Source organism: Rattus rattus, chromosome 6 (genome assembly GCF_011064425.1).
Source record: "Rattus rattus isolate New Zealand chromosome 6, Rrattus_CSIRO_v1, whole genome shotgun sequence".
Taxonomy (NCBI): Eukaryota; Metazoa; Chordata; class Mammalia; order Rodentia; family Muridae; genus Rattus; species Rattus rattus.
This window is the reverse complement of record NC_046159.1, coordinates 17,867,676-17,939,764: the sequence shown is the minus strand read 5'-3', so window position 1 is coordinate 17,939,764 and position 72,089 is coordinate 17,867,676. Positions and strand designations below refer to the sequence as shown.

The window sequence follows — 72,089 nt, the reverse complement described above, 5'->3', positions numbered from 1 at the left end:
TTGTTTTTGAGAATTTCACATAATTTCTATCCCTCTCTCTTCCCTTCTAACCTGTTCCATTCCCTCCTCTCTCTCTGGAATTCATGACTTCTTCTTTAATTATCAAAGTTACATTTTCATGTGTGCATGCTCTCACAGAAATCTGCTAAACTTCAGTAATAAATCGAAATCCAATAATGAGAAAAACTGACTGCTCTGAATGGGTAACCTAGGAAGGTTGATACATACATATGCATATAAAACTTGTATATTATTTTAATTGCTAATATATTTATTAAAAACATGTTCCCTGTTGTTATATTTATTTTATTTGAAATAATCGAGAAGTTCAGAGAAATGAGTAAAAATGAATGAATTATGCTTAAAACAAATGATATTGGAAATATTTCAAAGGTGATTTTACTTGCCATTTTATTTAAAAATTTGGTAACATGTGAAACCACAACCTGAAAAAAATGGTTCAGAGTAGAACAATGATTCAAATATTTTCAAAGAGTCTAAGGCGGCACAAGTCAGTGTCATGAGAGTCACATAAAACACAATTGTAATAACTCAGCATAATTTAAAAATTCAATCAATTAGCCCTGGAGTAAGTGAGAGCTAGAATTAATTCTGGCTTTGAAACTTACATGACCACTGAGAAATTAGTAATAGCCTAGTGCATTCCTCTAAAATGTGAAAAAAAAAATCATGTAATGCAATTAATATTCACCTATGGCTTACTGAGCTCTCAATAAATATTATCTATTTAAATTGATATTTTGGTCTTGACTTCCACAATTGTTCTTCACCACTCAGTGAGAGGATCCTTTTAAGAATCTGTGCCCTCTGGGATAAATTGATATGGTTTTATCCAAAGATCCACAGCGCATAGATTGCAACATGTAAAACAGACACTTCATTATCAGGACAGACTTAATTATATTGATAAAGAAACAGAAACACAAGAGGATAACTAACTCTCAATAGACGACTAGGGCAGAACTCTGAGAAGGTATCCAGTGTATTCCATAAAATAAGCACATCTTAAGAGACAACAGGACAGAACTTTGAGAGGGTCCCCAGTGTGTTTCATGCACTTGGATTTATCTGAGCTGTCTAGAAGCATCTATGTTCCAGTTTGTTTCCCTGCATTTGAATGGTGCCTCGGTTGCTCCACATGTAGCATTTGCAGTGTACCCTCAACTGACTGTGCAGTTGGAGAAAAGTAAGCAGTGACAAGCTCCCTGTGTTGCCAGAAAGCAGGGCCTCCTTCAGTGAGGTGTGAGGGTCACAGGTGGTCTGTGGGAACCAAGCATCAAAAGGTGGAGTATGTGGCAGAAATCTAGGGCAGCAGTGGCTGTGAACTTTACAGGTTGTTCCATGAGCCTCAGAGTGAGTCAAGAGTGGAGAAGGAGATTTCTCACTAATGTGTCACTGAAAGTCGGACAGGAAATTCTGATATTCTGAGAAACTGATTTGAAATCAGTTATCTCATCACACACTTTTACAACATCGAATGCTGTGGGTTCCTGTGGAAGGGACAAAGTGTTTCTAAGTGCGTTGTGCACTGTGATCTTTTCCAACTGCTTTCCTATAAATGTCTGTGTATAAGATAAAGCCATTGGGGCAGGAAGACTGGCCATATATAGAATTAACTGTCTTCTACAGTAATCATAGAAATGATCTGGATAGAAGAGAAACAAAACATTTATAAACCCTGATTTTATACTAGTATACTGTTATTTCCCTTCCCTCCTCACTCTCATTTCTGTCTTCTTTCCTAATTTTACTAGAGCTTCAGCCTTAGAATTCTTGTGGCAAGTGTATGCAATATTGTTTTTTACTTTTATTAATTTTTTATCTTTATTAACTTGAGTATTTCTTATTTACATTTCGATTGTTTTTCCCCTTCCCGGTTTCTGGGCCAACATCCCCCTAACCCCTACTCCTCTCCTTCTATATAAGTGTTCCCCTCCCCATCCTCCCCCGATTACCACCCTCCTCCCAACAATCACATTCACTGGGGGTTCAGTCTTGGCAGGACCAAGGGCTTCCGCTTCCACTGGTGCTCTTACTAGGCTATTCATTGCTACCTATGAGGTTGGAGCACAGGGTCAGTCCATGTATAGTCTTTGGGTAGTGGCTTAGTCCCTGGAAGCTCTGGTTGCTTGGCATTGTTGTTCATATGGGGTCTCGAGCCCCTTCAATCTCTTCCAGTCCTTTCTCTGATTCCGTCAACAGGGTTCCCATTCTTGGTTCAGTGGTTTGCTGCTGCCATTCGCCTATGTATTTGCTGTATTCTGGCTGTGTCTCTCAGGAGAGATCTACATCCGGTTCCAGTCAGCCTGCACTTTTTTGCTTCATCCATCTTATCAAATTGGGTGGCTGTATATGTATGGGCCACATGTGGGGCAGGCTCTGAATGGGTGTTCCTTCTGCCTCTGTTCTAAACTTTGCCTCCCTATTCCCTCCGAAGGGAATTCTTGTTCCCCCCTTTTAAAGAAGGAGTGAAGCATTCACATTTTGATCATCCGTCTCGAGTTTCATTTGTTCTAGGCATCTAGGGTAATTCAAGCATTTGGGCTAATAGCCACTTACCAATGAGTGCATACCATGTGTGTTTTTCTGTGATCTGGTTTCCTCACTCAGGATGATATTTTCCAGTTCCATCCATTTGCCTATGAATTTCATAAAGTCATTATTTTTTGATAGCTGAGTAATATTCTAATGTGTAGATGTACCACATTTTCTGTATCCATTCCTCTGTTGAAGGGCATCTGGGTTCTTTCCAGCTTCTGGCTATTATAAATAAGGCTGCTATGAACATAGTGGAGCATGGGTCTTTTTTATATGTTGGGGCATCTTTTGGGTATATGCCCAAGAGAGGTATAGCTGGCTCCTCAGGTAGTTCAATGTACAATTTTCTGAGGAACCTCCAGACTAATTTCCAGAATGGTTGTACCAGTCTGCAACCCCACCAACAATGGAGGAGTGTTCCTATTTCTCCACATCCTCGCCAGCATTTGCTGTCACCTGAGTTTTTGATCTTAGCCATTCTGACTGGTGTGAGGTGAAATCTCAGGGTTGTTTTGATTTGCATTTCCCTGATGACTAAAGATGTTGAACATTTCTTTAGGTGTTTCTCAGCCATTCGGCATTCCTCAGCTGTGAATTCTTTGTTTAGCTCTGAACCCCATTTTTTAATAGGGTTATTTGTCTCCCTGCGGTCTAACTTTTTGAGTTCTTTGTATATTTTGGATATAAGGCCTCTATCTGTTGTAGGATTGGTAAAGATCTTTTCCCAATCTGTTGGTTGCCGTTTTGTCCTAACCACAGTGTCCTTTGCCTTACAGAAGCTTTGTAGTTTTATGAGATCCCATTTGTCGATTATTGATCTTAGAGCATAAGCCATTGGTGTTTTGTTCAGGAAATTTTCTCCAGTGCCCATGTGTTCGAAATTCTTCCCCACCTTTTCTTCTATTAGTTTGAGTGTATCTGTTTTGATGTGGAAATCCTTGATCAACATGGACTTAAGCTTTGTACAGGGTGATAAGCATGGATTGATCTGCATTCTTCTACATGCTGACCTCCAGTTGAACCAGCACCATTTGCTGAAAATGCTATCTTTTTTTCCATTGGATGGTTTTGGCTCCTTTGACAATAATCAGGTGATCATAGGTGTGTGGGTTCCTTTCTGGGTCTTCAATTCTATTCCAGTGGTCTGTCTGTCTCTGTACCAATACCATGCAGTTTTTTATCACTATTGCTCTGTAATACTGCTTGAGTTCAGGGATAGTGATTCCCCCAGAAGTCCTTTTATTCTTGAGGATAGGTTTAGCTATCCTGGGTTTTTTGTTATTCCAGATGAATTTGCAAATTTTTCTGTCTAACTTTCTGAAGAATTGAATTGGTATTTTGATGGGGATTGCACTGAATCTGTAGATGGCTTTTGGTAATTAGGCCATTTTTCCTATGTTAATCCTGCCAATCCATGAGCATGGGAGATCTTTCCATTTTTCTGAGGTCTTCTTCAATTTCTTTTCTTCAGAGTCTGAAGTTCTTATTGTACAGATCTTTTACTTGTTGGTTAAAGTCACACCTGAGGTATTTTATATATTTGGGACTATAATGAATGGTGTCGCTTTTCCTAATTTCTTTCTCGCTTGTTTCTTTTTGTGTAGAGAAAGCTACTGATTTATTTGAGTTAATTTTTATACCCAGCCACTTTGCTGAAGTTGTTTATCAGCTTTAGTAGTTCTGGTGGAACTTTTTGGGATCACTTAAATATACTATCATATCATCTGCAAGTAGTGATATTTTGACTTCTTCTTTTCCAATCTGTATCCCCGTGATCTCCTTTTGTTTTCTGATTGCTCTGGCTAGAACTTCAAGAACTATATTGAATAAGTAGGGAGAGAGTTGGCAGACTTGTCTAGTCCCTGATTGTAGTGGGATTGCTTCAAGTTTCTCTCCATTTAGTTTAATGTTAGCGACTGGTTTGCTGTAGTATATGGCTTTTACTATGTTTAGGTATGGGCCTTGAATTCCTATTCTTTCCAGGACTTTTATCATGAAGGGGTGTTGAATTTTGTCAAATGCTTTCTCAGCATCTAATTAAATGATCATGTGGTTTTGTTCATTCAGTTTGTTTATATAATGGAATATGTTCATGGTTTTCCATGTATTAAACCATCCCTGCATGCCTGGGATGAAGCCTACTTGATCATGGTGGATGATTGTTTTGATGTGATCTTGGATTCGGTTTGCCAGAATTTTATTGAGTATTTTTGCGTTGATATTCATAAGGGAAATTGGTCTTAAGTTCTCTTTCTTTGTTGGGTCTTTGTGTGGTTTAGGTATCAGAGTAATTGTGACTTCATAAAAGCAATTCGGTAGTGTTCCATCTGTTTCAATTTTGTGGAATAATTTGGATAGTATTGGTATGAGGTCTTCTATGAAGGTCTGATAGAATTCTGCACTAAACCGGACTGGACCTGGGCTCTTTTTGGTTGGGAGACCTTCAATGACTGATTCGATTTCTTTAGGAGTTATGGGGTTGTTTAAATTGTTTATCTGTTCCTGATTTAACTTCGGTACTTGGTACCTGTCTAGGGAATTTTCCATTCCTGCAGATTTTCAAGTTTTGTTGAATATAGGCTTTTGTAGTAGGATCTGATGATTTTTTGAATTTCCTCTGATTCGGTAGTTATGCCTCCCTTTTCATTTCTGATTTTGTTAATTTGGACACACTCTCTGTGTCCTCTCGTTAGTCTGGCTTAGGGTTTATCTATCTTGTTGATTTTCTCAAAGAACCAACTTTTGGTTCTATTGATTCTTTCTTTTGTCCTTTTTGTTTCTACTTGGTTGATCTCAGCTGTGAGTTTGATTATTTCCTGCCGTGTACTCCTCCTGGGTGTATTTGCTTCTTTTTGTTCTAGAGCTTTTAGGTGTGCTGTCAAGCTGGTGACATATGCTCTCTACTGTTTCTTTCTGCAGGCACTCAGAGCTATGAGTTTTCCTCTTAGCACAGCTTTCATTGTGTCCCATAAGTTTGGGTATGTTGTATCTTCATTTTCATCAAATTCTAAGAAGTATTTAATTTCTTTCTTTATTTCTTCCTTGACCAGGTTATCATTGAGTAGAGCATTGTTCAACTTCCATGCATATGTGGGCATTCTTCCCTTATTGTTATTGAAGACCCGCTTTAGCCCGTTGTGGTCTGATAAGACACATGGGATTATTGCTATCCTTCTGTATTTCTTGAGGCCTGTTTTATAACCAATTATATGGTCAATTTTGGAGAAAGTACCATGAGGTGGTGAGAAGAAGTGATATCCTTTTGTTTTAGGATAGAATGTTCTATAAATATCTGTTAAGTCCATTTGTTTCATGACTTCTCTTAGTCTGTCTATGTCTCTGTTTAATTTCTGTTTCCATGATCTGGCCATTGATGAGAGTGGAGTGTTGAAATCTCCTACTATTATTGTGTGATGTGCAATGTGTGCTTTGGTCTTTAGTAAGGTTTCTTTTATGTATGTAGGTGCTCTTGTATTTGGAGCATAGATATTTAGGATTGAGAGTTCATCTTGTTGGATTTTTCCTTTGATGAATATGAAGTGTCCTTCCTTATCTTTTTTGATGACTTTTGGTTGAAAATCGATTATATTTGATATTAGAATGGCTACTCTGGCTTGCTTCTTCAGACCATTTGCTTGGAAAGTTGTTTTCTAGCCTTTCACTCTGAGGTAGTGTCTGTCTTTGTCTCTGAGGTGTGTTTCCTGTAGACAGCAGAATGCAGGGTCCTTGTTGCGTATCCAGTTTGTTAATCTATGTCTTTTTATTGGGGAGTTGAGACCATTGATGTTGAGAGATATTAAGGAACAGTGATTATTGCTTCCTGTTATATTCATCTTTGATGTGAGATTATGTTTGTGTGCTTTTTCTTCTTTTGTTTTGTTGCCAAATGATTAGTTTTTTCTTTTCTAGGGTGTAGCTTGCCTCCTCATGTTGTGCTTAATCATTTATTATCCTTTGTAGCAATGGATTTGTAGAAAGATATTGTGTAATTTGGTTTTGTCATGGAATATCTTGGTTTCTCCATCTATGCTAATTGAGAGTTTTGCAGGATATAGTAACCTGGGCTGGCATTTGTGTTCTCTTATGGTCCGTATGACATCTGTCCAGGATCTTCTTGCTTTCATACTCTCTGGCGTGAAGTCTGGGGTGATTATGATACGTCTTCCTTTATACATTACTTGACCTTTTTCCCTTACTGCTTTTAATATTCCTTTATTTTGTGCATTTGGTGTTTTGACTATTATGTGATAGTAGGAGTTTCTTTTCTGGTCCAATCTATTTGGCGTTCTGTAGGCTTCTTGTATGTTTATGGGCATGTCTTTCTTTAGGTTAGGGAAGTTTTCTTCTATGATTTTGTTGAAGATATTTACTGGTCCTTTGAGCTGGGAGTCTTCACTCTCTTCTATACCTATTATCCTTAGGTTTGATCTTCTCATTGAGTCCTGGATTTCCTGTATGTTTTGGACCAGTAGGTTTTTCCATTTTACATTATCTTTGGAATCTTCTGCTCCTGAGATTCTCTCTTCTATCTCTTGTATTCTGTTGATGATACTTGTATCTACAGCTCCTTGTCTCTTCCTTTGGTTTTCTATATCCAGGGTTGTTTCCCTGTGTCCTTTCTTTATTTCTTCTATTTCCATTTTTAATTTCTTCAACTGTTTGATTGTGTTTTCCTGGAATTCTTTCAGGGATTTTTGTGATTCTTCTCTATAGTCTTCTACTTGTTTATTTACGTTTTCCTGTCTTTCTCTAAGGGAGTTCTTCATGTCTTTCTTGACGTCCTCCAGCATCATGATCAAATATGATTTTAAATCTAGATCTTGCTTTTCTGGTGTGTTTGGATATTCAGTGTTTGCTTTGGTGGGAGAATTGGTCTCCGATGATGCCATGTAGTCTTGGTTTCTGTTGCTTGGGTTCCTGCGCTTGCCTCTCGCCATTAGGTTGTCTCTGTTGTTACTTTGTTCTGCTATTTCTGACAGTGGCTAGATGGTCCCATAGGCTTGTGTGTCGGGAGTGCTTTAGACCTGTTTTCCTGCTTTCTTTCAGCCAGTTATGGGAACAGAGTGTTCTGCTTTTGGGCGTATAGTCTTTCCTGTCTACCGTTCTTTAGCTGTTCCTGTGGGCCTGTGTCCTGAGTCTACCAGGCTGGTTGCTTGGAGCAGAAAAGTTGGTATTACCTGTGGTCCTGTGGCTTAAGTTTGCTCGCGGGGGGGGGGTGCTTTTGAGCTCTAAATGAGGACGGCAACCAGGAGGGCCTCCGCTGCCTTTTCTGGTATCCCACATGCACCAGGGTCCCAGATGGGGTTAGTTGTTTTCCTCTGGATTCAGAAATGTGGGTAGAGTATTGTCTCTTTTGGCTTCCCAGGCGTGTCTGCCCTCTGAAGGTTTTGCTCTCCCCCCCCATGGGATTTGGGGTGCAGAGAACAGTTGATCCTGTCTCTTTAGGCCCTAGCAGTGTCTGGAGAGCTGGGGAACTGCCGCTTAAGTGCCAATATTGTTACACACACACACACACACACACACACACACACACACACACACTATCCACTATCTCCATCTTTATCTCTATCCGACATTACAACACACAAAAACATATATATATATTTAGAGAGAGAGATATTATTTCTCAAATGTTAACTATATCATGTTGGAAAAGTTTTAAATTTATAGGAATATTATAAATACATATACATATAATGCTATCTGTTACTGATATTTCTGATCAATGACCATATTTTCAATTTACTATTGCTGGCACAGAAACACCACTGCAAACACACATGTTTACAAACTCCTGTGTTTGTGTTTGAGATCATACAATTCATAATTTATTTGTAAAGGTGTTTCATATGTATATAGGTGTTTCTTCACGAATGTCTTTGTACTATGGTCATGCCTAGTGTTCTTGGAGGCCAGAAAATGGCATTGGATTCCCTTAGATTCAAGTTACAGAAGAGTGTGTATCACCAACTTGGTCTTGGGGATTGAACATGGAACCTCTGGATAATGAGACAGTGCTCTTAAACACTGAGATATGTGTCTGAAATCCTTATATTTTATTTCATATTTTAAAATAATAACATATAGGATTTTTTGGACAAAGCTGTCACCATCAGGAGGGTATAATTAAATCACCTGTTTTTCAAATTGCATAATCTTGACATAGAAGCCTGCACACACTGACAAAAAGCCTAGGGGGAAATGAGTAAATTCAGTTGAAAATATATGAATTAAATAAAAATTCAGTATTATTTTAATTCAAAAATCAGAAACTGAAAAGAATAAATATTAAAAATAAAATCATAAAGAAAGAGTTAACAGAGTTTTATTGGTTATGAATGTTAGCATTTAAATCATGAGGTTGTAAATACAGAAAGATTAATGAGAAGGTTTGTGGCTGAATAGGAAAAAGCTACACTGACAGGAAGAAGGACAAGGCTGTCAAAACAAGCAAGCAAACCAAAAAACAAACAAAACCCACCAATAAACAAAACAAAAACAAAAAACAAGCCAGTCTCTACAGGATCTGTGATGCCATGGTCAAACTCAAGGAACACACTTAAATATTAAATGTTTAAGAGCAACACAGGAGGGAAACTATACCCTAGATAAAGCAAGAAAGTAATCTCTTTGCAATGAACCCAAAAGAAGACAGTCACACAAACATAATTCTACTCCCCCCCCCAATTGATAAGACTTAATTGCCCACCTAAACATTCAAAACCCAGTACCATCCATCCCTTAAGAATATTAATAACAACCTGTAAATACACAGAGTGGAATCTTAACATCACCTTCCATGTTCTCTACAGGCTACCCATAATTCTACTTCTAACAACAAAAATAACAGGAACCAATAATCACCATTCCTTAATATAATTTAACATCAATAGAATCAATTCCCAAATAAAAAGACATAGATTAACAGACTGGGTATATACAGAGGACCCAGCATTTTGCTGCATACAAGAAACACAACTCAGTAACAAAGACAGACACTACCACAGAATAAAAGACTGGAAAAAAATTGCAAGCAAATGGTCCCAAGAACAAAGCTGAAGTAGACATTCTAATATCAAATAAAATTGACTTTCAGCCAAAAGTTTTCAAAAAAGATAAGGAAGGACACATCATATTCATCAAAGGAAAAATCCACCAAGATGAATGAACTCTCAGTCCTGAATATCTATGCACTTACATTCATAAATTCAAGGGCACCTATGTTCATAAAAGCAACCTCATTAAAGCTCAAAGCACATGTTGCACCTTAAAGAATAATAATGGGAGAATTCAATCCTTGGTCCTGCAAGACTGAACCCAGTGAACATGATTGTTGGGGGAGGGCAGTAATGGGGAGGATGGGGAGGGGAACACCCATATTGAAGGGGAGGGGCAGGGGTTGGGGGATGTTGGCCCAGAAACTGGGAAAGGGAATAACAATCGAAATGTAAATAAGAAATATTCAAGTTAATAAAGATTAAAGAAAAAGAAATTGAAGATGATTTCAGAAGATGGAAAGATCTCCCATGCTCATGGATGGCAGGATTAATATAGTAAAAATGGTCATTTTACCAAAAGCAATCTACATATTCAATGTGATTCCCATCAAAATTCCAATCTAGTTCTTCATAGAGTTAGACAGAACAATTTGCAAATTCATCTGCAATAACAATAAAACCAAGGATAGCTAAAACTATCCTCAAGAATAAAAGGACTTCCAGGGGAATCAAAATCTCTGACCTCAAGCAGTATTATAGTGCAATAGTGATAAAAAACTGTATGGTATTGGTATAGAGACAGACAGATAGACCAGTGGAATAGAATTGAAGACCCAGAAATGAACCCACACACCTATGGTCACTTGATGTTTGACAAAGGAGCCAACAGTACCTAATGGAAAAAAGATAGCATTTTCAGCAAATGATGCTGGTTCAACTGGAGGTCAGCATACAGAAGGATGCAAATCGATCCATTCTTATCACCCTGTACAAAGCTTAAGTCCAAGTGAATCAAGGATCCGCATATCAAACCAGATACACTCAAACTAATAGAAGAAAAACTGGGGAAGAATCTCGAACACATGGGCACTGGAGAAAATTTCCTGAACAAAACACTAATGGCTTATGCTCTAAGATCAAGAATCGACAAATGGGATCTCATAAAACTGCAAAGTTTCTGTAAGGCAAAGGACACTGTTGTTAGGACAAAACGGTAGCCAACAGATTGGGAAAAGATCTTTACCAATACTATATCTGATAGAGGGCTAATATACAAAATATACAAGAACTCAAGAAGTTACACTACACTGAGACAAGTAAACCTATTAAAAATGGGGTACAGAGCTAAAGAAAGAATTCAGAGCTGAGAAATATCGAATTGCTGAGAAGCACCTAAAGAAATGTTCAACATCTTTAGTCATAAGGGAAATGCAAATCAAAACAACCCTGAGATTCCACCTCACACCAAACAGAATAGCTAAGATCAAAAGCTCAGGTGACAGCAGATGCTGGTGAGGATGTGGAGAAAGAGGAACTCTCCTCCATTGTTGGTGGGATTGCAGACTGCTGCAACCATTCTGAAAATCAGTCTGGAGTTCCTCATAAAATTGGACATTGCACTACCTGAGGACCCAGCTATACCTCTCTTGGGCATATACCTAAAAGATTCTCCAACAGACAACAAAGACACATGCTCCACTATGTTCGTAGCAGCCTTGTTTATAATAGCCAGAAGCTGAAAAGATCCCAGATGCCCTTCAATAGAGGAATGAATACAGGAAATGTGGCACATCTACACAATGTATTACTACTCAGCTATCAAAAACAACGACTTAATGAAATTCATAGGCAAATTGATGGAACTAGAAAATATCATCCTGAATGAGGTAACCCAATCACAGAAAAACACACATGGTATGTCCTCACTGGTTAGTGGATATTAGCCCAAATGCTCGAATTACTCAAGATGCACAGACCACATGAAACTAAGGAAAGTTGAGCAAAATATAGATGCTTCACTCCTTTTTAAAAGGGGAACAAAAATAACCATAGGAGGGGATTGGGAGGAAAAGTTTAGAACAGAGACTGAAGGACCGGCCATTCAGGGTCTGCCACACATGTGGCCCCATATTTATACAGTCTCCAAACTAGATAAGATGGTTGAAGCTAAGAAGTGCAGGTTGACAGGAACTGCGTATATACCTCTCCTGAGAGATACAGCCAGAATATGTCAAATACAGAGGTGAATGTCAGCAGCAAACCCCTGAACTGAGAATGGAATCCCCATTGAAGGAATCAGAGAAAGGACTGAAAGAACTGAAGGGGCTTGAGACCCCATAAGAACAACAATGCCAACCAAGCAGAACTTCCAGGGACTAAGCCACTACCCAAAGACTATACATGGAGTGACCCTGGGCTCCAAATTTATAAATAGCAATGAATAGACTAATAGGGGCACCAATGGTAGGGGAAGCCCTTTGTCCTGCCATTGCTGGACCCCCAGTATATGAGATTGTTGAGGGGTGGTAATGGGGGGAGAATGGGGAGGGGAACTCCCAAATAGATGAGTAGGGGAGGTGTTAGGGGAATGATGGTCTGGAAGCCGGGAAAGGGAATAACATTTGAAACATAAATAAGAAATACCCATTTTAATAAAAATAGAAGAAAAATGATCTGTATCCAAGCAAAATATTAATAATTCTGGATTTCTAATCTGATAACTATGGAGTTTTGGGAAGAGTAGCTACGGTTTTGCACCTGGCCCAAAAATGTGTTACCATCTCTAACCTAGTCACCTACACATTATACAATCTTAGTTGGGCACAACTCTATTTAGCTTTATCAACCTCATTGACTAGGGAATTGGTTTAGTTTACAAATGTTCACAGTTATAATTAATGATTTTCAACAAACATATGCAGAAAGTTACCCAGTTTTTCTGTGTGTGTTCAGATCTAAGTACTTAGGGGATATTATGAGGGCAAAGATCTATATAACTCAGTATATGTTCAGGTCTGACTTTTTTTCCATAATGGATGCTATGCATTAAAGTTACATAAGCTGGTAAAATACACAAATATGTTGCACTTTCACAGTGAAGGTAATAGCCAGAAGATGATAAACAAGCCAAGCCAAATGAGCTAAGGAAGTAATACTGAAGAACATAATATTAATTATTAATTAAATAATTATAAATTAAATACTAAATATTAAAGAACATACATATATGGGCTTTCATGCAGCTCCTTACAGCAGAATGAAGCAGAACAGGTTTGTAATTCCACTGTTTTAAACAGGAAATGTAAGGGCAATGATATTTGTACTGTAGCTTGAAACTTGTGACTCATGATCTATGTGAACTTTTGAATTGGAACAGAATCTAGAAGAAAACAAAACATGCAGTGAGAAATGCTGGTGTGAGAAGAAAGTGGTGGTTTGCATGGGAATGACTCCTTTGAACTCAGATGTTTGAATTCTTAGTCCCTGGTTAGTGGAGCTGTTTGGGATAGATTAGGAGGTATAACCTTTTCAGATGATGTCTGTCATTGGGGGTTGGCTTTGGAATATCTAAAAGGCCAAGTTGTTCCTAGTTAGCTTTCTGGCTAATGGTAGTGGATCAGATGTAAACTTTCAGCTACTGTTCTAGCACTATGCTTGCCTGCCTTCTGCCAAGATGGTCATGGATTCTAACCTCTTGGAAACAAATTCTTTCCTTAAAAGTTATCTTGGTTATGGTGTTTTTTGAAACAAAGAAAGCAAGACAAGGCATTAACATGCTTGAAAGAATAGCCAAAATTGCTGTAGTCAAGTGAGTGATGCAGGTGGCAATGAAAACCAGATCAGAGAGGATACTGAGAGTCACTGATGGCTTCTTTATTCCTGAATTATTGGGGGGATATTTGACATTAAAATATAGTTTCTTGTTTTAAGAAGTTGACATAAGAACGTTTAGGGATGGGGACCTTGGGAGTGTTTTAGGGAGTATAGGGAATTCACTCAGGAGTTTCTTGAAGTCATCCAAGGAATCTACAATCATGGTTTCATCATGATTTGATGTATTGGTGTTAGTGACATAGAGATAGAATCTGGATACAGTTTGATAACAAGAAAGAGAAGTTACACAGTTAAAATTACTTTTATCCAGGTGCTGTAGAGATGTAATTACTATTGTCTCTGGTCAGGAATATCAAACCTTCCATCTTTGATAGGAGCTTGATGAGCTTATTGCGATCTATAGGGTCATTACACAGACAACTGGATAAATGATTAGGAAGATCCAATAAGGTCCTGCAAATTTAGCATGCTGCAATGTTTTAGTGATACTGGTTGTACTATCAGGTTATAATACTATGAATGATGTGACCATTGAGCTAAGTTAGGTTTGACTTTTTGGACACCCAAAATGTGTATGATATTGTAGTGGTGAGCATAACCTCAAACGATTTCTGAGAAAGATAAAGAGATGCGAAGTAATCACAAGAATGTAGTTTGTAGTGACAGGAAATATTAAATTTCAAAGGAGAAAAATAACAAGTCAAAGGCTGGGAACCTCAGCAATAATAATTTCTGTCAGTTGATTTTCTTGATAATATTCTTTAGCTTATGCACATTGGGAAGTGAATTAGAATTTTGGAACACTTCCTTCTGTCTATTCAATGATTTATTATATGTTATATATTGTATACTTGGCCTATCATGCAATATTTGGTTTCTTTAATTTTACTGATCAGTCTTCCAAGACATTTACTATGTATTTCATATATAAGATGATAGATTCAGAGGGAAAAATTAATTCATAATAGCAACAGCAGTAGCCTATGTTGAAAGTAAGACTAGCAGTACTGTCTCATGCTCTTTGCATGTTGGTCTGAGTCATAGGAAATTGGAGATACTGTTATATCTTGGTGCAATGTATTATAACATAGATTAGGTACATGTAGTCATTTTCCAGAAATTTCATAACCTTTAGAAGTACTTTCATCAAAGTTTCCTTAAATCACACAATAGTGTCATATATCAGTTAACCTCTAAAAGTCATCATGCTCCAAACTACCCCTCAAAAAAATCTTCGAAAGCATAAATAAAGACGCTATTTTATCAATATAAATGTAGATATAAGACATTTTGAAATCAAGTGAAATTTATGTAAGTTTAAAGTAAAATGGTATAAGGTATACAATCCCAAAGAAATAAATAGCAAAAAAAAATTAAGAAAGGAAGAGACTAAAATAAGATCATAACTCAGTGGGGAAAATATATCCCATATTTCCACATTCAACATCTGGCTTTTATTTTATGATGTAGCACCATCTGACATGACAACCCCATCCATTGATGGGCTATCCACTATTGGTCAGTATTTTCTTGCTACCTACCACTTCCTCAGCAAATGTTCCACATTCTTGGAATTTCTAACTTCTTGGAGTCTCCAGTGTATGTTCAGCTTTACCCTCACACCTTCATTCTTCAATCTCTTATGGGATATCTCTGTAAATCTTTACTTTTTGGTACCTTGTTGGCTGTACATTGAAACCTAGGTGAAAGCCTCCATGACCCTGTAAATGTTTCATTCTGTATGACTGTCAAACCAGTATTACTGTATGATGACAACTTCCAGTGGCAGTTCAAACAGTAGACCGTCTCATTAGGACTGCAGGTGCACGGGAGTCTAAGTGTATGAATTCCTGTACATAGACAAGGGTTTTGCCAAAGAACCCATCACTGGGCAGATATGCTGAAACTTTTCTTGCAAAAGGGTCTTTCAAATGAGTCACAACCTTTATAGCTTTGAGCCATTGATGGGTAGGATCTAGCTAATTACCCAGATGCACTCAAGGACATTTCCTATTGCTTATATGCAAACTTCTTATTTTTTAATGGCATTACTCTATCTAGAAATATTCCTCACTCATTCCTTGCTTGCTTAGACTATTATGGTGTTTTTAATTAAAACAATATTCTTCTTTCATATAGTAAATCCTGACAACAGTTTTGTTTCACCTTCCTTTCATCTTCTCAGCCTCTCCCTTCCAATGCCTTAACTCTCTCCTAGAATCACTCTTTTCTCCCACAAGAGAAGAACAGGCCTCCTAGAGACACCAACCAAATATAACATAAGGAAGTATAATAAAGACAAAGCACATAGCATTACATCAACCTGGGTAATACAACCCATTGGAGGGGCGGTGCAGATTCCCACACATAGACCAAAGTGTAAGCCCCTGCTCCCACTGTTATGATTTCCACAAGAACCAACCTTTTCACCCATAATATATATACAGAGGACCTATGTCAAACCCTTATAGGCTCCCTCATATGTTCAAGCTCCCATGAGTCCCAGTGAGCTGTGTTCTCCTGGAGTGATCTTGATCCCTCTGGTTCACCCATCCTTCCTTCCCCTCCTCTGAACTTCCTGAGCCCCTGTGGGACTTTGCATCTGTTCCTATGAGTTACTGGATAAAGTCTTCCTTTTCCCTGAATGATGATTCTGCTTAAGGCTCTGATCCCAGAACCCACTGCTGGCAGGACAATCTGCAGGTAGAAGGCCCCATGGCTGGATTGGTGTCCTAATTCCTCTACCCGAGATATTTCTATCCACAGAAGATGACAAGCATCCCCTACCACTATGAGCCCCCACCAGGGCCATTTCACAGATTCCATAGAGTTCTGCATTGCATTGCATTCAACCTTGACCCCCAAATTCTCTCTAATTCCAGTAATTTCTCCCAGTATTTACTCCCTCCCTCCTCCATATGATCTCTCTTATTCCCAATCCGACTCTCTGCAGTCCACTTGAGAAATCTATTTTGCCAACCTCAGGAGAATCTCCTGTTCCCATTCTCCTAACTCCAAGTTCTCCCTGTTACTTAGCCTCCCTGGAACTGTAGATTGTAACATGGTTATTTTTATCATATCTAATATCCACATGTAAGTGAGTACATACCAGGTTTGTCTTTCTGGATCTGGATTACCTTGCTCAGGGTAATGTTTTTCTAGTTCCATGTGTGGATGTGTATATACCTATATGCCTACAAATTTCAGGATGTCATTTTTTTCAATATTTGCTATTTTATTTATTTACCTTCCTGCTATTGCCTGCTTCTAAGTTCCCCCTCCCATAGTTCTTTATTTTATTTCTCCTCTGCCTTTCTTCTTTGAAGGTACTCTCCCTTCCAGACCTCCCCATTCTCTGGGGCCTCAAGTCTTTTGAGGATTAAGCACATCTTCTGCCACTAAGCTCTGACAAGGAAGACCTCTGCTATATTTGCACCAGGGACGTTGGCCTGGCTTTTGTATGCTCCTGGTTGGTGACTCAATCTCTGGGAGCTCCCTGGAGTGTGGATAAGTTGAGACTGCTAGTCTTCCTGTGGATGCCTTTATTTTTAATAGTTGAGTAATACTCCATTGTGTAAATATTCCTTTTCTTTATCCATTCTTCAGTTGAGGGGCATCTAGGTTATTTCCAGTTTCCATCTATTATGAATAAAGCTGCTATTAACATAGTGGTGCAAGTGTCCTTGTGATAGGATAAAGCATCTTTTGAGTATAAGCTTAGGAGTGCTTAGATGAGTTTCAAGGTTAATCAATTACCAATTTTTGAGACACTAGCTGACTGATTTCCAAAGTGGATGGACAGGTTAGTATTCCCACCAGCAGTGGAGGAACATTTCCCTTGCTCCACATCCTAGTCAGCAAGAGCCATGAGCTGTCACTTGTGTTTTTGATCCTAGTCATTCTGACAGGAGTGAGTAAAGTCTTAGAACTGTTTTGATCTGTATTTATCTGACAACCTAGGATGTTGAGTATTTCCTTAAGTATTTTTTGGTCATCTGAGATTCTTCTATTGAAAATTCTCTGCTCAGATGTGTACCCCATTTATTTAAGTTTGTTGATGTCTAATCCCTTGAGTTTTTCATATATTTAGATATTAGCTCTCTTTCAGAGATTTAAAATGGGAAAGTCTATGATCAACAGAGACTTAGAAAATAGGGAAGCTATGTCTGACTTAAAAATGGCTCTGGGAAAAACTGTATCCAGAATTGATAGATACCTACCAGGAAAGGTTGCTTGGTACAATGAGCATGTCTCTATTTGCAATTTAAAAAGTATTATGATACAGAGTGCTATTTGATGACTGGATTTATATCCACAAATATTTAACCTGTCTTTCACCTTGTATAACTATGTAACCATATTTTCTACCATCTGGGTACATGCTCATGTCTAAAAGTCAAGTCTTGCTAAACATTTATTTTTGGTTTGCTGAAATCTTACTTTGTAGGGGAAAATAAAGTTAAGGGGTGATTGACTCAGGAGGAGGGGGAAGGACGAAGGAAAACTCTTGGGTTTTTTGTAATGATGGGGCTTTTGTAATGCAGATGTCATGATTTTTTAATAAAATAACAAATAATGTTGTACACAGTTGAGCAGGACTATGATTTTAAAGATGAGCTATTCAGGGCCACTGGTTTGAAAGTCAACATGTAGTCAGTTTCTTCACTTTGCACAGATGCCCTTTCTCCATCTCAGGACATGAAACTTGCACCTTGATCTGGTCTTTGAATGTTAAATATGTTTTCTGGGTTTCTGAGCTGAGATTCTTTTCCTTTGATTCCCATTATTCTTAGGTTAGACTTTTCATAGTGTCCCAGATTTTCTGGAAGTTTTGTGTTAGAAAATTTTTTTTTTAAGATTCAGCAGTGTTTTGACAAATAAAATTTATTTCTTCTAGTATATCTTCAACCCCTGAGAATTTTCTTCCATCTCTTATATTCTGTTGGTGATGCTTACATTCGCAATTGCTGTTTGCTTATGTAGAATTTCCATTTCTAGATTTCTCTGTGTTTTCTTTATTCTATTTTAATCTTTTTGGAATGAAAGAGTTTCCTCCACCTGTTCATTTTCTTTTCTTGACTTTCTTTTGTTCTGTAAGAGATTTACTGATTTCATCTAATATTTGCTTGGCTTTTTCTTGATTTCTTCAAGGGATTTATTTTTCATTTACTTAAAGACCTCTATCATCTTCATGACCTTGTTCTTAAGTTCATTTACTTGTGCTTCAGTGGCATTTGAAATATTCTGACCTTGTTGTCACAGGTTAGTTGGTCTCTGGTGGTACCATACTGCAGAGCTGTTGTTGTGTTCTTACACTGACATTTAATTTTGTGGGTTTGGGATAATTGTAGTGGTTATCGTTCTAAGTGCTGACTTCTGAGATTGTCTTTGTTGGATGGATATTTTGTTCCTTGATTTCTGTTTCTTCTTTAGTGTTCTTGGATTTGTGGCCTCTATTCTAGCATTATCTCTGATTTGCTAGGAAGTCTCTGACCAGTTTGGAGGCTTGGCTTCTGATAACTAGGTTGGCCGCTGGTGAATCAGGGCTCTTTGTTTATCTGACTGGTGTGCCCTGCACCTGAGCAACTATGGTCTGCCAAAATTGAGGGCAGGGGTCCTCCCAAAGGCCAGGTGGTTGTGTAAGAGGGAGGGACTCGGGGAACCTAGTCTTAAGAGTAGCAGGGGCTCACACACCTCTACTTTAGATTTGGTCTGCACCTAAGCAAATGGAATTTGCCTGACTTTTGTGAATTTTTTAAAACATATTTTTTCTATTTCTTTCTGAATACAGAATGAGAGAGATGTGGCATCATGGGAGTTTCCATCTAAATTTTCTAAAAAGGATTTTGAGGCCAGTCACTATGAGTTAAAGTAAGATCCTTGCAGACATCCTATTCAAAACAACCTCCAAGATATATTTCAGCTCATAGCGATGCAAGACACGTAGTCTTAAATGCAATGTCTATTTGTGGTGGGTTAAGAAACCACATGAAGCTTAAGAAGAAGGACGATCAAAGTGCGGATGCTTCATAAAAGGGGGAATAAAATATTCATAGTAGGGGGTATGGAGGCAGTTTGGAGCAGAGACTGTAGAGAAGGCCATTCACAGCCTGCCCCACATGGGTATACAGCCTATATATATATACAGCTATCAAAACTAGGTAATACTGATGAAACTAAGAAGTGCACGCTGATAGGAGGCTGATATAGCTGTATCCTGAAAGTCACAGTCAAATTGTGACAAATACAGAGTTGAATACTAGCAGTCAACTATTGAACTGATAACAGGATCCCCGTAGAAGGAATTAGAGAAAGGATTAAAGGAGCTGAAGGGGCTTGCAACATCATAAGAACAACAAAGAAACCGTCCAGAGGTCCCAGGGACTAAACCACTACCCAAAGACTATGCATGGACTGACCCATGGCTCCAGCTGCCTATGTAGCAGAGGATATCCTTGTTGGGCACCAATGAAAGGAGAAATGAATGCATTTATCCTGCTTGGGCTGCAACTGTCTAGTGTAGGGAATTGTGGGGGGGACAGTATGAGTGGTAGGTTGGGGAGGGAAACAGTCTTATAGAAGAAGGGGAAGAGGATGGGAGAGTGGGCTTATGTCCAGGAAGACAGGAAAGGGAATAACATTTGACATGTAAATAAAAAATATCCAATAAAAAAGAAAAACAAAAAATAAAACAAAACAAAACATAAAAGCAAGTTCAAGCCCCCACACACCCCTAAAAATGAAGGTATGACAAGTTTATTGTTTTCTGGACTTGAATGTGTTAGAGATTTGTTTTCTTTCTGTGTTTACTTTGTCTACTTTGTGTGCAAAGAGAATATCTTATGTGTGTATAGATATGGCACATGCCAATAAAAAATTGATGGACTATAGCTTAGGGATGAAATAGGCAGTGGGACATCAGAGAGGCAGAGAGAGTCTGGGATAGTTTCAGGTAGGTGATTTGCCTGGGAAGATGAGATGAGGTGGATGTACAATACCTGGGCAAAGGTAGCCATACATGTGACACAGTGTAAATTAGGATAAATGGGTTTTTCTAAGTTTTATTCTAGCCAGAGAAGAGCCTAGCTGTATTGTCCTGGTATTTTAAAATATATGTTGAGTCAGAGTCTTATTTCTGGGAGCATAAGGTTGAGAAGAAGAACCAGACCTACTTTCTACAAATGAAGCCTAATACAAAGTGAGAAATTACTTAGAGCCTAAGTTTGGATTACAAGGCATGGGTAAAACACCAGGAAAATTTAGGCTAGCCATAGGCCTGGTGTCTTGAAAAAGGAGGAGAAAGGAAGAAGGAGGAGGTGGAGGAAGAAGAGGAGGAAGAAGTAGAAGAGGAGGAGGAGAAGGAGAAGGAAGAAGAGGAGAAGAGGAAGAAGAGGAGTAGGAAGAGGAAGAGGAAAGGAGGAAGAGGAGGAGGAAGATGAGGAAGAGCAGGAGGAAGGGGAGGAGGAAGGAGAGGAGGAAAGGGAGGAGGGAAGCAAACCAAAGGTTTTCAGAAGAAGACAGGTGAAGGAGATTTCCTAATCAACCAGCAGGAACTTGCAGAGAAATAGTTCAGTAGGTGGACTCTTATAGATGCCCCTGCTCAATTTAAAAACAGACACAGAAGGTCAGAGCACAGTGGAGGCCACTGGGGCATGAACCAGGTTCCTTGTTACTCACAGGCTAAGTACAGCTGATTCACGGGCAGATGATAAAACCTGTGGAGACTTCTTGGAGACCACAGCTGAGGGATAAATCACTTTTGGTTGCTGCCCTCAGGGAGAGCTGAAAAGCAGCCCCCCAGGAGTGACTTCAGGCCCTGGACCAGAGGTAAGATCAACTTTTCTGCTCCAAGTGACCTGCCTGGTTGACTCAGGACACACACCCACAGGAACAGCTGAAGACCAGTAGACAGGAAAGACTACACGCCTGAAAGCAGAACACTCTATTCCCGTAACTGGCTGAAATAAAACAGGAAAACAGCTCTACAGCACTAGTGACACACAGGCCGATAGGACAGTCTAGGCACTGTGAGAAATAGCAGAACAAGGTAACACCAGAGACAACCTGATGGTGAGAGGCAAGCTCAGGAACCCAAGCAACAGAAACCAAGACTACATGGCATCATAGGAGCCCAATTATACCACCAATGCAAACACTGAATATCCTAACACACCAGAAAAACAAGATCTTGATTTTAAATCACATTTGATCATGATGATGGAGGACTTCAAGAAAGATATAAAGAACTCCCTTAGAGAAATGGAGGAAAACATATATAAACAAGTAGAAGCCTATAGAGAGGAATCACAAAAATCCCTGAATGAATTCCAGGAAAACACAATCAAACAGGAAACAAACCTCAGAGACAAAGACAGACACTACCTCAGAGTAAGACGCTGGAAAACAACTTTCCAAGAAAATGGTCTGAAGAAGCAAGCTGGAGTAGCCATTCTAATATTGAATAAAATTGATTTTCAACCAAAGTCATCAAAAAAGATAAGGAAAGACACTTCATATTCATCAAAGGAAAAATCCACCAAGATGAACTCTCAATCCTAAATATCTATGCCCCAAATACAAGGGCACCTACATACGTAAAAGAAACCTTACTAAAGCTCAAAGCACACATTGGGCCTCACACAATAATAGTAGGAGATTTCAACACCCCACTCTCATCAATGGACAGATCATGGAAACAGAAATTAAACAGAGACGTAGACAGACTAAGAGAAGTCATGAAACAAATGGACTTAACAGATATTTATAGAACATTCTATCCTAAAACAAAAGGATATACCTCCTTCTCACCTCCTCATGGTACTTTTTCCGAAATTGACCATATAATTGGTCATAAGAGAGGCCTCAATAGAAACAGAAAGATAGAAATGATCCCATGCGTCCTATCAGACCACCAGGGGATAAAGCTTGTCTTCAATAAAAATAAGGGAAGAATGCTAACATATACATGGAGGTTGAACAATGGTCTACTCAATGATAACCTGGTCAAGGAAGAAATAAAGAAAGAAATTAAAGACATCTTAGAATTTAATGAAAATGAAGGTACAACATACCCAAACTTATGGGACACAATGAAAGCTGTGGTAAGAGGAAAACTCATAGCTCTGAGTGCCTGCAGAAAGAAACAGGAGAGAGCATATATCAGCAGCTTGACAGCACACCTAAAAGCTCTAGAACAAAAAGAAGCAAATATACCCAGGAGGAGTAGAAGGCAGGAAACAATCAAACTCAGAGCTGAAATCAACCAAGTAGAAACAAAAAAGACCATAGAAAGAATCAACAGAACCAAAAGTTGGTTCTTTGAGAAAGTCAACAAGATAGATAAACCCTTAGCCAGACTAACGAGAGGACACAGAGAGTGTTTCCAAATTAACAAATCAGAAATGAAAAGGGAGACATAATTATAGAATCAGAGGAAATTCAAAAAATCATCAGATCCTACTACAAAAGCCTATATTCAACAAAACTTGAAAATCTGCAGGAAATGGAAAATTTCCTAGACAGATACCAGGTACTGAAGTTAAATCAGGAACAGATAAACAAGTTAAACAACCCCATAACTCCTAAGGAAATAGAAGCAGTCATTAAAGGTCTCCCAACCAAAAAGAGCCCAGGTCCAGATGGGTTTAGTGCAGAATTCTATCAGACCTTCATAGAAGACCTCATACCAATATTATCCAAACTATTCCACAATATTGAAACAGATGGAGCGCTACCGAATTCCTTCTGTGAAGCCACAATTAGTCTTATACCTAATCCACATAAAGACCCAACAAAGAAGGAAAACTTCAGACCAATTTCCCTTATGAATATCGACGCAAAAGTACTCAATAAAATTCTGGCAAACCAAATCCAAGAGCACATCATAACAGTCATGTATCATGATCAAGTAGACTTCATCCCAGCCATGCAGGGATGGTTTAATATAGGGAAAACCATCAATGTAATCCATTATATAAACACTGAAAGATAAAATCCACATGATCATTTCATTAGATGCTGAGAAAGCATTTGACAAAATTCAACACCCCTTCATGATAAAAGTCCTGGAAAGAATAGGAATACAAGGCCCATACCTAAACATAGTAAAAGCCATATACAGCAAACCAGTAGCTAATATTAAACTAAATGGAAAGAAACTTGAAGCATTCCCACTAAAATCAGGGACTAGACAAGGGTGCCCACTCTCTCCCTACTTTTTCAATATAGTTCTTGGAGTTCTAGCCATATCAATCAGACAACAAAAGAAATCAAGGGGATACAGATGGGAAAAGAAGTCAAAATATCACTATTCGCAGATGATATGATAGTATATTTAAGCGATTCCAAAAGTTCCGCCAGAGAACTACTAAACCTGATAAACACCTTTAGCACAGTAGCTGGGTATAAAATTAACTCAAATAAATCATTAGCCTTCCTCTACACGAAAGAGAAACAAGCTGAGAAAGAAATTAGGGAAATGACACACTTCATAATAGTCCCAAATAATATAAAATACCTTGGTGTAACTTTAACCAAGCAAGTAAAAAAAGATCTTTATGACAAGAACTTCAAGCCTCTGAAGAAAGAAATTGAAGAAGACCTCAGAAGATGGAAAGATCTCCCATGATCATGGTTTGCAGGATTAACATAGTAAAAATGGCCACTTTGCCAAAAGCGATCTACAGACTCAATGCAATCCCCATCAAAATACCAATCCAATTCTTCAAAGAGTTAGACAGAACAATTTGCAAATCATCTGGAATAACAAAAAACCCAAGATAGCTAAAACTATCCTCAACAATAAAAGGACTTCAGGGGGAATCACTATCCCTGAACTCAAGCAGTATTACAGAGCAATAGTGATAATAACTGCATGGTATTGGTACAGAGACAGACAGATAGACCAATGGAATATAATTGAAGACCCAGAAATGAACCCACACACCTATGGTCACTTGATTTTTGACAAAGGAGCCAAAACCTCCAATGGAAAAAAGATAGCATTTTCAGCAAATGGGGCTGGTTCAACTGAAAGTCAGCATGTAGAAGAATGCAGATCGATCCAATGTTATCACCCTGTACGAAGCTTAAGTATAAGTGGACCAAGGACTTACACATCAAACCAGATACACTCAAACTAATAGAAGAAAAAGTGTGGAAGCATCTCGAATATACGGGCACTGGATAAAATTTCCTGAAGAAAACACCAATGGCCTATGCTCTAAGATCAAGAATCGACAAATGGGATCTCATAAAACTGCAAAGCTTCTTTAAGAAAAAGGACACTGTTGTTAGGACAAAACAGCAACCATCATATTGGGAAAAGATCTTTACCAATCCTACAACAGATAGAGGGCTTATATCCAAAATATACAAAGAACTCAAGAAGTTAGACTGCAGGGAGACAAATAACCCTATTAAAAATGGGGTTCAGAGCTAAACGAACAATTCACAGCTAAGGAATGCTGAGTGGCTGAGAAGCACCTAAAGAAATGTTCAACATCTTTAGTCATAAGGGAAATGCAAATCAAAACAACCCTGAGATTTCACCACACACCAGTGAGTATGGAAAAGATCAAAAACTCAGGTGACAGCAGATATGGAATAAGAGGAACACTCCTCCATTCCTGGTGGGACTGTAAACTGGTACAACCATTCTGGAAATCAGTCTGAAGGTTCCTCAGAAAATTGGATATTGCACTACCTGAGGACCCAGCTATACCTGTCTTGGGCATATACCCAAAAGATGCCCCAACATATAACAAAGACACATGCTCCACTATGTTCGTAGCAGCCTTATTTATAATAGCCAGAAGCTGGAAAGAACCCAGATGCCCTTCAACAGAGGAATGGGTACAGAAAATGTGGTACATCTACACAATGGAATATTACTCAGCTATCAAAATCAATTACATTATGCAATTCATAGGCAGATGTTTGGAACTGGAAAATATCATCCTGAGTGAGGTAACCCAATCATAGAAAAACACACATGGTATGCACTCATTGATAAGTGGATATTAGCCCAAATGCTTGAATTACCCTAGAGGCACAGAGCACATGAAACTCATGAAGGATGACCAAAATGGGAATGCTTCACTCCTTCATTAAAAGGGGAACAAGAAAACCCTTAGTAGGGAATAGGGAGCCAAAGTTTAGAACAGAGGCAGAAGGAACACCCACTCAGAGCCTGCCGCACATGAGGCCCATACATATACAGCCACCCAATTTGATAAGATGGATGAAAGAAAGAAGTGCTGACTGACAGGAACTGGATGTAGATCTCTCCTGAGAGACACACGCAGAATACAGCAAATATATAGGCGAATGCCAGCAGCAATCCACTGAACTGAGATCAGGACCCCCATTGATGGAATCAGAGAAAGGTCTGGAAGAGCTTGACGGGGCTTGAACCTCATATGAACAACACGGTCAACCAACCAGAGCTACCAGGGACTAAGGCACTATCCAAAGACTATACATGGACTGACCCTGGGCTCCAACCTCATAGGTAGCAATGAATAGCCTAGTAAGAGCACCAGTGGAAGGGGAAGCCCTTGGTCCTGCCAAGACTGAACTCCCAGTAAACGTGAATGTTGGGGGGAGGGCGGTAATGGAGGGAGAAGGGGGAGGGGAACACCCCTATATTAGAGGAGGGGGAGGGGCTAGGGGTATGTTGGCCCAGAAACTGGGAAAGGGAATAACAATTGAAATGTAAATAAGAAATACTCAAGGTAATAAAGATAAAAAGAAATACCTCGGTGTAACTCTAACCAAGCAAGTGAAAGATCTGTATGATAAGAACTTCAAACCTCTGAAGAAAGAAATTGAAGATCTCAGAAGATGGATAGATCTCCCATGCTCATGGATTGGCAGGATTAATATAGTAAAAATTGCATTTTACCAAATGTGATCTACAGATTCAATGCAATCCCCATCAAGATACCAATAAAATTCTTCATAGAGTTAGACAGAACAATTTGCAAATTCATCTGGAATAACAAAAAACCTAGGATAACTAAAACTATTCTCAACAATAAGGAACTTCCATGGGAATCACTATCCCTTAACTCAAGCAGTATTACAGAGAAATAGTGATTAAAAACTGCATGATATTGGTACAGAGACAGACACATAGTCCAGTAGAATAGAATTGAAGACCCACAAATGAACCCACACACTTATGGTCACTTGATTTTTGACAAAGGGGCCAACACTATCCAATGGAAAAAAGATAGCATTTTCAGCAAATGGTGCTGGTTCAACTGGAGGTCAGCATGTAGAAGAATGCAGATCGATCCATGCTTATCACCCTGTACAAAGCTTAAGTCCAAGTGGATCAAGGACCTACACATCAAAGCAGATACACTCAAACTAAGAGAAGAAAAAGTGGGGACAAGTCTTGAGCACATTGGGCACTGGAGAATATTTCCTCTAAGTTCAAGAATCAACAGATGGGATCTCATAAAACTGCAAAGCTTCTGTAAGGCAAAGGACAATGTTGTTAGGACAAAATGGTAACCAACAGATTGGGAATGGATCTTTACCAAATCCTACAACTGATAGAGGGCTTATATCCAAAATATACAAAGAACTCAAGAAGGTAGACTGCAGGGAGACAAATAACTTTATTAAAAATGGGGTTCAGAGCTAAGCAAAAAATTTCCAGCTGAGGAATGCCGAATGGCTGAGAAACACCTAAAGAAATCTTCAAGATCTTTAGTCATAAGGGAAATGCAAATCAAAACAACTCTGAGATTTCATCTCACACAAGTGAGAATGGCTAACATCAAAAACTCAGGTGACAGCAGATGCTGGTGAGGATGAGGAGAAAGAGGAACACTCCTCCATTGTTGATGGGATTGCAGACTGGTAGAACCATTCCTCAGAAAATTGGACATTGCACTACCCGAGGACCCAGCTCTACCTCTCTTGGGCATATAAATGCCCCAACGTATAACAAAGACACGTGCTCCACTATGTTCATAGCAGCCTTATTTATAATAGCCAGAAGCTGGAAAGAACCCAGATGCCCTTCAACAGAGAAATGGATACAGAAAATGTGGTACATCTACACAATGGAATATTACTCAGCTCTCAAAAACAATGACTTCATGAAATTCATAGGCAAATGGATGGAACTGGAAAATATCATCCTGAGTGAGGTAACCCAATCACAGAAAAACAGACATGGTATGCACTCACTGATAAGTGGATATTAACCCAAATGCTCGAATTACCCTACATTCACAGAACATATGAAACCAAAATGTGAATGCTTCACTCCTTCTTTAATAGGGGAATAAGAATACCCTTGGGAGGGAATAGGGAGGCAAAGTTTAGAATAGAGAGAGAAGGAACACCCATTCAGAGCCTGTCCCACATGTGGTCCATACATATACAGCCACCCAACTAGATAAGATGGATGAAGCAAAGGCTGACAGGAACTGGATGTAGATCTTTCCTGAGAGACACAGCCAGAATACAGCAAATTCATAGGTGAATTCCATCATTAATCCAGTTAATTGAGAATGGGACCGCCATTGAAGGAATTAGAGAAAGGATTGAAAGGTGTTGAAACATACATACATACATACATACATACATACATACATACATACATACACACGCACCAGTCATTTTCAAAGTTGTTTTTTTTTTTTTTTTCTGGCCAATTCACGTGACTGTTTCGTTCTTTTTTTTTTTTTTTTCATCTTTATTAACTTGGGTATTTCTTATTTACATTTCGATTGTTTTTCCCTTTCCCGGTTTCAGGACAACATGACCCTAACCCCCTGCCACTCCCCTTTTCTATGGGTGTTCTTCTCCCCATTCTCTCCCCATTACCACCCTCCCCTCAACAATCTTGCTCGCTGGCCTTTAAGTCTTGGCAGGACCAAGGGCTTCCCCTTCCACTGGTGTTCTTACTAAGCAATTAATTGCTACCTATGAGGTCGGAGCCCAGGGTCACTCCATGTAAAGTCTTTGGGTAAAGTGGCTTAGTCCCTTGAAGCTCTGGTTGGTTGGCATTGTTGTTCATATCGGTTCTCAGGCCCCTCTGTTACAATCCTAACTTATAAAGAAAGATAGTTGCTTTTACCTACTTAAACAAAGAGAAAAAAAAACCCCAAAACAAGGAAAAAAAAGGCTTCATTAACTATTCTGTGCTCATTGCAGTCCATACATTATTTTAATATAGAAATATATATTACCTCTGAAAGCTTTATGTTTTAAAAAAAAACTCAACCAAAGCAAAGAGGAAACAACAACAAACACAATTAAGAAACTAAGAGTACAACTCTGACATGTTTCACCGTTGGGTATGCTGAAAAGGGAGACTTACTGTCTCAGTTTCCTGCATGATCCTACCTCAGACTAATGCTGGTTTCTCTAAAGACTTGCTTTCAGGATAATATCAAAACAGCTAGTTCACTTGGAACAGTATCACAAACTGTTCTAGTCTTAACTTCAGTGAAGCTCTGAACTTTCTTAGCACATAAAGGCTGTACAACAAATGCTACAGTTAGCTTTCATAACAGTAATGATTTTTCTTATTTTTGGGGGCCCACCAAAAGCAATTCTAGATCCAAAATCAACAGGAAACAATTTTAAGAAAAGTATTCCATGCTCCAAGAGGTGGAGTGGTTAATTTTTGGCAATTCAGTGGGTGTTGGATGTTTGTCATCTCTTAATAGGGACTGGTTACAAATAGTTATGGGTTTTGACAAGGAAGAGACAAAATAGGGAGGTTAGATTTAGAGACTTTTTTTTTTGTCTTTTCTTTCCTTTTCTTTCTTTCTTAGGTAAGAGGAAGGAGAATAAGAAGAAAGAGGGGGAATATAGGAATATGATAGGTATAATAAGAAAAAAAGGAGTGGATTATTGAATTTACTCTTAAATAAAAAATCTTATTGCCATAATCTTACATTAGAATAGATCTTTGTATTTTGATGTAAAATCAGGGTTATATTTTAGAAACATCAGTACAGAATTTTGTATATTGATACAGAACTAAAATTATTTTGATACACTGGTATATATTATTAAATATTGACACAAATTTAAGGTTAATTTTGATACATACATTGTATATATATTTTAATTTTTAAATGACAAATTGTGCCCATAAAAATTCTTGAAGATATGATGTAAAGTTCTAGTCTTTTAGAAGTTACTATTAGGCTCTCTGCTCCCAGAACCCGTGGGAGAGATACCTTACCGCCTGGTCAGGTGGGCACTCCTGAGGCTGCAGAGCAGAAGAGACCACCAACACTGCCCACCCCTGCCCATATCCCTGGCCCAAGAGGAAACTGTATAAGGCCTCTGGGCTCCCGTGGGAGAGGGCCCAGGTGAGGCAGGAGCCCTGCCTGAGACACCGCCGGAACCTGAAGGAAACAGACCGGATAAACAGTTCTCTGCACCCAAATCCCGTGGGAGGGAGAGCTAAACCTTCAGAGAGGCAGACACGCCTGCGAAACCAGAAGAGACTGCTCTCTACACACATTGCTGATTCCAGAGGAAAACACCGAGGCCATCTGGAACCCCTGTGGAGGCTCCCGAAGAGGCAGCGCAGATCTTTCCCGGTTGCTGCCCCTCAGAGAGCCCGTGGGCAGCACCCAAACAACTTGAGCCTCGGACCACAGGTAAGACCAACTTTTTGCTGCAAGTGACCTGCCTTTTGAACTCAAGACACAGGCCCACAGGAACAGCTGAAGACCTGTAGAGGGACAAACTACACACACAAAAGCAGAACACTCTGTCCCCATAACTGGCTGAAAGAAAAAACAGTAAAACAGGTCTACAGCACTCCTGACACAGGGCTTATAGGACAGTCAAGCCACTGTCAAATTAGGCAGAACAAAAGTAACACTAGAGATAAAGGATCTGATTTTAGGCAAGAGGAACAAAGCAGCAGAAACTAAGACTACATGGCATCATCGAGCCCAATTCTCCACCAAAACAAACATGGAATATCCAAACACACCAGAAAAGCAAGATCTAGTTTCAAAATCAGATTTGATCAATGCTGGAGGACTTCAAGAAAGACGTGAAGAACTCCCTTTTAGAGAACAAGCAGAAGCCCTACAGAGAGGAATCTAAAAATCCTGAAAGAATTCAGAAGAAACAAATGAAACACACACACACACACACACACACACACACACACACACACACACACACACACACAAAAGAACACACACAAACAGCCTTACATATTATATGCCTTAATCAGTTCAATGGCTGGGCCACTTCCAAACCTCCTTATAGCTAACTCTCCCTCCCGATATTCCTATATTATTACTTACTAAAGCCTATATTTCATCCTGGCTGCTCTGGACACAGGCCTCCAACCCTCCTGGGCCATGATTCCTGACTCTTACATGTTGGTTTTTCCTCTGTCCTATACTTCTCTGGCTGGATATCATCTTTCCTGGCATAGTGGTTTTAACTCCTCCCTCTACTCTTGGTTTCCGATCCACTAACACCAAAGCCCCACTTCTGTCTCTGTGTCCAGCCATTGGCCACCAGCAAATTTATTTACCAGCCAGAAACAACTGGGTGCAGGAACTCTCAGGATCTTACATGCAGATTCTTGTGCAATTTTGAGAACCCAATTAACAGAATACAAACATTAGTCCAAATCCACAGTAAACTTCATTTGAAGATGGCTTCAAAGGTAGTAAGCTACTTCCAGGCTAAAGTACCCCAGCTTCAAACTGCAGACAAAATGCTGTACAGAATGAATAAACTTAAACACAAGAAAAGTTGAATGCTGAGCTCTGCCAAGACAGGGTAAGCAAGTCCTTCTTAATTCCTGTTTCACAAATGTGTCAATCAGATGCTCTGGGCCAAAATAGTGAATGTAGATGTTTCAGCTGTAAATAAACTACTGGGTTGCTGTCCAATCATCCAGCCGTCTATCAATTCTTAGTGTTAGAAGCTACTTACCTGTACTTCCTACTTACTCAAGTGACATTTATTCCTCCTCAAGTCATATTGGGGTTGAAGACTAGGTAGTTATAGTCTCACAATTAAGCTTAAGTGTTTAGGATTTAATACAATGTTTTAGATCTAAGATGGTAGATTGGTAATGCAAGTTAGGATAGAAAATGATTTAGATACAGAACTCCAACTCACCAAGATACAAGATAGAATAAGTAACAGATTAATGTCTCCAAATTGCCAAATACTGTGGACTAGCCATTAAAATATAAGCCATCTCTGATAGTCTTCATAATTGTTATTATTTTATATAAACAAAAAAGAGTCTTTTATTGTACTAGAAAAGGGAATTACAGAGAGAAAAATCTTATGTCTATATGGACATGGCACCTGACTTTAAAAAACTGATGGCCTATAGATTAAGCAAGTAATAGGAGGCAGAATATCCTAGAGGCAGAAAGGATTCTGGGATAGTTCCAGACAGGAGATTTACCTAGGAAGATGTGACAAGACAGATGCATTGTATGTGAGCACAGGTAACCAGCCACATAGCAGAATGTAGATTAAAAAAAGAGTTAATTTAAATTATGATCTAGTCAGAGAAGAACCTCATTATACAGCTAAGGTATTTGTAAATATATTTTGAGTTTGAGTTTTTTCTGGAAGCATGGGGCTTAGAGGAAGAACTAGGCCCAACTTATCTATATCTAGAGTTTAGATATCCATAAAGAACATTATGACAAGCTCACATAAGCCAAAAAACTGAACCACACTGCGGGGTCTGAAGGAAGTTCAACAGCCTGGAAAAGCGCTTTTTCCAGTTGACTCATTCGGTCTGAGAATGATTGGCAGCACTCCTTACTGCTTATATACTATTGCAGGGAAGATTGAGTGTTAGTGAATCTGGTGAGTTTCAGTGACTTCCTGAAGTTATTTTGATTTGTTTCCTTTCTGAATTGATGAGCTTTCTTACAGAATGGATATTTAAATCTTAGAATACATTGTTACACAGCAACAGAAAGATGTTAGAGATAGATGGAAATAAAGATGGTAGATGTTGGAAAAAAGAGAGAAGAAACAAAAAGGAATGTAGAGGAGAGGAGAAGAGGATCAAGAAAGAGAAAAGAGGGAGATAATGGGAGGAGAGATTATCAAGGTGGCAAGTCTTCCATTCTAGAAGGACTATGGAATTTATTTTCCAGATTTTGCTGCCGAACCTTTGAGAATGAGGCAGCCATTGAGACCAAGCATGGTTAAGCTTTCACTCTCATTCTTTTTGGTATCAGCTGTGTACCAAGCTTCAGTTATTGTTTGCTTTATCATTGGAGTGTTTGAATCTATTTGGTATAATAGAGGTCTGGATGATTTGTAAAGACAAATGAAAAAATCGTTTAATTATCATGGTCCAAAATGCTATATATGAGAGTAGCTGGCATCTCTGGTTGGCTCTGGTGAAAGACTTCCTCACATCTGTTATCATGAATGGGCAAGGCACTCACGAGGCCTCACTTTCTCTGAAGGAGAAAATTAATAATTTTGTAGATAATTATTGTGTGGCAGGGTCAGATGTATCAGTTTCTTCAGTGTTGTGGCTCTGGGAAAGTTGCCAATATTCGAGTAAATAACTTCATGCTTGCTCATGTAAGCAGGCAAAATCAACATCATTGTGTCTCACATATATACAAAACACATACAAGGAATGAGCTTTAATAACCACAGCTTCAGTGAGTCATGAATTCCACAGCCATGCAATGTCCAGAAGTCACTGTTTAAGAACAGTCCTACAGTGCTATATCTAACAGGGTAGAGTAAGCTGGTGGTCTTGTGTTGCTCATGGGCTCCAGAGGTTCAATGTTTCTTGTGCCCCTATGGGAATGAGTATCTTTGATTTTCTCTCAGGGTTTGTTTTGACTTTCCAGGATTTGGAGCCACAGAGATCCTTATTTTTTTTGAAGGATGACCAAAGATGATGATGAAGAAAAGAAGAAGAAGAATGGGAAGAGGAGGAAAGAGGAAGGAGGGAGGAGGGAGGAGGAGGAGGAGGAGGAGGAGGAGGAGGGAGGAGGAGGAGGAGGAGGAGGAGGAGGAGGAAGGGAGGAACATTCAGAATGGTAACAGAAGGTGTGTGGGGTTGAAGAGCTGTCTTTGATGGTTCTCAGCCTACAGAAGAGTTTAGTTTCAGCTTCAGCCCCAGAGGAAAGATGTGATTCCATGGCAACTTTGGCTTTGATGATCTAGTACAAGATTTTAATAGCATCTTCAGGGAGATGGGAGTCCTGGATCTTGCCTCCCCACTCTCCTGGACTTCCAGGTCCTGAGTCAGAAATACCTGGTGAAAGACAGCGGGAGGGGCAGACACTATGAAACTCAATTCTTAAGTACACAGACAGTCACCAACCTAGGATCTTTGAGGGGATCTTGGAGAGTTATGCAAAACCTGAATCCCCCAAACCAGCTGCATATTAGGGTCCCTGGGACCTTTTCATAGGTTGGATGATACATGGCCTGAGAGTCCCCATTCTAGAGCCAGACAGAAAAATGATCTTGACTCAAAGATTTCCCAGCAAGGTCTCGATCCACTTCTTCAACTCCACCCCAAATTGTATTTCAAAAGTATTTCTGTGACCAAGATCACTAAGCCAGATGGGAGAGTGGAGAGACACCGCAATGTGATAGTCAGTGAAGGCCAAAGCGTGACCACGGTAACTCATCAAGAATTCGGTGACAGTTCAAGAAGTGATCCAGACTCACAGAGAGCTTCAGTTTTGGATGATCCCTTTTCCATCCCAGACTTGCTCATACGTGGTTGATTTCAGTCCCAATAGCTTTCTTAAACTTCAGAAGCTTTCCCACTGCCTTCCTGTTGCCCATTGCCAATAAGCATAGCTTTTTCTGTCATCCTGGTGTTTTAAATGTGTGAAATAGTTATACCAGTCTGTTATTCACCTGAACTGAACAATAAAGCCTTCATTTATGCTAAAAAAAGAACAGTTCTCCATTCTAGCTATAGGCTCCTTTGTTTGTTTGCCATAATCTCTTACTTCAAAGCACCAAATGTTTTTTGTTGTTTTTGTTTGTTTGTTTTTCATTTTTTGGTCAAATCAAAAGTCTGAAGAAGTTTTTAAATTTAATAATTCTGATGAAACGTCTATATTATTGTTCTATTGACCATGACATTATCTTTGGTTGTATCCCATATACAGTCATCACCTTTATTATTATTATTTTCTATATACAGTTATCACCATCATCGTGATTATTATCTTATGTGTATGGATCTTTGTCTGTGTCTGTAGAAGAGGAGACAGTTCCCTCAACCACTCAGCCATCACTTCAACCCTAAAGCCATTATATCTAAATGTCAGCAGTGGGACACTGGTGTTTATAGCTGTGGTTTTCCTCTCTGAAATTCCTCTTCATGGTATTACAGCTTATTGTATTTTAATCCAAACAATAATATTTAGAAATCCACTTGGAGAAATGTTCACCATTGTTTTTTCAAAGACTTGAAATGTGAGATGTATCAGTTTTTATTAGCTAAATATTCCCATATTCAGTTAACTCCCCTTTTTGTAGCAGAAAAAATCATAGTGTTTTTAAAGGCATAGCATTTAATAACTCTCAAAGACCATCAATGTTCTCTCATCATAAACACTGATTTCTGGGTCACCTTTTTTGTGCCCCTAGATGAGCTGAAAGTGTTTCGATTACTAATTTTGCTGCTCTTTAGAAAAGGTGGCTGGACTGAGGTTCCTTTTAAAAATCAATTTACTTAGTAGTTATTATTATAATAACCCATACAAGAAAGATACAGAAAATCTTCCTGAATAAGCCAAGTAAAATGATGAGTCTTTTATTAGCTGCTGACCAAGATCAGTTCATGCCTCAACACCTTGCGATGCTAAAATATGGGTCATAGTATATTTAAAGGCACACCCCACAAAGACCATAATTTATATCAATGTTAGATAAGGGTCAGAGTAACCTTGAAACACTAATTTCTGGCAGAGCTTACTAATAATTTTAGAAGAGCATGACAATTTTTGACTCATACTTCCTTTAGTTATTTTGCTTATGCTAAATTGGTATTATGGGTTGTATATGCTCACTCTAGGGAGTGGCACTATTAGAAGGTGTGGCCCTGTTGGAGTAGGCATGGTTTTGTTGGAGTAGGTATATCACTCTGTCTTTAAGACCCTCATCCTAGATGCCTGAAAGCCAGTATTCTGCTAGCAGCTTTTAGATGAAATGTGATATGGAACTCCTTTTTAGCACAAGAAGGTTCTCCTTCTGTTCTCTTCATCCATCTTGTCCTTTGCCTGAATACTGTCATGTGGGGCAGGCTTTGAAAATGATGATACTTCTGGCTGAACCCTCTGAACCTGTAAGCCAGCCCCAATTAAATGCTCGAGGAAGTATTTAAGTTTTATATCATGCATCTTGAGTTTCATTTTTCTGTTCTAGGCATCTGTCCATTTTTAGAACAGCCTGACATTTTTGGGCAGTAAAACCTAACTGAGACAATTGGTATTAACATTAGTAATTTGGTTAATACACTGGGACCAGGAAATTCAACAGTGTTTTTTAGGGTAGATAGTCCAGGTGAACAGAAAGGTAAGCAAGCACAAAATGGAGTCAGGAGAAGATGACGTGATGGTAGTCAATATGGGTACTGTGTGCATGCAGGAGCCCAGGAAGATGAGAAGAGCATGTCAGATTGGCTGGAAGAAGTTTACAGGCTGCTTTGATACAGTAAGTGCGTGCTGGATATTTATCCTGTATCCTCTGCAGGAGCAGTATGTACACTTAACCTCAGAGGCTTCACTGGGCCTGAGCCCCAGACTCTAAGCTTCTTAGCTATTTCAACTGAAGTTGCATTTGTTATTTGTTTTTCCATTAAATCCATTTTTGCTTTTTAAAGCAGAATCATCAATGTCTTTTGACCAATCTTGAAAGGTTTCTTTCCATGAGAAATGTTACACTGTGTGAGGTAGGCTGCATCTCTGGTCTACCTACTAGATCTGCTGAGTCTCAAAACTAGATTGAGCTCTGGGAATTCAGACCAGGCTGAGCAACATAGTGTATGCACAATCCAAAAACAAAAATCAGGCTAGTAACATGGTTCAGTGGGGTAGCAAAATTAATGCAAGCTTGGGGACCCCTGGAATTCACATAAAAGTAGAAGCAGAAAATTCCACGAACTTGTCCTGTGACCTTGACATGCTCTGTGGAGTCCCATTCTTCATACATGAAAAATACACAAATAACTTTAAAAAAACCCACTCAATTGACATGGGATCCTTTTATCAATTTAAGTCTATTGCTAAGTTACCAAATACAAATGGTATTAGATAGATAATTTATTAATGACAACATAAATCTTGATAGAGTTATGATCACTATTAAGGAGAATATTGATAGTAAAATTTTAATCAGCATCTCAGTTCAGTAAAAAATCTTCAAAATATAAAAAATTATCTTCATTGATATTTTTACTAAGATTGAGTGTGAAAGATAATAAACTCAACAAATAAAAGAAATTTTGATGTTCATAATCAAATAAATTATGTTACTGATATAGGTGTCACTGTAGATTAAATTCACAGGTGTATGCTTTCTTAGACGAACAGTCACCAGCACTGAGTTGGTTCCCACTCAGATAATGACAGCTATGATTCTTCTTTTCTGAATCATTAAATCTGTGCAAAAACAATTTAAAAAAAACCAGAAATCATAAGGTAGTCATTAGAGATCACATATTTATTTTAGAGTTAGAATTAGCTAAAACTAGCACAGGACAAAAAGATGAAAACCTATTGTTTAGGAAGAAACAAAGAGTCATGAGTGGGTGATGACCTTTGATTGCCAAACAGTAAGCTTAATGAAAAATGACAGACACAAGCTAATCCTGAGAAAGTAACATTCAGATTCAAGTAAACAGCAAATGGTACAAGGCTTTAGCACTGGTTCTCCATCTGCCTAATGCTGAAACCTTTTAATATAGTTCCTAAGGATGTGGTGACCCCTTAAAATTATTTTGTTGCTACTTAATAATTGTTAATTTACTATTGTTGTGAATTATAAAGTAAATATCTGATATATAGTATGTCTTTTGTGGAACTCCTGTGAAAGTGTCATTCAGCCCTTAATGGCATCACAACCCACAGATGGGAGCCATTGCTTTAGAGATACAAAGTTCCTAAAATGATGCATCAATGTCTCCAGAAAGTCCAGGAGAACAAAACCACAAATGCTCTAAAGGTGAGATTCCTTAGGGCTAACATTTTCTCTGTTATGGCTCAGAGACTGTTCCTACTATATCCTTTCTTCTGAATGTTCCTTCTGTGCCACACAGAGACAGGGTGCACATGCACAATGATCCTACTACCCTCAGCAAAGCCCATTTCATCTAAATATTTTACTTACAGGGTTTGGTGTATTTTAATGTAATTTTCCCACGAGGACCTGTTTATTGCATCCGTTTTGAGGAGAATCCACCCATTAATTTCAAATAGTAACAAATTTTCCTGTTCAGTACAGAAAATTTTAATCCAAAATGAGTGTACAATCCTAATTATTTTTTTACTAAAAATTAAAATTTTTTTGGATCTTTATGTATCTTTAACATTCGAGACAGAACTTCACCCTATAGCCCAAACTGGTCTGAAGACTCACTATGTAAACAAACTGGCCTCAAGCTCATGATGGTCCTCCTGCTCAGTTTCTCAAGTACTAGGATTACAAGAAGGAGTTACCATGCTGAGAAAATGTCCCTTCCTTACTGAATATCAGTTTGCATCTTACTGAGTAGAACATGCCAACTAAACTCATTCCCATTTTCATTTTCTTGTAGCATTAAGCCTTGGAATGCTGGAAAGCCCTTCCTATAATCTAACTAAGGATAATAGTAAATCTTGATGAAGAGGTGTCACATGACTTCTAGAACTGTCTGACTGATCTTGCTGGCCAAATTCCCAGTGCCACCATTACACATAGACACAAGAACAGGAGTGTGTGACTTACCAGCTCTGCTTTGGAGTCTATGTCCAGAAGATGAGAATTCAGTTTCTCACAGGCCGACTTACTCTCTGCCCAGGTTTTGGTTCCACGAAAAAAGAGATAGAAATTGTTTCCAAAAGCAATCCAGTCATGGGAACAAGGATCACAGGAGGAGTCTAGGAAATATATTTGTGTGAAATGGGTGCTCAGCAACAGAATGAGCCTTTATTAATATGACTACTAGGCTTTTCTGAGACTCATAACTACTACATAGAGAGCAAAGTTTCATAAGTGCCATTGCTCAGGCTAATGCACAGTTCAAGGATACTTAGCCTGTCTCCTGCCCATGACCTACTCTTCAGTCCCAAGAAGGTATAAAACTGATGAGTAATTTTTACACAATTTTTATTTGACATCAACTTATGATTTCAGATTATTGGTCTAAAATTTACTATGTAAAAACCAATATAGATTGCTTCCTGTGAAAAAAGCAAGATTAAATATTTTACCTGTCATCAGGTTTGCATATGTAGTTGCTAAATGATATACAATTAGATGAATAGAAAAATACATACTGAAATGATTTTAAATCTGGAGTTACTTTTTTAAATAATGGCTTTCAGTACACAAAATTAAAATACATACGTAGATTTAAGTGTTATTTTAATTATTTAATGATTAGAGTCTGAAATTTTCATTTGTGTATCATTTATAATCATCCAAAGTTAAGTTAGTTACATGTGTTCTCATAAAAATGAAGGCATTTACTTGTCTGTTTCACATTTCACAGATTATTGTGATAGTAGCCTTGTGTATTTATAAAGTATATTAATTTTGAGATATCATTCTTACCATTCAAAAATATTTTACAACTAGTATGTCTAGGAATGTGTATAAATTTTAATAAAGCTAATGCTAAGATAGTACAGGTAAAATATAAGTCTCTCATTTTAACTTTATGCCTACTATAAAGATACATATTGACCATTTTAATTAGTACTATGCACATATCCTATTAGGCTCAGGTAATTTATCTATGAGAATTATTGCAAGTATATTTTGAATTATGAAAAGGAACATTTTAATAGAATAATTAAGTGTGTGCATCCCAACTAGACCAAGAATATGTTTCTCTTTTTATCTATTTTTTTTTCAATTAAAATTTTTCTACTTTAGACACAGTGTCAGTTTTCCAGGTTTAAAATGATACATCATTAAAACAAATTCATGTGGAATTACTAGCGGGCTTAAACATTGTAGGTGAAACACAATTCTTATTGCAAAGGGAAAAAGAAATACATTATTATACTCAAGGTTTGAGTGATGTTGTCTCTGGGACATGGATTTGGGTGGTACCAAATACTAAATGTCAGTGCAGAAGAAGTTTTCTGAACCCTCTAAAGGTTCACAAGGTAGCTGAGTAGATTCTAAGTCATAGAGAAGAAAAATGAAGACTATAAAATCGACTAAAGAAAGCCCTACATAATTTGGTTCTGGATTTGTAACATTCTGTCTCTGCTGAACCATAGTACTTCAAACACTTTATTCTACTTCTTGGAATTTTTAAAGGGAACCTTAGTTTACCAGATGTTTCTATGTGAATTTGCAGTTTGACTTTTTCTTTAATGACTGATTTATTTGAATCCCTGACCTGGATTTTCATTTTACATACATTTTTCCCAATTTTCTTCCTTTTTACCCTGAACTACTCATATACATTCATTTCCTATGCAGCCTTTAACTATTCTCAATATTTACTGCCCTTTGTGAGTAACCAGCCTAACATTTTTATTTCTGTGTCCCACTAGCATTATATTGCCTTTCATTACTGTGATAAACAATATGAACAAACACGACTTTGGTAGGAAAAGGCTTATTTGGTCTTCAGGTTAAAGGTAACTGTCAAAGAAGCCAGAGCACGAGCTCAAGATAGGAACCTGGAGGCAGGAACTGAATCAGAAACCATAGAGGAAAGTTGCTTACTGGATTGCTTCCAGGCATAGGGACAGTTAGTTTTCTTATGTCACTAGGCTATCTACTTAAGTATGATACTACAGGACCCTGTGACAGCTAGCAGAAAGCATGTCTCCTGGAGCACTTACATACCTGAGAGCAGAGGTAAGATCACCACTTCTGCTCCAAGGGACCCACCTGGAGCCCTCAGGACACAGGAACCAAAGAGCAATCTGTGATAGGATCCTTCTGGTTTCTGCCTGCACCCAGAGCTGACCCTGTGCCTCAACTCTACCCTGATCCTGTGGGGAGAGTGTTGAATTCTCAGAAGTGTGGACAATCCTGAAAGCACAGGTGAGACCACGACTTCTGCTCACATTCTGGGCCCAAAATGAAATAGTCTTGAGTCTTCTGTACACAGGTACCTAGGAGTCATCTGGGACAGGTTCCTTCCACTGTCTGCCTGAGCCTGGAACAAACCCTGTGACACAGCTCTTTGTACCAAGATCCCTCTGGGAAAGAGCTGGTCTCCAGGGCTGCTGACACAAGCTTACAAGAGGGTTAAGCCACTATCAGAGACAGCAAGCCTAGCTAACACCCGAGATAAGCAGATGGTGAGAGACAAGGACAAGACCCAAGCAACAGAAACAAAAGCTACTTGGCATCATCATAACCCAGTTCCTTCACCACAGCAAGCAGTGGACTACTGCAACACACTGAAAAAGCAAGATTTTGATTTAAAATTACAATTCATAATGATATTAGAGGTCTTTAAGAAGGACATACATAACTCTCTTAAAGAAATCCAGGACAATGCAGGCAAACACGTAGTAGCCATGAAAGAGGAAACACAAAAATCCCTTAAAGAATTACACGAAAACACAAACAAACAGGTGAAAGAATTGAACAAGACCATCCAAAATCTAAAAGCAAAAATAAAAACAATAAAGAAAACACAAAGGGAGACAACACTGGAGATAGAAAACTTAGGAAAGAGATCAGGAGTCATGTATGTATGCATCACCAAGAGAATACTAGAGATAGAAGAGAGCATCTCAGGGGCAGAATATACCATAGCAAACATTGATGCAACCTCAAAGAAAACGTAAAACACAAAAATCTCCTAAACCAAAATGTACAGGAAGTCCAGATCAAATCTAAAGATAATAGGTATAGAAGAAAGTGAATACTCCCAACTTAAAGAGCCAGTAGATAACCTCAACAAAATTATAAAACTTAAGAAACTTCCCTAACCTAAATAAAGAGATGACTATCAACATACAAAAATTCTACAGATCTTCAAATAGATTGAACCAGAAAACAAATTCTTCCCATGACATAATAGCCAAAACTGCAAATGCACAAAACAAAGGAAGAATATTAAAAGCAGTAAGGGAAAAAGGTCAAGTAACATATAAATGCAGACCTATCAGATTTACATCAGTCTCACCAGGGAATATGAAAGCCCAAAGATACTGGGCTGATGTCAAACAGACTCTAGGAGAACAGAAGTGCCAGCCCAGGCTACCATATCCAGCAAAACTCTCAATAAACTTAGATGAAGGAACCAAGACATTCCATGATAAAACCAAATTTACACAATATCTTTCTGTAAATTCAGCACTACAAAGTATAGGAGATGGAAAATTCCAACACAAGGAAGGAAACTATATGATAGAGAAACCAAAAAAGGAATCTTCTTGCAATAACCCCAAAAGAAGAGAACCATAGAAACATAATTCTACCTCTAACAACAAAAATAATAGGAAAAACAATCACTATTACATAGTATCTCTTAACCTCAATGGACTCAATTCCCTAACAAAAAGACATAGATTAGCCCAGCATTTTGATTCATACAGGAAACACACCTCAGTGACAAAGACAGACACTAGCTCAGAGTGAAAGGCTGGAAAATTTTTCCAAGCATATGGTCTGAAGAAAGAGGCTGGAGTACTCATTCTAATATCAAATAAAATTGACTTTCAACCAAAAGTTACCAAAAAAGATAAGGAAGGACTCTTCATAATCATCAAAGAAAAAATCCATCAAGATGAACTCTCAATCCTGAATATCTATGCCCCAAATACAAGGGCACCTACATACGTAAAAGAAACCTTACTAAAGCTCAAAACACACACTGCACCTCACACAATAATAGTAGGAGATTTCAACACCCCACTCTCATCAATAGACAGATCATGGAAACAGAAACTAAAGAATACAGATTAACTAACAGAATTTATAAACCAAATGGATATAGCAGATATTTATAGAACATTTCATCCTAAAACAAAAAAAATATACATTCTTCTCAGCACCTCATAGTACCTTTTCCAAAATGACCACATAATTGATCACAAAACAGGTCTCAACAGTTAAATGAAGATTGAAATACTCACATGCAACCTATCAGATCACCATAGACTGAGGCTGGCCTTTTTTTTCTCCACCTTTATTAACTTGAGTATTTCTTATTTATATTTCAATTGTTATTCCCTTTCCAGGTTTCCAGGCAAACATCCCCCTAACCCCTCCCCTTCCCCTTCTATATGGGTGTTCCCTTCCCCATCCTCCCAACATTACTGCCCTCCCCCAAACAATCCCGTTCACTGGGGGTTCAGTCTTGGCAGGACCAAGGGCTTCCCCTTCCACTCGTACTCTTACTAGGATATTCATTGCTATCTATGCAGTTGGAGCCCAGGGTCAGTCCATGTATAGTCTCTGGGTAGGGGCTTAGTCCCCGGAAGCTCTGGTTGGTTGGCATTGTTGTTTATATGGGGTCTTAAGCCCCTTCAAACTCTTTCAGTCCTTTCTCTTAATCCTTCAACAGGGGTCCTGTTCTCAGTTCAGTGGTTTGCTGCCGGCATTCACCTATGCATTTGCCATATTCTGGCTGTGTCTCTCAGGGGAGAGTTACATCCTGTTCCTGTCAGCCTGCACTTCTTTGCTTCATCCATCTTATCTATATATGTACGGGCCACATGTAGGGCAGGCTCTGAATGGGCGTTCCTTCTGCCTCTGTTCTAAACTTTGCCTCCCTATTCCTTCCCTAGGGTATTCTGGTTCCCATTTTAAAGGAGGAATGAAGCATTCACATTTTGGTCATCCTTCTTGAGTTTCATGTATTCTGTGCATCTAGGGTAATTCAAGCATTTGGGCTAATAGCCACTTATCAATGAGTGCACACCCATGTGTTTTTTCTGTGATTGGGTTACCTCCTCAGGATGATATTTTCCAGTTCCATCCATTTGCCTTCATAAAATCATTGTTTTTTGATAGCTGAGTAATATTCCATTGTGTAGATGTACCATTTTTCTGTATCCATTCCTCTGTTGAAGGGCATCTGGGTTCTTTCCAGCTTCTGGCTTTTATAAATAAGGCTGCTATGAATATAGTGAAGTATGTGTCTTTGTGATATGTTGGGGCATCTTTTGGGTATATGCCCAAGAGAGGTATAGCTGGATCCTCAGGCAGTTCAATGTCCAATTCTATGAGAAACCTCCAGACTGATTTCCAGAATGGTTGTACCAATCTGCAATCCCACCAACAATGGAGGAGTGTTCTTCTTTCCCCACATCCCCGCCAGCATCTGCTGTCACCAAGTTTTTGATCTTAGCCATTTTGACTGGTGTGAGATGGAATCTCAGGATCGTTTTGAATTGCATTTCCCTTATGACTAAAGATGTTGAACATTTCTTTAGGAGCTTCTCATCCATTCAGCATTTCTTAGCTGTGAACTCTTTGTTTAGCTTTGAACCCCACTTTTAATAGTGTTATTTGTCTCTCTGCAGTCTAACTTCGTGAGTTCTTTGTATATTTTGGATATAAGCCCTTTATTAGTTGTAAGATTGGTAAAACCTTTTCCCAATCTGTTCGTTGCCATTTTGCCCTAACAACAGTGTCCTTTGCCTTACAGAAGCTTTGCAGTTTTATGAGATCCCATTTGTCGATTCTTGATCTTAGAGCACAAACCATTGGTGTTTTGTTCAGGAAATTTTCTCCAGTGCCCATGTGTTTGAGATTCTTCCCCACTTTTTCGTCTATTAGTTTGAGTGTATCTGGTTTGATGTGGAGGTCCTTGATCCACTTGGACTTAAGCTTTGTTCAAGGTGATAAGAATGGTTCTATCTGCATTTTTCTACATGCTGACCTCCAGTTGAAGCAGCACCATTTGCTGAAAATGCTATCTTTTTTCTGTCAGATGGTTTTGGCTCCTTTGTCAAAAATCAAGTGACCATAGGTGTGTGGGTCCATTTCTGGGTCTTCAGTTCTGTTCCACTGGTCTATCTGCCTGTCTCTGTACCAATACCATATAGTTTTTATCACTACTTCTCTGTAATACTGCTGGAGCTCAGAGATAGTGATTCCGTTGGAAGTCCTTTTATTGTTGAGGATAGTTTTAACTCTTCTGGGTTTTTTGTTATTCCAGATGAATTTGCAAATTGTTCTGTCTAACTCTATGAAGAACTGGGTTACAATTTTAATGGGGATTGCATTGAATCTGTAGATTGCTTTTGGTAAAATATCCACTTTTACTGCATCAATCTTGCCAATCCATGAGCATGGGAGATCTTTCCATCTTCTGAGATCTTCTTCAATTTCTTTCTTCAGAGGCTTGAAGTTCTTATCATACATATCTTTCACTTACTTGGTTAAAGTCACACCAAAAGGTAATTTATATTGTTTGGGGAGTATTGAACAACAGCGTCATTTCTCTAATTTCTTTCTCGGCTTGTTTCTCTTTTGTGTAGAGAAAGGCTACTGATTTATTTGAATTAATTTTATACCCAGCCATTTTACTGTAGGTGTTTATCACGTTTAGTAGTTCTCTGGTGGACCTTTTGGTATCACTTAAATGTACTACCATATGATCTGCAAATAGTGATATTTTGACTTCTTCCTTTCAAATCTGTATCCCTTTGGTCTCCTTTTGTTTTCTGATTGCTCTGGCTAGGACTTAGAACTTTATTGAACAAGTAGGGAGAGAGTGGGCAGCCTTGTCTAGTCCCTAATTTTAGTGGGATTGCTTGAACTTTCTCTCCATTCAGTTTAATATTAGGTACTTGTTTGCTGTATATTGCTTTTACCATGTTTAGGTATGGGCCTTGATTTCCTGTTCTTTCCAGGACTTTTATCATGAAGGGGTGTTGAATTTTGTCAATGCTTTCTCAGTATCTAATGAAATGATCATGTGGATTTTATCTTTCAGTTTGTTTATATAGTGGATTACGTTGATGGTTTTCTGTATATTAAACCATCCCTGCATCCCTGGAATGAAGCCTACTTGATCATGCTGGATGATTATTTCGATGTGCTCTTGGATTCGGTTAGCAAGTATTTTATTGAGTATCTTTGCGCCGATATTCATAAGGGAAATTTGTCTGAACTTCTCTTTCTTTGCTGGGTCTTTGTGTGGTTTAGGAATAAGAGTAAATGTGGCTTAATAGAAGGAATTCAGTAGCGCCCCATCTGTTTCGATTTTGTGGAATCGTTTGGATAGTATTGGTATGAGGTCTTCTATGAAGGTCTGATAGAATTCTGCAGTGAACCCATCTGGACCTGGGCTCTTTTTGTTTGGGAGACTTTTAATGACTGCTTCTATTTCTTTAGGAGTTATGTGGTTGTTTAACTGGTTTATCTGTTCCTGATTTAACTTCAGTACCTGGTATTTGTGTAGGAAATTGTCCATTTCCTGAAGATTTTCAAGTTTTGTTGAATATAGGCTTTTGTAGTAGGATCTGATGATTTTTTTAATTTCCTCTGATTCTCTTATGTCTCCCTTTTCATTTCTGATTTTTAATTTGGACACACTCTCTCTGTCCTCTGCTTAGTCTGGTTAAGGGTTTATCTATCTTGTTGATTTTCTTAAAGAACCAGCTCTTCGTTCTGTTGATTCTTTGTATAGTCCTTTTTTTTTCTACTTGGTTGATTTCAGCTCCGAGTTAGATTATTTTCTGCCTTCTACTCCTCCTGGGTGTGTTTGCTTCTTTTTCTTCTAGAGCTTTTAGGTGTGCCATCAAGCTGGTGATATATGCTCTGTCCTGTTTCTTTCTTCAGGCCCTCAGAGCTATGAGTTTTCTTCTTAACACATCTTTCATTGTGTCCCATAATTTTGGGTATGTTGTACCTTAATTTTCATTAAATTCTAAGAAGTCTTTAATTTTTTTCTTGCCCAGGTTATCATTGAGTAGAGCATTGTTCAACTTCCATGTATATATGGACATTCTTTACTCATTGTTATTGAAGACCAGCTGTAGCCCCTGATGGTCTGATAGGACGAATGGGATTATTTCTATCTTTCTGTATCTGTTGAGGCCGGTTTTATGACTGATTATATAGTCAGTTTAGGAGAAAGTATCATGAGGTGGTCAGAAGAAGGTATAACCTTTTGTTTTAGGATAGAATGTTCTATAAATATCTGTTAAATACATTTGGTTCATGGCTTTTCTTAGTCTGTCTATGTTTCTGTTTAATTTCTCTTTTCATGATCTGTCCATTGATGAGAGTGGGATGTTGAAATGAGGCTGGTCTTCAATAACAACAAAAGTGATAGAAAACCCACATAAATATGGAAGTTGAAGAACACTCTATTCAATGATAACTTGGTCAAGGGAGAAATGAAGTAAGGAATTAAAGACTTTTAGAATTTAATGAAAATCAAGCACAACATACCCAAACGTATGGGACACAATGAAAGAAGTGCTAAGAAAACTCATAACTCTGAGTGCTTTCAAAAAGAAACTAGAGAGAACATACAGTAGCAGCTTGACAGAACACCTAATAGTTCTAGAACAAAAAGATGCAAATATACCCAAGAGGAGTAGAAGGCAGGAAATAATCAAACTCAGGGCTGAAATCAACGGAGTAGAAATAAAAAAGTACTAAAGAAAGAATCAACAAAACTGTTCTGTTTTTGAGCCTGTTCTTTGAGAAAATCAACAAGATAGATAAACCCTTAGCCAGAATAATCAGAGGGCCCAGAGTGTGTATCCAAATTAACAAACTCAGAAATGAAAAGGGAGAAATAACCAGAGAATCTGAGGAAATTAAAAAAAACAATCATATCCTACTACAAAACCCTCTATTTAACAAAACTGGAAAATTTGGATGAAATGGAGAGTTTTCTAGACAGATATCAGAATCACATAAAATATCTAAATGGTCCCATAACTCCTAAAGAAATAGAAGCAGTTATTAAAAGTCTCCTAAAGAAAATAGCCCAGTAGAAAATGTGTTTAGTGGACAATTTTATCAGACCTTCATAAAAGACCTTATACTGTTCAAACAGTTCCACAACATAGTAACAGAAGTAATACTATTTAATTTATTTTATGAATCCACAATTATGCTTATACTTAAACCAAACAAAAAACCAACAATGAAAGAGAACTTCAGACCAGCTTTTTATGAATATTCATGCAAAAATCCTCAAGAAAAATTTTGCAAAATGAATCTAAGTACATATCAACATGATCATCTGTTATGATCAAGGAGGCTTCATCCCAGGGATGCAGGGATGGTTCAATATACAGAAATCCATCAAGGTAATCCACTATGTAAACAACTCAAAGGAAAAAACCAAATGATCCTCTCATTAGATGCTGAGAAAGCATTTGACAAAATTCAACACCCCTACTTGTTAAAATTCTAGGAAAGATCAGGAATTGAATGCCCATACCTAAATACCATAAAAGCAATATTCAGCAAACCAGTAGCCAACATCAAACTAAGTGGAGGGAAACATGAAACAATCCCACTAAAATCTGTAACTAGACAAGGCTGCCCACTCTCCCTTACCTATTCCATATAGTACTCAAAGTCCTAGCCAGAGCAATGAGATCACAAAAGGAGGTCACAAGGATAAATATTGGAAAGGAAGCATTCAAAATATCACAAATTGCAGATGATAACATATTTAAGCGACCCCAAAAGTTCAATCAGAAAACTCCTAAGCCTGAAAAACAAGTTCAGCAAAGTGGCTGGGTATATAATTAACTCAAACAAATCAGTAGCCTTCCTCTACTCAAAGGATAAACAGGCTGAAAAAGAAATTAGTGAAATAACACACTTCATCACATTCACCAATAATATAAAATACTTCGCTGTAACTAACCAAGCTAGTGAAAGATCTGTATGACAAGCACTTCAAGTAGCTGAAGAAAGAAATTGAAGAAGGTCTCAGCAGATGGAAAGACCTACCATGCTCATGGATTGGGAGAATTAATATAGTAAAGATGGCCATTTTCCCAAAAGCAATCTACAGATTCAATGCAATCCCCATCAAAATGTTAGCTCAATTCTTTATAGAGTTAGAAAGAGCAATTTTCAAATTCATTTGGAATAAAAGAAAAACCAGGATAGCAAAAACTATCCTTAACAATAAGAACTTTTTGGGGAATCAGCATCCCTGTCTTACAAAGCAATAGTTATATAAAGTGTATGGTATTGGTACAGGGACAGTCATGTAGATCAATGGAATAGAATTGAAGGCTTGGAAATGAACCTATACACCTATGGTCACTTGATCTTTGACAAGGGAGCTAAAACCATCCAGTAGATAAAAGACAGCATTTTCAACAAATGGTTCTGGTTCAACGAAAGGTCAACATGTAGAAGAAATCAAATCAACACAGTCTTATAACCCTGTACAAAGTTAACATCCAAGTGAATCAAGTACCATCACATAAAACTATATACACTCAAACTAATAGATGAAAAAGTAGGGAAGAGCCTCAAACACATGGGCACTGGGAAAAGTTTCCTGAACAAAACACCAAGGGTTTATGGTCTCAGATCAGGAATTGGCAAATGGGACTTCATAAAATTGTAAAGCTTCTGAAAGGCAAGGGACACTGTCATTAGAACAATACAGCAGGGGTTGGGGATTTAGCTCAGTGGTAGAGTGCTTGCCTAGCAAGCGCAAGGCCCTGTTCGGTCCCCAGCTCCAAAAAAAAAAAAAAAAAAAAAAAAAAAAAAAAAAAAAGAACAATACAGCAACTAGCAGTTTGCATAAGATATTTACCAATCCTACATCTGATAAGATCGAAAACTCAGGTGACAACAGTTGTTGGCCAGAATGTAGAGAAAGAGGAACACTCCTCTATTGTTGGTCAGATCGCAAACTGGTACAAGCAGTCTGGAGGTTCCTCAGATATTTGGACATAGTACTACCTGAAGACTCAACTATACCACTCCTGGGCATATACCCAAAAGATGCTCCACCTTATCACAGGGACAAGTGTTCCACTATGTTCATAGCAACCTTATTTATAATAGCCGGGATCTGGAAAGAACACAGATGCCCTTCAAAAGAGAAATGGACACAGAAAATGTGGTTCATTTATACAATGAAGTACTACTGAACAATGACTTCATGAAATTCATAGGTAAATGGATGGAACTAGAAAATATCATCCGGAGTGAGATAACCTAATCATACACAGACACAAAAGTCACACAGGGTACACACTCACTGATAAGTGGATATTAACCCCAAATCTCTGATTACCCAAGATACAATCTTCAGACCACGTGAAGCTTTAAATGATGGGTGAGCAATGTGCTGATGCATTAGTCATTAGAAGGAGGAACAAAAATATTCATAAGAGGAGATATGGAGACTAAGCATGGAGTAGCGACTGAATGAATAGCTTGTCCTTCCTGGAGTTTCAGCCCATATACATACAGTCACCAAACCCAGACAATATTGCTGATACCAAGAAGTGCATGCTGACAGGAACCTGATATAACAGTCTCCTGAGAGGCTCTGTCATAACATGGACAATACAGAGGTGAATGCTTGCAGCCAACCATTGACCTGAGAACATGATGCCCATTGGAGGATTTAGAGAAAGGATTGAAGGAGCTGAAGTGGTTTGCAACCCCATAAGATCAACAATACCAACCAACCAGAGCGCCCAAGGACTAAACAACCTTGGACAGACAACATGGACAGTCCATGTGCACTAAACTACACATGGACAGACCCATGGCTCCAGGTGCATATGTAGCAGAGGATGGCCTTGTTAGGGACTGATAGGAGGAGAAGCCCTTGGTCCTGCCAAGGCTTCGCCCCCTAATGTAAGGGAATGTCAGGTCAGGAAGGCGGGAAGGAGTGGATGGGTGGGAGAACACCCTCATAGCAGAAGGGAGAGGCAAGATGGGAGAGGTGTTTATGAACAGAAAACTGGGAAATGGGATAACATTTGAAACTTAAATAAAAAAATATCCAATGCCCCCCCCCCCGAAAAAAAAAAAAAAAAAAGGAATGACACTACATTAGAGGAGCTTGGCACACTTAAACCGTTTACACTTTAAGAAGATTCCTCACAGACAGGTCAGCAAGTCAATGTAATGGAGACTGATTCTCAGTTTTGATTCCTTTCTTACTGTTATGTCTAGGTTTTTTCAATTTGACTGAACTAATCCAGTTTTTTCATGTATTCTTGAGTCCCCTCATTGACTTGGATGCTAGTCTCACTAAACTGAAGTTTTGCATAATTTTCATTGCCTCTAGCTCAGTTACTTCAAGAAGTGAGTCAAAGATCAGGTTTATGCTTTTTTTTTTCAGTTTCAAAACATCTCAGACAAAGTGAAACTGAGCTCTATTCACAAATACAGAGATATCTGACATAGGGCTGGTCAGCAGCAGGTCTGGTTCTCAGATCCTCCCATCATCTTATGTTCTCCTACCGGTAGGTCAGCTTGGCTTGCATCTCTGATGTCAAGGTTCCCTATGCAACTGTCATAGTAAAGGAATAAGAAGTAAAAGATAAAAGGAAGAGAATAAAGGAGGAAGAATGAAGAAAAATTATTGTGGAAAGCAGCAAGGCACATTTCTAGAGAACATTTATTGAACTTGAAGTTAACTCAGTACGATAGAAATTATTAATTCATGCCAGTAGGCTAGTCAACTACCTGTGGTTGGAGAAGTCAAGAACCTTAAAGCAGAGGCTACTACTGCCATGTTCTTAACCCCCATATAATTTCAAGCTGTGTTCTAAATGTTTACCCTTATACCCACATTATTACATCAGATAGAGACTGTTAAAGTTTCACAACTGATGAAACTGTAGAGCTCAAGTAACTGATTGCGTGGTGTCCCACAAAATCTGATATATCTATAATGTTTTACTTATTCCTAGGACCCAGGGAAATTTGCAGAAAGGCCATAAAGATTGTAAGAGGTTTGGAAACAGAATACTTGGTGTAATATACTATCTTCTAGTCATAACAAACAAGCTGTGTCTATGAAATCTCAACAATTTGATTGCCGAAACAAGACCCACAACATCAAATGACATGTCAACATGGATGGGTGGAACCTCAAAATGTGCTACTCTTGTATGAAGAGCTAGAAGAAATCAATGACTGGAAGGAGGGAGGGAGAGAGGGAGGGATGGATGGATAAAGGGAGGGAAGGGGGAAGAGGGGAAGGAGGAGGAGGAGGGAGGGAGGAAGGGAGGGAGAGAGAGAGAGAGAGAGAGAGAGAGAGAGAGATGATAAGAGAATCAATCTTCACTAAGCCTGAACCCCTGTAGCTTATTCAAACTCGAATGATCATACGCATGTACAAAGAAGTAGCTTGAAATAACAATAGCAGTTGAAGAAGAGATGTGAATTTATGGGGAATCATCGGACACTGAAAATTTGGAAGAGGGAAATGGAGGAATGATGCAAATCAGTACTCCTGTATAAAATTCTCAAAAAAATGTAATAAAAGAGACTTTCATCTAAAAACACATTCACAGGGGTAGAATATGATGAACAAGACTACTTTGGACTTTATGAAAACATAAATACCTGATGGCTTTAAGGCTACCACCAGAAGTCACAGCCAGATTAAAGGTAGATAATTCCACCTCAAAATATCTAGATTAAAGTTGTGTCCTCCTACTTCAAGACTCCTCAGATGTATAACTAGCTGCTTAGGTTTCTGTTAATTCTAGATGAAGTCAAATTAACATAGCCATCACACTTGTCAATCATCAGCCCAGTGATTGCTGCATACAATTGTTTGTGTCCATGGTTTTCTTTCCCCTTGTTCATGGGTCCAGTTGTAGAATTCATGAGAATGTATACCAGGAGTGCTTTCTATATACAGGTTCATCATTGTTGTACTGGGAATAAGCATGCATATGTATATACTTCCTAGGATTACTTTTTATTTCACTGATTTTTTTATCTTCAAACAATAGTAACATGAGCAATTCACATTTGCTAGTCTACACATTTAGATCACATTTTCCTTCTAATAAGCACAAAACAATAAGATAAACACATATAGTTGTAATCTTTGGGGATTTTGCTTCTCAGATTCTTTTTCTTAGTTTTAAAGCCATGTGAGATCTTTTCCATAAAGGACTGAGTTAACAACACCATTTCTTGCTATCATGATCGCTGGAAAGTTTATGGAAATGGGAAGTTCTTTTGCCATAGTAATGAAAAATCTTGGAATTGAACTCTACAGAGTAAACAATCACATACATCCTGAGAGTAAGCAATCCCCTACATCCTGAGAGTTAATAGTTACCAACATCTTCAGAGTTAATACTCACTTCATCCTGGCAGTTAACACACACTAACAGCCTCAGAATGAACACTCACTTACAACCTGAGAGTTAATGCTCACCAACATCCTCAGAGTTAATACTCATTTCATCCCGAGTGTTAACACTCACCACCATGCTCAGAGTTACCACTGACTTACATCCCGAGTGTTAACATACACTAGCATTCTCAGAGTTAACAACCAACATCCTGAGAATTAACACTCACAAACATCTTTAGGATTAATACTCACCATTCTTCAGAAGATGATGAAGTGAGGTTTCTCTGTATTGCTCTTCTTGACCAGAAAATACTAGGGCATAATTCATGGCAGGAATTAGTAGTGTTTGACCTCTGATCATGTGGATGCTATGAATGCAGCCAATTCATCACATTACTGAAAGCACAACAGTTACTACAATGAAGTAGTTGCATAATTGCTTACATTTTGGAACTAAGATCCCCATGGTTATCATCAGCACCACACACAAGACCCCAAGCACGCAAGTAACCACTCTCCATACTGCTGATTTGGGTCCTGAAAAAAGAAAGAAACAGTAATGATGACTGAGTTTTTAACCTCCAGGTTGGTACTAGGAAGGTCCAGCCTGACTCAAAATTAGGTTTAAAAGCCATACTATAGTAAAGAAAAACTAGATTCATTCCTATTTATGATTAAACCTCTGTTTTCTCAGGACTTGGTTATGCACCACCTGTAGCCATAACTATAAATGGCTCTGTACTGCCTTTTCCAGGAATGGCAATTCTGTCTTTATTTCAAGAAGTTGTTTGTAATCATCTTACAACTCTAAGATTCAAGAGATGATATGATCACCAATGACTACCTTGTTATGTCTACCTATTGTTATGATATCCTTGTTTTGTCCACCTTGCAACCATATCTTTGTTTCAGGAGACTTTTAGGACTAATGTGTATGCTTATCTTATGTTCCTGTAACTCTATCTATTTGCCTGCCAAATCCCCCATTTGAAGGCCCCCACCTCTAAGCTATAAAAATTTTATTTTTCTCACATCTGATGCTGATCTCTCAAACCCTTACTTAGGGGGTGGTAACTTGCTTGCAGGTATTAATAAGCTTACTTTAATTAATTGTTTGCTTTAATTAATTTGGCCATGCTGATTTGGGTTGGAGGGGTCTTGCTCTCCCGTCTTTAGAATTAGCATTAGCAGTTCCCAGGGTCATGACTCCAATCCATATTCAGAAGCCAGAGAGTTCTCTCTTTTCGTCCAGTACTGAAGAATTTCTCCAAAAGGGTTATTCACCTTGGAGATATTCTAAACCCAGAAGTACACCTTCAGTAACTCAGCAAAAGGTTGCCAGAAAGGAGAGAAGAATAAGCACCTTTCTTTTCTTTTTATTACAGAGACCTCCTTTGGCAAATTATGGAAACTTTTACTTTTTAAAAAATATTTTATTTATTTATATTCCAGTCATTGATCTCCCTCCCCAAGATTTTAATTTTTTTTCTATGACATTTGGTTTCTGGTCCTATTCTGGTTCAATGAGATCCCAATCTTGGGTCATTGGGAGTCTGATGAGACTCAACATTCTCACATCCAGGACAAAGGGAGATGTCCAAAGTCCACTGGTTATTATTAGTTGGGAATTCAGCCAGAGTCACCTTTTCCTTTACTGACCAACTTTGAGACCCTAACAACTTTCTGGTGATACTTGAGTCCCAGAAAATTGGAGGTGCCATGCACCTGAGTGTCCATTGGTAGACAATACATAGGCTGTATCTCAGAGCCAAGGAACCATAAGGACGTCTTATAAAACTGGGGCCTAGCACAAGATTTGGCGAGGCCCAATCCAGGAGGATGCTAGGCATACCTGGAACGGAGATAGAACTCAATAAGGCCCAGCCTAGCTGAATTAGGGAAACCTGTCACTTACGAAGCCTCCATTGGATTACTGGCAAGTAGGTTGTGGAGGGAGGCACCTGAAAAACTCCTCCTATTTGTTAAAAAAATTATTGTAGTCAAACAAGTTAACTTCTGAATGGCCCCAATTGTTGCCATTTTCTCTGTTATTATTTTGCTCTATGTTTGTTTTGTGTTTTGCTTGTCTGCAAGCATCCCACCTGGGGCAAGTTCTAAGTATTGGTTATATTTTTGCTTTCTCAATTTTTTGTGTGTGTTTCTATACCAGGTACAGGTGGAAATAGATGCCAGACAAAGCTCTAGCTGCCTCCACTCCACACTGTCTTGCTGGGACAATGTGGACATCACCTCCAGCCTGCTATCCTGTGTGTAACCTTTGTGTACTCGCTTGTCCTTGACCCAAATCCACTACTGCCTTGCCATTGCTTTTCTCAAGATTTATAAGACTAAAAAATAAACTTTCTGTATCTTAGGTTTTATAAGTTTATTGGGTATGATTAAAAATCTGTAGCATTTATAAGAAGAGTTGACTTGACACTTATAACACAGGGTTGATAAGCAATCTTATAACACAAGGCTATGTAAGCCATCTTAAAACACAGACCTAATTCATTGATATGTATAGTTCTGGGTAAAAATTCAAAAGTGTTCAACTTGTTTTTTAACTCCCATAGTTCTGCTTCTGACTGTTCTGTTGCACGAAATATGTCAACCCCAAACATGGATTTTATGCTTAAAGGCTCAGGCTGAAGGTTACATTGAAATCCCAACCACCCAGCATAGTCACCAGTCAACTAAGCTAGGGCCACAACTACTAAATATCAGAAACTGGAATACACCTATCTTGTGATACAGCAAGACAATGACCTAAGCAGATTGACAAAGACCCTATAGAATACCTCTCCTTAACTAAGGTCTATTCAGAATAACAGAGACTGGTTTAAGAATGTATATCTAGCTTCCTTGTCTTTGCTAATTTTGTTAAGCTTTAGTTATTTTGATAAACTTGGTCATGCAAGAAACTATGATAGTATTACAGTGCAATAGTGATAAAACTACATGGTATTGGTACAGAAACAGACATGTTGATCAATGGAATTGAATCAAAGATCCAGAAATAAACCCACAAACGTATGCACATATGTTTTTTGATAATGAAGTCTAAGCCATACAGTGGAAAAAAGAAAGTATCTTTAACAAAGGCGCTGGATTAACTGGATATCTATATGCAGAAGAACGAAAACAGATGCATATTGAAAATTTAAGTTAAAATGAATCAAGGCCCTCAGCATAAAACGAGCTATACTAAATCTAATAAATTAGGAAATGGGAAAATAACCTTGAACACATTGGTATGGAAGACAATTTCCTAAAAAGAACACAAATGGCTCAGACTCTAAGATCAAAAATTGATAAATGAGACCTCATTAAACTGCAAAGCTTCTATATGGCAAAGGGCACTGTTAATAAGACACAATGGCAGCCTACAGATTGAGAAAGGATCAATTCTATATCTGACAGAGGGCTAATATCCAAAATTTATAAAGAACTCAAGAAGTTAACAACCCAGTCCAACAACCCAGAGAACCCTGTTAAAAAATGGGGCACAGAGCTAAGAAGAGAATTCTCAACAGAGGAATCTGAATTATCTGAGAAGCACTTAAATAAGTGTTCAAAGTCCTTATTCATTAGAAAAATGCAAACTAAAACAACTCAGAGGTTTCTTTTCACATGTGTCAGAATTTCTAAGATCAAAAACTCAAGTGATAGCACATGCTAGAGAGGATTTGAAGCAAAAGGAGCACTCCTCTGCTTCTGGTGGGAGTGAAAACTTGTACAACCACCTTTGAAATCAATTGGGCAATTTTTCAGAAAACTGGGAATAGTTCTACCTCAAGACCCAACTATACCACTTATGTGCATATACCCCAAAATGCTCCACCATCCCACAAAGACTCAACTATGTTCACAGTAGCTGTATTTGTATTAGCCAGAAACTTGAAATAACCTAGATGTCCCTCAGTTGAAAAATGGATAAAAATGTGGTACATTTACACAATGGAATTCTATTCAGATATTATAAACAAAGATATAATGAATTTTGCAGGCAAATGGATGCAACTTGAGAATATTATCCTGAGTAAGGTAACTGAGTCCCAAAAGGCCATGCACATATATATATATATATATATATATATATATATATATATATATATATATATTTATTTATATATATACACATACATACTTATAAGTGGATATTAACCATAAAGTAGAGAATGCCCTTGCTAAATTCCAAAGACCCAAGGAATCTGGACAGGAAGGAGTCTCACTTGGAAGGGGGAGTGGAATGGTCATGGAAATCAGATGGAGAGAGGAAACTGGGTGAGAGAGGGGATTCAGAGGAGAGTGGTGGGTTCATGTTGGGTATGGGGAGGGGCAGGAGGCATTCATGTGAATGAATGTAAATCTGATACTGATAATGGGGTAGAGGTAGGAAGCATCTCCATAAAAAGACAGAGATATGGGATAAGGGAGGCATTCACGAATCAATGGGGTTAACAGCTGTGACTCACAGCCTTGGAGATATGGAAACTTGCATGACTAGGTAGGAACCCTCGGGGAAGCAATGAGGATACTAACCCACCCACAAAACTTTCAACCTCCAATTTTTCCTGTCTACAAGAAATACAGGGATATGAGATGGAACAAAGACTGAGTGAACAACCAAACAATAACCGACCCAACTTAAAACCCATCCTATGGAAAATCACCAATCCCTGACACTATTAATGATACTCTGCTATGCCTGCAGGCAAGAGTATATCATGGCTGACCTCTCAGAGTCTCCACTCACCAGATGACCCAGACAAATTCAGACCCCCACAGCTAAAGAGTGGACGGAGCTTGGGGATTTTTGTGGAAGAACACAAGTAAGATTGCAGCCTCTAAGGGGATAGGAACTCCACAGGAACACCAACAGAATCAACTATCAGAGCCCCTTGGGGCTCTCAGAGGGTGAACCATCAACCAAAGAACATACCCAGGATGGACCTAACTCTCCACAGACATATGTAGCAGCTTGCTCCTCGTGTGGTTCCTGAACAACATCCTGTCCCCAAAGCCTTTGTGTGGGATATATTCTTCTAGTTTGCCTGACTTGTCTCATCTCAGAGGGAGAAGAAGCACCTAGCCTTGTGCAAACTTGAAATGCCTTGGTGGGGAGATATCCAGGGTGCTCAGAGGAGAAGGGGAGGTGTGGTAGGGAAAGTACTGTGGGTGCAGCTGACCAGGAATGGGGCAGTGAGCAGAATGTAAAATGAATAAGTAAAAAATAAAATAAAAAAGTGTTTAATGCAAAACAACGAACAGACTGTGGTATTCTGTAATGGTGCACTATGAAAGGAATAGGGAAAAAAGTTGTTGGTTTCCATATGCACCTTGTTTATGATTTAAGGTTTTATTTTGATACTAAAAAGCTTCAATTCAAGAACTATAATTTTTAAAGCTTAGCTTAATAAAAATAAAACTATAGATTATGAATCTTGTAAAAGCTACTAACTGTAGGTTGATGTCAAGGCAATACACGATTGGACAGTAGAGAGTGGGGTGGGGGCAAAGTTTTTGTAAGGCAGTAGAAAGGAGGATTTAGGTGAACTAGATTGATTTTATATTATCTAGGTGGGTGGTTTATGTTTTTTATCAATTGGCAGTGAATTTATTGTGTGGATGAATTGTGGATTGAGAATTTAGCCTGTAAATCTAATTGCTAAATTACAAGTTTCTGGAACTTTGATTTTACCAGGCTAAAGAGGATAGTGTGTGAAAGAAATGGTTGAAAGGCAGTTGGAACCTGCAGATCTAGTTCTGTTACCCACAGGGAGTGAGAATGTGCAGGGCCCCAGAATGAGATATGAATGTGTGTGCCAGGCATAGTAACTACTGTCTAGGGTACTGTGAGGAGAGGGCAGCTAAATGGGAGATGACCAGGAGTGGGCAGCTTGCAGACCAAGTTGCAGAATAGCAGCCGGAGTGAGAAGATCTAGCTCATTGGAACCTGTTACCAGCGATTCATTTTTTTTTTTTTTACTGCAACAGTCAACTTGTAAACTCATGAAGATAATTAGGGCATACAGATTAATAGTCATAAATTATATTCCTTACAAATGATATAATTTCTTTGCAAGGACTAGCTTTTTAACCTCCTGTATGTTTCAAGAACTTAGTATGGATAACAAAAAGCCAGGAAATTTTATTTGAAACCAAGTATACTTGATAGACAGCCCTCAAAACCTTTCTGAGATCTGATAAATATGGCATTTAAAATGTTTAATGGAAAAGCTTACTATAACACACAGGGATCACCACTCCTAGAGTCAACCATAAGATTTTCAAAGAATGCAGATGGAACCTAATGATTCCACCAAGATTCTGATAATACTACCTACCGGACTAAACTGATCATGCCTTTCCTGCTGCCAGGGCTCTGTGCAGATGGTAGACACTGTCTTGTTGACTGTTCTTTTCTGCTCCATGAAAATAAAATCTGTAACTTCATCAGTTTAGTATCAGCATTTGGTTAAATGCATTTCACATATAAAAACCAGGCCTTATTTTTTAGAGATAGTATGCTACATGATGAAAAAAGTAAACTTACAGATAGGTTTGCCTTACTGGCAAGGGTTAGGAACTTGCTTTGCAAGGATTGTTCTTAGTAATCATATACATATATAATTTAAATTATAAACATATGAATATAAAAATGTCTAATTAATTTGTTAGGATCTAAGAAAACAACTTAAGGTCTATAAATACAAATTTTTCTATGCTATTGTTATTCTAAGATTTCAAAACTCAAAGTTTTAACACTAATCAATGAAGTTCAGATAAATTGCTAATTCCCTGAATATAATTATTAGTAACAGGTTTAAGATTTTAAATTGCCTCTGCTTGTCTTTTAATATAAATTTATAGATGCTTCTGACCATGTTAAAAATATCTCTGTCCCATCTATATGTCCAGACAGGCCTTTGAAGAGAGAAAACAATTTTCACACTTTGAACAAAAAGCCATATCTTTTGCTGTGACCCCAGCTGTTTTACATATACCTGGAGGGCAGCTTTTTCTGCAACATACATTTTAAAACAATGGTAATGCAAGCTTCAGGGAGTCAAAATTATCATAAGACTTTGATCAACCTTTCCCAGGTCAAGTGAGCTACAGATTAGTACTCCTTTCAATCAACAGATTAAGCTTCCCTGTCTACAGCTTTTTCTGAAAGAGGAAGTTCTAAATATGACAGTTTCATTTAAGTTCTTTAACTTCTGTGGTGGTGACAAAGCCCATTCTGGGAAAAGTGCGTAAGTGTAATGTAGATTGCTTTCCTTATGTCAAGGCCCGAGGCACTGCATCTATAGATGGAAAGGACCTGTAGGGTTGTTCATGCAGAATCCCCTGGCTTTTCTTGAGGGAATGCTTGGCTTGCTTTTGCCTTGCATTTGCATTCTTGATTTTGCTATTGGAAATTTTTACCTTCAGTTTTTCTGTGACATACATTTCCCCAGAATCAGAAAAAGAAAGCTCAGACTTTGATCCATACTTGTTTGTCTCTGGGGATCATGGGAATGGAATAAATCACTCCTCCTCCATTTTTAATAATGGTGATACAGTTGAGTAAACACAAGGCCCTGGTCTGAGTGCATCAGCTAACATTTGCTACTCACTTCAGATGGGAACTTAATTCTAACAACAATTTATTCACTAAACTGTTCTAAACAGCTGTTAGTTATCAAAAGTTAGAAAGGTCTTGCTGAATCATTGGATCCAAGACTTAATGGGAACATTCAGAGGTGAGTCAAGCAAGGATGAAGAGCTGATTCAGGTTACAAATTTGCTGAGAGTTCTGGCCATTAAAAGAATTACATCTCCTGATTAAGATAAGAATAGATGCTAGGTACCAATGGTTAAATCAGAATTCCCTTGGTATGTAGTTTATCATGTCTGTATTGTAACTGCAATTGCTACCAACCATGGTCCCTTGGTTATATATCAATGTGCTGGGTTAGATATTAACTGATTTCTTAAGCTATGTTTCCTCATTTTTGCTACACTTTGTGGGTTAGCAGAAAACCACAAGGACTGAGCAGAAGAAGGAAGGAAAAGTACAGTGTGCACATTATTAGTAAATTTAGGAAGTTCTTAAAAGGGATAGTAAATGAGAAAATGAATGTAAAAGCATTTCAGCTGTGAAAAAAACCGATGTATAAATAAAAGTGTCCCAATTTGTCTCAGTGACAGAATGTGTGAGCTGCACCTCTTGGTTCAAGTCTTCCTTCACCTACTCAACACATTCTCCTTCAGGTCCTGAACCCTACCCATGCTGGACCTTAGCACTTCTGACCCTAGTCTGTACTTGTCTTGGCAGAATTCCATTCAGCTGGTTGACACTATCCAGAAATCAGCTACAGAATATAAAGTGTCCCAAAGTTGATATACACCATGCCAGCCCCAGTAATCCTCCAGAACCAGAAACCACTGGCCTTGCTTAAAGCTGATGTCACTGCTCGCTGTCTCTTCAGCTGGGATAGCAAACAAAATGCTTCTTATAAATAGCCCATTATTGTAATCTCCTCCTGGCCATTGGCTAAGATTCAAGTCTTTCTCTGTCCTCACAAAGGAATCCTAATTCGAACAAGAAAGTACTTTTAGAAGAAAATATGTCACCCCTTGTTCCCAACAAAGGGCTGGAATATTGGGTCCAAGGAAATCTTACTGGAAATACTTTTGCATACCAAGATTATATTGACTTAAAATATTTGTTCTATGTATCCTAGTCAAACAGGCATAATTTATAAATGAGTAATACATCATTTTCAGTATAAAATTTACTTTCTCCCAGATAAAGATTGCTAAGATCTTATCCCATATTTCACAGGGACACTAGAATCAGCCTGCCTCCAACTTAGGCTTAAAAACTAGTGTACAGGAAATACAAACTAGGTTTATTCCTGTTTATGATTAAACTTGTTTCTCAAGAATTTCACTATGCTCCACCTGTAACCTTAACTACAAATGGTTCTGTGCTATCTGTTCCAGGAATGGAAATAATGTATTTGTTGTAAAGATTTGTTTATAAACATCTTGTAGTCGTAGTTTTATTTCTCATCAAAAGTTTATATGGTCACATATGATGACTTCGTTTTGAGTACCTGTTGTTATGATTAGCTTGTTAGGTCCACATTACATTGATGCTTTTTCTTTCAGGAGTACATTAGGATTGACTTACAGACTTAGGTGCTGCTCTTGTAACCTTGACAATTTTGAATGCCAAATCCTCCATTTGGACACTGTCCTCACCTCTGAGCTAATAAAACCTGTTTTTTTTTCATATCCAATGGTAGCATCTCTAATCCCACCTTAGAGTGAGGCAGCCTCTGTAAATTAACAAAGAGAAAATTGCTTTAATTAATTTGGCCATGATGATTTGGGTTGGTGTTCTTTCTCTTCTCCTCTTTGGAATATTCGGTTTTTTAACTCCAGTTTCTTTGAGGACACTTCTCCTTGTTTACTACTAAGAGACATTCAAATCCTACGTGTCATCTGTCTTTTAATGGGTAAATCATCTGAGATGAATGTCTTTCTAAGGGTTGAGTGCTTAACAATGACTAATCAGTTGGGGGAACATTGAAATATTTTAATGGACCCAAGGCGGTATCTTCAGTGCAAGCCTGGTTACCTGAGTTCTTTTCTCAGCACCCATGGATAAAGCCTATGGTATGCCTATGTATAGACAACTGCAGCTATACCTGCTATCCCAGTGGTTTTCATAAGCATCTGTATCTGCTACCTCAGCAAGTGGACACAGGATTGGCAACTGGCAGCTCACAGGCCGGCTGCGTGTACCTCTTAAATATTATGAAAATTATTTCTCTAAAAGCTGCCATTCCTGTGATGATATTTCTTTCAGTACAGTGACTATTTTTCCTTTATCTTTTTGGTCCACTACATGGAGTAGTTCCACTGTGACTGAAATAGATTAAACTGAGTAAAGTTGACATCAATAGTTATTTTCAAAATATCTCTATTTCAACCATTTTAGAAGCTAAAGCAAGAGACTAAAGAAAGCTTTGTGTTCAAGTCTGGGCTGTATTATAAAACAATGTTTCATAGAAATGGGGAGCAAGGGAAAAAAGGAAATAAAATGGAATTTTTAAGAACATCATTCAAATGTGTATTCTTAAAGACAATACAATTCTGATAGAAATTGCCTCTGTGGAACTTGAGAGGAATGTGTTAAAAGATAATTTATTCTGCTACTTTGTTGTAGACCAGCTAAGGGGGTAGGGTATCTTAAAAGACATGTAATTAACATGTTATGACCAATTTAAAATAGCTATGTTTCCCTTCCTTTCATTGTTTTTATGTTGCTGTGATAAAATACCCTGAAAAGACACCTCAGGCCTCAAAGGAGCCTCTTCAATTTACAGTTCCCATTGGCGGTCTATCAGCAGCAGAAGTTAGAAGAAGCTGGTCACAGGCACAGTGGAGAACAGAGGGGAATGAACACCCTCATGCTTAGTGCTTACCTAGGTTTTGCTGTTCTTACACAGTCTAGAGCCCTAAATCCTAGAGAGGTGCCTCTCACTTGCAGTCTTTCCACAACAGATAGGGCATGGAGATACCCAATACAGACATGTCCACAGGCCAAACTGATTTAGATACTCTCTTAGCAAGACTCTTCCCAGGGGACTCTGTGTTGTGTCATATTGACAAGTAAAACAATTGTGACCGGCATGGAGAGCCATATTCTAAACCCTAGTGTCAAAACCTATCAGTTGCAGAGAGGACACAATACTGTACCTTGTCTTTTCCTTCTGACAGTTTGTTTTCTGGGCTGGAGCTGGGGTGTCCTGTGGAATGTCAGCTCTGCGTATTTTAGCTGCTCTTCACTTATCACTACAGGGCTCTGCTTGGCTGCAGGTGTTCTGTGCTTCCATGGAGACTTACATGCCTTTACCTCTGTGTATGGAATATCCTGCTTGTCCGCTGTATAATCACGGTGTTTACTGTGGGGCATTTTGTTCTGCTTCCCTTCAGTCCTGGTAGCTTGCTGCTCTTGTTCTGGAGTATCTCTGCCACATAGAATCACATGCACATTGCATTGCTGAGCTTAGCAATTGTGTAGAAATATTATTTATGAAATTGGTGGGTAAAGTGAAAGTACAATTCCCTCTCTGAATGTGATACTTGAACTGATTCTATCAGTAAAAGAATGGTTCTATCATCCCTTAAAATGCTCAAACCCACTTTTCCTCTCTGAGTGCATTTTTAAAGGCTTGGACCTGGGATTTCATGCAAGATTCCTTCTCGGTATTCTATGTATAATGTTTAGTCCGTAAAAACAATAATAGCGGCATTATCACTCTATTAAAGAACAATTTGAAATTGAACCTGAAGCCAGTTTAAAATCATATGTCTATTAAATAAATTACTATTTGGTAGGAGTGAAATATTCAGACAGCAAAAATAGACTTAGCTCAGAAACAACAAGTTCTGCATTAGGGTAGAAGCATGCCAGTCTCCTTATATAAGATTAGTTTCTGTCTAAGCAGTTCAAAGTTATTTCAATTAACACACACACACACACACACACACACACACACACACACACACAGAGAGAGAGAGAGAGAGAGAGAGAGAGAGAGAGAGAGAGAGAGAGAGAGAGAGAGATTGAGAAAGAGAGAGAGTCATCGATTAATGAAACAGGACCTAAGAAACACAACAAGGAAGGGAAATAAACAGGCATCCACAACAGGCATGCACAAAACCCGATAGAAACTCAGAATCACGAATTAGAATTAAATGTATGCAAATTAGGGGAATAGTGGCTAGACCTGAAAAGAAGAAATACTTTAATCAAATGATATCTTCCTTTTTACATAGACACTCTCTACTTAGCCCTGACAATTCTGCTACTTATTATGTGAAGCAGCAGCTGAGGTCTCTGCATTGGCTATCTATCCTAGTACTTACAGTATAAACCACTGGATAGGAGCTCTTCATCCTAGTTCTTTCGTTAGAAACCAGCAGTCAGGGTTTCTCAAATGAGCCCTGCCTGCTATCCTGGTACTTAGAGTATGTTAACCAGCAAATGTGGCCTTGCACTCAGTTTTGGCTATGTATCCTCGTATTGTCTATGTAAACTGCAGACAGGGGAATCTTCATTTAGCCCTGGCTATTGCAGTTGTCACTAAGCAATCCAGGCTGGACTCTTAACTCACAACAACCTCCGTACCTTGGCTCAAATTCTGAAATTAAGACAATTTGCCACCATATCTAGCTCTATTGATGATTTTTAAACTAGTAAGTGATAACATTTGTATAAAGTTGCTTATCTATATATTATTTAAACAAAGTGTCGACTCTTGAATTTCGATTCGACTGTTTTAGCCTATGTAAGTGTTAAATGTGAGTTTAAGTTATATAAGCAAGGTTTTGTCATCATTGTATTTTACCGAATAAATATGGAGGGAAGCTGAATGAGAATATAGTGATGACACACACACACACACACACACACACACACACACACACATATGAAGGACATTGAGAGCTTGTTTAGAGGTTCTAGCAGGGGAGCACAGCTACTTGTCTATCTGAACCCTTGGGGGCTCTCAGAGACTGAGCCACCAACCAACAAACATACATGGGCTGGATCAAGGCCCTGGGCTCATCTGTGGCAGATATACTGCTCAAACTTCATATGGATTGCCTCAAAATGGGAGCCGAGGGTGTCCCTACAGCTGTTGCCTGTCTGTGGATTTGCTCCTCTAACTGGCCTGCCTTCTCTGGCCTCAGTGGGAAGAGGATGTGCCTATCCCTGCAGAGGCATAATGTGCCAGGATATCCAGGGCCCCAATTCTCTCAGAGGAAAAGGGGAGGAGGGATGGGAGGATCAATAATAGGCTGGGAAGGATGGGTAGGCAACAGCAATTGTGATGTAAAATGAATAAATATACTAATAAATAAAAAAGCAACAAAAGATCCCGAGTAAGGAGGTGAGCAAGCCACAGTCTCTGAGACACTAGAGTACCAGGTGAAGCACTGATGTTAACAGATGTTCTTGACAAGCATGCAAAACCATGAGGTTACAGAATGCTGTTTTTGCAAGTTTGTGTGGGAATTTGGAAAGGTTTCTACCTCATTGGAAATTAAAGAACATCTTTAAAAAGTTGCTCACAGATGGATTGTGAATATGTTAGAATAATGGAAAACATTTTGATATGTAAAAATTTTTGATATTGATGTTTTTTCTAGAAATAATTTTGTGAAAAGACAAAACTGAAGTAGACATTTTTAAGATGGAGAATTTTTACATTTTCAATTTTGTTTTTTTTTTAAAGTGATTGTGTTCATGTATCCACCAACAGATACCAGTCAATTTAAATATCTGATAAAGAATTACAAATGCTGCTTCACAGCCAATCACAATGCACAGTCCCATTAGATACATTGACAAGATACTCCCATAGCTATGGCCAAGGAACAGTGTGAAGAAACCTGTTTGCTTTCTCCTGAGAAACGGAAAGAGGTGCATCCAGATGAGAGAAGAGGTGGTTAGGAGAGTGGGAAACTGTACTTTGTATATATTATGTTAGAAAAAAATACTTTCAATAAAAGGAAAAAAAATATCATCCAGATCGATGATTGAATGTCTCAGAACTGTATAAGTAACTCAGTAAATGAATACAATAAGAAAAGTAAGAAGGCTAAACTAATTCCAGCAAAAAAATGATTATTTTAGACACATATAAGTGAGGAAATATTAGATAAGTAGATGGAGATATAACAACAGACTAACATGGAAAGACATTCACCATTAATTACAGATATACAAACAGTTAATTACATGTTATTTTCCCTTATCAAATCAGTAAATACTTACAAACTAGATACAAAGGCATAAATCAGACAAAGGGGCACAAGGGCACATAATTATGTCACACACACACACACACACACACACACACACACACACGATAAACTATTTTATTTACTTGTCAGGAAAGGAATTTATCACAAAGTATAAAAAACAAAACAACATGCCCACCTGCTCAGCATACACCTGAAGTTAGCGAGAAAGCAATAATAATTCACTATGAGAGAGGCTAGGCAGTTGGCAAAATAAAAAAAAATTACAAGCAGAAAAGATAGCAAGATTCACTTTACACTATTGCTGATAAAATGGAGACCTACTACATTTTGACTGAGCTAATATTTCCGTAGTTTTGTTGAAATGTAAATTACCATCCAAGAGTGACACATGCTCACAACTTGAGAGAAATGCAATGTACTTACCCAAAGTATTTAGCCTAGAGGAGTATGTCTGAAAGTTTTATCAAAGAATCCAAGAATTAAACAATGCCCCAGTGTTTCACTAGATGAATAAAATTGGACGACCGATACTATGTTTCCAATCGTCCGGGAGAGTTCTAAGTTGCAACACCTTTGAAATGCTCAATATTTGTGAATTAGCCCGTGGGAAGGAAGAAAGGAAGTGTTCTTCGCTGCTCGTTTATTATGCACTGCCCCCACCAGATAACCTTTCAGGAAGAGAATACACGAGTATAGCATGCTACTGAGTTTACTTAGAAAAACATTTCTTGCATCATATTTCATTTCTTTTTAAAATGTGTGAGGAAGTTTTACATGTAAAAACTCTTGAGTAGGAATATATCAAAGAGAAAATAATCTTTGATTACATGGTCATTGAATTCCACAGCATAAATAATGGATAGTTATTACAGTGAAAATTACTTTTGTACCCTTTCAAATAAGTAATGCCGTGTACTTTTCAGTGGAAAATTATGTAGTGATTCTTGTGTTTATTTTAAAATGTAATGATAGTACGATTTGGCATAATATAAATATTTTATAACTTAAAATAAGAATTTGAGTAAATCCAGGGTCAGTCTCACAAGCCTTGAAAACCCACACATCTGGCGAGCTGTGTTCCTATGATTGGCAAGTTCAAAACTTTCCTGGGTTACTGAGTGAACACAAAACCAGACTGAGCAACTGAGTGAACCCATGTCAACATTTTTAAAAAGTAAAGAGAGCTGGGGATGTAGCTCTGCTTTGTTAGAGTGTTTGTCCTCCATGAGCAAGGCCCTTGGTTCCAGATCATCTCTGATCAAATATAAACTGTCATCTTTCTTTAAGGCTAGCCACGTACAACTGCCTGCCTCTTGTCCCTCTGCTTCTTCACCCGCATTGCAACGCAGACACAGAGACTCTTGTTGGATGTGATGGTTGCTATTTTCACCCACCAAAATGGTGAATGACATGAGTTTAACTTCTTTAAACATTGCCTACCATCAGAATAGACTGTAACACACTAACAAATGAGGGTAGAAACAATGATGAAGGAAACTTCTACTGCACATGACTGCGAACTTTGTGTACTTGAGGAAGTTTATTTATCAGAGATCCATTTATTGAAGCATTATGCTGTAACCTCAACTCTCTAATGTTGTTGCTAATATTCTCCTATATGTTTTTCAATGAGTTTTCCCCATTTTATTCTTTTAAAAGGAAGTATCCAAGAGTATTTTCTTTTAAAAGACTAGACCAGTATAGATTCACTGGATGATATTTAGGAATTTGTCTAGCAAATGACTCCAGCTTTACACAGTCTCTAGATAGGAGCACATGATGTATTGTTCTGGAATGCTCTCATGGTACAGATCAATAGGTCACTGTTGTCTTAGTACGAAGTATAATTGCACCATACAGCTGTTCTACCAGCTGTTGATCTTTTCCTTTGGATGTTGTTGTTGGTGAGGTTATTTTCAGTTTGGATAAATGCAAAGAAAACAGTTCACTGAGTACATGATGCATTGCAGTTACCTACTACCTTTGGGGCAGTAAATGCCTAAGCTAGGATAGAGAAATCCTATGGGAGACATATTTGATGTTTTAAGCAGCCACAGACTTTTGTAAACCTGTGCCATTTAATATTTTTCCTTTATTGGAAAATTTTATTTACATTTCAAAGATTATTCCCTTACCTGGTTTCCTGTCCATAAACTCTATATTTTATCCCTCATCCCCCTTCTTCTATGAGGGTGTTCCTCCTTCCCAGCCACTGACCCCTTAGCACCTCCCTGCCCTGACATTCCCTACACTGGGGGTCCAGCCTTGGCAGGAACTAGGACTTCTCCTATTGGTGTCCAACAAAGCCATCCTCTGCTGCATATGCAGCTGGAGTCATTGGCCTGTCCATGTGTACACTTTGGGTAGTGGTTTAGTCCCTGGGAGCTCTGGTTGGTTGGTATTGCTATTCTTATGGGGATTCAAATACCTTCAGATCCTTAAATGCTTTCTCTAAATCCTCCAATGGGGACCCCACTATCAGGTCAGCAGGTTGGCTGCCAGTATTTGTCTCTGTATTTGTCATGGTTTGGCAGAGTCTTTCAGGAGACAGTTATATCAGACTCCTGTCAGCATGCACTTTTTGGCATCAGCAATATTGTCTGAGTTTGGTGAGTGTATGTGCATAGGCTGGATCACCAGGTGGGGCAGTCTCCGGATGGCCTTTCCTTCAGTCTCTGCTCCAAATTTGTCTCCACATTTCCTCTTATGAATATTTTGTTCCCACTTCTAAGAAGGACTGAAGCATTCACAATTTGGTCATCCTTCTTGAACTTCATGTGGTCTGTGGATAGTATCTTTGGTAATTCGAGATTTTAGGCTAATATCCACTTATCAGTGAGTGCACATCATTTTGTAATTGGGTTACCTCACTCAGAGTGATATTTTCTAGTTCCAACAATTTGCCTATGAATTTCATGAAGTCATTCTTTTTAATAGCTTAGTAGTACTCCATTGTATAAACGTGCCACATTTTCTTTTGTATCCATTTCTTTGTTGAAGGACATCTGGGTTTTTTCCAGCTTCTGGCTATTATAAATAAGGCTGCTATGATAGAGTGGAGTACTTTTGGGTCTATTCCCAGGAGTGGTATTGCTGGGTCCTCAGGTAGTATTATGTCCAGTTTTCTGAGGACGTTCCAGACTTATTTCCACAGTGGTTGTACCAGCTTGCAATCCCACGAACTGCAAAGTTTTCCTCTTTGTCCATATCCTTGCCAGCATCAGTTGTCACCTGGGTTTTTTACCTTAGCCAGTGTGACTGGTGTGAGGTGGTATCTCGGTGTTGTTTTGATTTGTATTTCCCTGATTACTACGGATGATGAACATATCTTTAGGTACTTCTTAGTCATTCAATATTCCTCAGTTGAGAATTCTTTGTTTAGCTCTGTACTCCATTTTCAATAGTGTTATTTGATTCTCTGGAGTCTAATTTCTTGAGTTCTTTGCATATATTGGATATTAACCCTCTCTTAGATATAGGATTGGTAAAAAAACTTTCCCCAATTTGTTGGTTGCTGTTTTGTCCTAATGACAGTGTCCTTTGCCTTGCAGAAGCTTTGCAATTTTATTAGGTCCCATTTATTGATTCTCAATCTTAGATCATAAGCCATTGGTGTTCTGTTGAGGAAATTTTCCCCAGTGCCCATGTGTTTGAGGCTTTTCCCCACTTTTTCTTAAAAATTTCTTAAATCTCGTTTTATGTGGAGGTTCTTGATTCACTTGGACTTGATTTTTGCACAGGGTGGTAAGAATGGATTGATCTGCATTCTTCTGCATGCTGACTTCGAGTTGAACATGCATCATTTGTTGAAAATGCTATCTTTTTTCTACTGGATGGTTTTAGCTCCTTTGTCATAGATCAAGTGACTATAGATATGTGGGTTCATCATCTCTGCCTTCAATTCTATTCCATTTATCTACTTGCTTGTCAATTTACAAATACCATACATTTTTTATAACTCTTGCTTTGTAATATAGCTTGAGGTCAGGGATGGTGATTTCCCCAGAATTCTTTTTATTGTTGAGGGTAATCTTTGTTATTCTGGTTTAATTTTTTTTGTTATTCCAAAGGGATTTGCAAATTTCTCTTTCTAACTATGAAAAGTTGAGTTTGAGTTTTGATGGGGATTGCATTGCATCTGTAGATTGCTTTTGGCAAAATGGCCATATTTAATATACTAATCCTGCCAATCCATGAGCATGGGCAGTCTTTCCATATTCTGAGATCTTCTTCAATTTCTTTCTTTAGCTACTTGAAGATCTCGTCATACAGATTTTTCGCTGGCTTGGTTAGAGTCACAGTGAGGAATTTTATATTATTTGTGACTATTGTGAAAGGTGTTATTTTCCTATTTTCTTTCTCAGCCTGTTTATCCTTTGAGTAGTGCAAGGTCAATGATTTGTTTGTACTAATTTTGCATCCAGCCAATTTGCTGAAGTTGTTTATCAGACTTAGCACTTCTCTGATGGAACTTTTAGGGTCACTTAAATATACAATCATAGCATCTGCAAATAGGGATATTTTGACTTCTTCTTATCCAATTTGCATCCCTTTGGTCTTTTTTTGTTGTCTGATTGCTCTGGCTAGGACTTTGAATAGTGTATTGAATAGGTAGAAAGAGAGTCGTCGGTAGCCTTGTCTAGTTCCTGATTTTAGTGGGATTGCTTCAAGTTTCTCTCCATTTAGTTTGATGTTGGCTACTGGTTTGCTGTATATTGCTTTTACTATGTTTAGGTATGGGATTTAGATTCCTGATCTTTTCAAGACTTTTAACATGAAGGGCTGTTGAATTTTATCAAATGCATTCTCAGCATTTAATGAGATGATCATATTTTTTTTTTTCCTTGAGTTTGTTTTTATAGTGGATTACATTGGTGGATTTCTGTATATTAAACCATCCTTGCATCCTGGGGATGAAACCTTTCTGATCATGATGGATGATCATTTTAATGTGTTCTTAGATTAGATTTGCAAGAATTCTCTTGAGTATTTTTTTGTTGATATTCATAAGGGAAATTGGTCTGAAGTTCTTCTTTGTTGGGATTTTGTGTGGTTTAGGTATAAAAATAATTGTGGCTTCATAGAAGGAATTGGGTTGCGTTCCTTCTGTTTCTATTTTGTGGAATAGTTTGGACAGTAGAGGTATGAGGTCTTCTATGAAGTTCTGATAGAATTCTCTACTAAAGCCATCTGGGGCTGCCATTTTTATGTTTGGGAGACTTTTAGTAACCACTTCTATTTCTTTAGGAGTTTGGGAATGTTTAGATGGTTTATCTGATTCTGATTTACGTTTGGTACCTGGTATCTGCCTAGAAAATTGTCCATTTCATCCAGATTTTCCAGTTTTGGTGAATATAGGTTTTTGTAGTAGATTCTGATGATTTTTTTGAATTTCCTCAGATTCTGCTGTTGTG

The 72,089-nt window shown here is 38.3% G+C and overlaps 1 protein-coding gene and 1 pseudogene across 1 annotated transcript; one reads left to right on the top strand and one right to left on the bottom strand.

The window, feature by feature from the left end:
* The first annotated feature begins 32,900 nt into the window (after window positions 1–32,900).
* Window positions 32,901–34,159, top strand: LOC116903794 (annotated as a pseudogene).
* Window positions 34,160–36,744: 2,585 nt separating this feature from the next.
* On the bottom strand, window positions 36,745–67,264 carry LOC116904555 (killer cell lectin-like receptor subfamily I member 1). Its single transcript, XM_032907350.1, has 7 exons — window positions 67,099–67,264; window positions 63,601–63,872; window positions 53,284–53,376; window positions 53,092–53,151; window positions 38,358–38,509; window positions 37,761–37,861; window positions 36,745–37,033 (listed from the first exon to the last, which is right to left on the bottom strand). Exons 2-7 carry the CDS (start codon window positions 63,815–63,817, stop codon window positions 36,919–36,921), a joined length of 738 nt encoding a protein of 245 aa, XP_032763241.1. The 5' UTR covers window positions 63,818–63,872; window positions 67,099–67,264; the 3' UTR covers window positions 36,745–36,918.
* Between the last annotated feature and the right edge of the window lie 4,825 nt (window positions 67,265–72,089).

What these genes read in the sequence shown, in the direction of transcription:
- LOC116904555 (XM_032907350.1), bottom strand. Translation starts at nt 63,817, where the DNA reads ATGCCCCACAGTAAACACCGTGATTATACAGCGGACAAGCAGGATATT. An exon ending in GGGGATCTTAGTTCCAAAAT is followed by an intron (nt 53,152 to 53,283) that starts GTAAGCAATTAT and finishes ATTATGCCCTAG; the next exon opens with TATTTTCTGGTCAAGAAGAG. An exon ending in TCATCATCTTCTGAAGAATG is followed by an intron (nt 38,510 to 53,091) that starts GTGAGTATTAAT and finishes TATATTTCCTAG; the next exon opens with ACTCCTCCTGTGATCCTTGT.